We start from the raw sequence: 63,646 nt of genomic DNA on the forward strand, positions 1-63,646 counted from the left end.
GTTTAGGTAGGGAGGTCGTACCCTCCTACCAAGCTTGTTTTCAGTTTTTAAGCTGAGGGCATTCCAGATATTTCCCGCCCCAAAACCATTAAGTCCCTATCTTATATTTCATTTTGTGGCCTATCATAACCCTTATTGAAATATTAAAACACTCTTTAACTTGCTCTTGAATATTAGAGGCTAGGGTTTCAAAGAGGTGTTCATCAAGAGGCTAAAGGGGTTAAGTTCTTTCCATGAATCATCTTGTATAAGGCATGTAACTCTTCTCTCATTGTTAGATCAAAATATCACGTATTTTAAACATTGATTGTGACTTGTAAATGATGGTTTTGAAATAAAATGTTGAGGGTTTTAATGTATAGTGATGAGTATTATTTACTTTTATTTAAACTTGTGTTTATACCTATTTTGGTGATGGTTTGCAGATGTTGGTGCTTTTTTATTATGGTTTAATAAATGGGTCATGAGTAACCCTATGCTTGATAAATTCTACTTTGGTTTTGGTCTTGGTAAAGGTATTCTCTCAAGGTGTTTGTGAAAATGTCTAAGAGAAATAACTAGTCACATGTTAATGGTATTTTGAACTATGGCAATGGCCTAATAAGTATGAATGGTTGGTAAATGGTATTGTAAAGACCATGTGGGTCATGTAATGATTTAATTGGTAATTTTGGTGAGTTGATTGATTAAAGGGGCTAGAATTCCTAAACATGAAATTGAATTATGTTTTGAACTAAAGCTTGATATAAGAAAGCTAATGAAGAGTGAGTGGTTTTGTAAAGGTCTTAATGACAATAAATTAACTAGAATGGTGATTTGAACTAAGGTATTGGCCTATTAAAGTTATTGGTTGATAAATGGTTTCATAAAGACCTTATGGTCATATATGGTGTTGAATTGTAACCTTGGTGGTTTAAATTGGCTAAATGGGTTAGAGTCCTTAAGTGATGAATTGAATGGGTGTTATTGTATGGACAAAGGGTTAGAGTCCTAATGTTGACTAATAATGGTCGTAATGGCTTGAGGTTAGAGTCCACTTGACTAATAGAACAGCTTGAGGTTAGAGTCCACTTGCCTAATAAAATGGCTTGAGGTTAAAGTCCATTTGCTTAATAAGACGGTTTGAGGTTAGAGTCCATTTGTCTAATATAACTAGGAATTTTAAAGTTTCTAAATTATATGGGTGGGAGGTTAGAGTCCTCCGCTCCATATCCCATGATCGATGTTCAAAATGCATGCCAAGCCTTGTTCTCTTTTTCGGCATGTTAAGTATCCATATATACCTACATATATGCCCATGTATATAAATATGGTTGCACCTGATGGTTTGACTTGGTTTTGAGTAATGACACTATTTTATCCTTATCCTTGAGTTACATGCTACCACTCTAACTGTTAACCATCTCCAGATATTATATTCCCATGCAATATAGGGGCCAAAGCTTTTTTTTCTCTTTCTGTGTAGTAACCAGGTGTTCAAGCAGTTCGTGTGTTCACATTGAAGTAGTGAGCTTCCCTATTTTAGAATGCATATATTTCATGGTCTTTCTATCTTATATAATAGACTTATTTTAGACTTGCTTTTTGGTTATTGTCGGAGGCATGTCCCAACATATTATAGACATCGAACATGTAGAGGCTTTGTGGATGACTGTGGAATTGGGTACACTAGTTTAGTATGTTGACATCATTGGATTAATTAGACACTTCGTAAGTTATGATTATTAGTCTTGTTTTTGTTATCTTGATATATGGTCGGATTTTATCCGACATTTATGGATTGATGTGATGGTCAGGTTAGGTTAACAGGGCGATCTCGGTGATCTTCGATCCTTGTTGGACTAGAGATGCCCATTATGACATAGCCCAATTTTGGGTCGTCGTTTAGGAGGATTTCTCTAGTGCCTTCCTAAACCTCTTCTTTCCTTAGGAGTTAAGAAAAGCAAAAACAATAGCAAAAGAGTTTGTGAATTTGAGGTAAGGTAGGATGTCTGTCAAGGAGTATGCCTTGAAATTCCATTAATTGTCTAGGTATGCTCCTGAGATGGTTTTTTAGCATGAGGGCTAGAATGCATAAGTTTACTTCGGGACTATCTCGTGAGTTGTTCATTAAGAGTTAGGCGACTTTGTTGATCAAATACATGGATATCTCTAGGTTGGTTGTGTATATACAACAAGTGAAGGAAGAGAAAAAAAATAGGTTGAGATTGATGAGAGACAGAGTAAGAGGTATCAATTTTTTGAACAAAGTGGAGGCCAACAATTAGTGGTAAGTGGTCCAAAAGGAAGAATTGGGTAAGTCAAATCCTACTCCATGGCTAGTGCACCCTACTCAAGTCCGTCGGGAAACAGATATTTTAAGACTGGTAATACATCTAGGGCACAAGGTGCTCAGTCTCAGGCCAATGGGGCCTAATTAGCACCAACCTACTCTCTTTATAGATTCTGTGGTTAGATCATCATGGTTAGTGTGAGAATGAGAGGAACAAATATTTTAGATATGGTCAAATTGGGAACATGCAGGGAGAGTGCCCCTCTCTAGTGGCTTCTTAGGCCAATAGGGTCCCTATTACTACTTCATCTGCTCTTGCACCGAAGGGTGCTATTTATGCTTCTGCTTCTGTTTCTAGTACCGGCATTAGCCAAAATCATTTGTATGCACTTGCTACTCGCCAGGAGTCTAAGTTGTCTCCAATATTGTTATGGGTATGTTAAAACTTTTCTCCCATAATGTGTATTATTTACTTGATCTAGGCCCCCTCTTTCTTATGTGACCCAATTTGTGGCTATACATTTTGGTTTTGGTCCTGAGTGTCTATCAGTTTCTTTTTTCTATTTCTACCCCGATAGGAGACTATATGGTTGTCAAAAGAGTCTATAGGGGTTGTGTGGTAGTTGTTGGTAGTAAAGAAACTCTGGTAGACTTGATAGAGTTGGACATGGTTGATTTTGATGCTATTCTGGGAATAGATTGGTTGCACTTGTGTTATGCTTCCTTAGATTGTCGGACCAGTAAGGTCATGTTTAAATTCTGTAATGAGCTGATCATTGTATGGGAAGGGGGTTCTTTAGTGCCTAAGGGTGGATTCATCTTATATCTTAGAGCCCGAAAGTTGATTTCTAAAGAGTGTTTGTATTATTTGGTCCGAATTAAAGATTTTAACTCAGAAGGTCCTTCTATAGAATTTATTTTCGTGGTTAATGAGTTTCTCGAGGTCTTTCCCAATGACCTTCCTGGTATTCCTCTCGATAGATAAATTGATTTTGGGATTAATCTAGTTTTGAAAACTCATTCAATTTTTATCCCTTCTTATAGAAAGGCTCCGGCGGAGTTGGAGGAGCTTAAGGAGCAATTAAAGGATCTCTTAGATAAAGATTTCATCTGTCCTAGTATGTCTCCATGAGGTTCCCCTATATTGTTTGTGTGTAAGAAGGATGGTTTCCTTCGAATGTGCATTAATTATCGTTAGTTGAACAAGGTGACCATAAAGAATAAGTATCATCTTCCTAAGATTGATGATTTGTTTGATCAGCTTCAAGGTGCGAAGTATTTTTTAAGATTGATCTTAGGTCGGGTTATCATCAACTTAAGATTAGGGAAGTGAATATCCCTAAGACTGGATTTAGTACCTGATACGGTCACTATGAGTTCCTAGTTATGTCTTTTGGGTTGACCAATGCTTCCACTGAATTCATGGATTTGATGAATAAGGTTTTCGCCTGTTCCCGGACTTATTTTTCATTGTCTTCATTAATGACATCTTGGTCTATTGTATGAGTAAGGTGGATCATGTCGATCGCCTTCGTGCTGTGTTACAAACCTTAAAGAATCATCGTCTGTCTGCTAAGTTCTCTAAGTATGAGTTTTGGTTGAATGTTGTAACTTTTCTTGGTCAAGTTATTTCTAGTGAATAGATCATGATGGATATATAATAGGTTGCAGTGGTTAAAAAGTGTCCTAGACTTACGACTCCAACCGATATTCAGAGCTTCTTGGGTCTAGTCGGTTACTATAAGAGATTTGTGAAAAGTTTTTTGATAATAGCTGCTCCATTTACTAAGTTGACCCAGAAGAAGGTCAAGTTCTTATGGTCGGATGCCTGTGAGGGTAGTTTTGAGAAGTTGAAAGATAAAACTTCGTCTCCAATTTTGACCTTGCCAGAGGGTAATGATGGTTTTGTAGTGTATTTTGATGCTTCTTGTGTTGGGCTTGGTTGTGTATTGATGCAACATGGTAGGGTAGTGGCCTATGATTCTAGGCAATTGAAAATTCATGATAAGAACTACCCTACTCATGACTTATAGTTATTAGCCACAGTGTTTGCGTTGATGACTTAGTGACACTATCTCTATAGGGTTCAGGTTGACATCTTTTCTGATCATAAGAACCGTCAGTATATGTTTACTCAAAAGGAGTTAAATCTCAGACAAAGGAGATAGCTTGAGTTACTAAAGAACTATGATATGAGTCTCAATTACCATCCGGGTAAAGTTAACGTATTTGCTGATGCTCTTAGTAGATTATCGATGGGGATTTTAGCTCATGTGAATGAGGGTAAGTGGGAGTTAGTGAAAGACATTCACCATTTGGCTAATCTTAGAGTTCATCTCACAGACTCTGAGGATGGTGGTGTATTTGTGCATCAGGTATCGCAGCCGTCTCTTGTTATTGAGATAAAGAAATAGCAAATGTTGGATTTTGATTTGATGAAGATTAAGAGTAATCTGAGACAACAAAAGGTTATTGATTTTGCAATTGGTGGTGATGGTATCTTGATGTACCAAAGTAGGTTATGTGTTCCCAACGTTAATGGATTGAGGAAAAGAATAATGGTCGAGGCTCATGGATCTTGGAATGCTATTCATCCAAGTTCTATGAAGATGAATCATGATCTTAAGGAGTTCTATTAGTGGGGTAACATAAAACGAGAGGTGATTAGCTATGTGGCTAAGTGTATGGTGAGTCAACAAGTAAAATTTGAGCACATGAGGCCCGAAGGTTTATACCAAGAGATTAAGTTACCCGAATGAAAGTGGGAGGTAATTAATATGGATTTCATTATCGGTCTTCCTTGATCTTGAAATCAATGCGATTCTATTTGGGTTATTGAGGATAGAATGACCAAGTCCTCCCACTTCTTGCCAATGAGGACTAGTTATACGATGGAGGATTATGCTAAGTTGTATCTTGCAGAGATTGTGAAGTTGCACTGTGCTCCAATTTCTATCATTTAGGATCATAGTACACTGTTCTCATCTCACTTTCGGAAGTCATTTCAGAAAGGTTTGGGAACTGAGGTTTGCCTTAGTACTGCTTTCCACCTGCAGACAGATGGACAAGCGGAGAGGATCATTCAGACATTGAAAGATATGTTGCATGCTTGTGTGATTGATTATGGTGAAAATTCTTACGACCATTTGAATTTGATTGAGTTCGCCTATAACAATAGTTACCATTCTCGTATTGGTATAGCTTCTTTTGAGGCTTGTATGGTAAGAGATGTCGTTCTTCTGTTGGGTGGTATGAAGTTGGTGAGGGTAAGTTGCTTGGCCCTGATGGTTTACCAAGCATTGGAGAAGGTGAAGGTGATTCTTGATAGGTTGAAAGCCGCTAAAAGTCGCTAAAAGTTCTATATGGATATGAGGCATGGGGATTTAGAGTTTAATGTTGGCGATTAGGTATTCTTAAAGGTATCTCCCATGAAAAGAGTGATGCGGTTTAGTAGAAAGGGGAATCTTAGTCCCCGTTATGTTGGTACATATTTGATTTTGAAGAGAGTTGGTAATGTTTCCTATGAGTTGGAGTTGCCTTCTAGTTTGAGCTCCATTCATCCAGTTTTCCATATCTCTATATTGCGGAAATGCATAGGTGATCCTTCGTTGCTTGTTTCCTTGGGGGATGTTGGTGTTTAAAACTCTTTGTCCTATGAGAAGGTCCTGATGAGGATCTTAGATTGACAAGTTTACCGGTTGAGAACGAAAGAGGTGGCTTCGGTGAAGGTTCTATGGAGAAACCAAAAGTTCGAGGAAGCTACTTGGGAGGCGGAAGAGGACATGAAGTCCAAGTATCTGCATTTTTTTTTCATTCTGAAAAATCATGCTTAGGTATGTGTTGATCTTCTTATCTTTGTTGTGTGTCTTTGTTTTTTTAACTTGGTTAAAGGTTAGTTTAATATGTAATAATGTGGTTACCTTACCCATCATTCGAGGATGAATAATCCAAGTGAGGGAGAATTGAAACACCTTGGCTTTGGACCCTGAAAAAATTTCCTTAGTTTGAGTTTATGGACAAAGTATAGTTTAAACATACTTATCATATGCTATGGTACGGTTATGGTCCCTCTCTCGTAAGTTAGGCAGTGTAGTTTGGTTTCATTCTGTCCAAGGAACAATTGAACACTTTACTAGTCGTATGTTAAGGTAAGAGTGGTAAGTTACCTAGCCGTATGATACCTTAAGCTTGACCTAGTATATTCTGCCTAGGGTATGAGTTGTAGGGTACTCTCGTACTTTAGGATACGAGTTAGCCTATTATGGTCGTATGTTGGACAATTTGGAAGTCCATGGAGAGTCCTAGGGTACAAGATAAGGGTACCACTCGTACCCTAGGGTACGATTTACGTGGAGAAGTCATACCCTCCCACAAAGCTAGTTTTTACTTTTAAGCTGAGTGCATTCTAGATATTTCCCACACTAAAACCCCTAAGTCCCTATGTTATATATCATGTTGTGGCCTCTTATAACACTTATTAAAAGATCAAAACACACCAAAAGCACTCTCTAACTCTCTCTTGAAGATTAGAGGCTAGGGTTTCAAAGAGGTGTTCATCTAGAAGCTAAAGGGGTCAAGTTCTTTTTGTGAATCATCTTGTATAAGGCATGTAACTCTTCCCTAATTGTTAGTTCAAAATATCATGTGCTTTAAACATTGATTATGACTTGTAAATGGTAGTTTTGAAACCAAATATTGAGGGTTTTGATGCATAGTGATGAGTATTGTTTACTCTTGTTTAAACTTGTGTTTTATACATATTTTTGGTGATGGTTTGCAAATATGGGTGCTTTTTTATTGTGGTTTAACAAATGGGTCATGAGTAACCCTAAGCTTGATGACTTCTACTTTGGTTGTGGACTTGGTAAAGTTATGCCCTCAAGGTCTTTGTGAAAATGTCTAAGAGAAATAACTAGTCACATGTTAATGGTGTTTTGAACTAGGGCAATGGCCTAATAAGTATGATTGGTTGGTAAATGGTATTGTAAAGGCCTTGTGGGTCATGTAATGAGTTAATTGGTGATTTGATTGGTTAAAGGGGTTAGAGCCCTAAACATGAAATTAAATTGTGTTTTGAACTAAAGCTTGGTATAAGAATGCTAATGAAGAGTGAGTGGTTTTGTAAAGGTCTTGATGACAACAAATTGACTAGAATGGTGATTTGAACTAATGGTGATTTGAACTAAGGCAATGGCCTGTTAAAGTGATTGGTTTATAAATGGTTTTATAAAGACCATGTGGTCATATATGGTGCTGAATTGTAACCTTGATGGTTTAAATTGGCTAAATGAGTTAGAGTCCTTAAGTGTTGAATTGAATGGGTGTTATTGCATGCCATAGGGTTAGAGTCCCAATGTCAACTAATAATGGTCGCAACAGCTTGAGGTTAGATTCCACTTGCCTAATAGAACGGCTTGAAGTTAGAGTCCACTTGCATAATAAAGCGGCTTGAGGTTAGAGACCACTTGCTTAATAAGACGGCTTGAGGTTAGATTCCACTTTCCTAATATGACTGGGAAGTTCAAACTTTCTAAACTATATGGGTGGGAGGTTAGAGTCCTCTACTCCATGTCCCATGTTCGGGTGATTCAAAATGTATGCCAAGCCTTGTTTCATTTTTTGAAACGTTAAGTATCTATATATACCTATGTATATAAATGTGGTTGCATATGATGGTTTGACTTGGTTTTGAATAATGACACTATTTTATCCTTATCCTTGAGTTACATGCTAGCGCTCCAACTGTTAATCGTCTTTGGACGTTGTATCCCCATGCGATACAGAGGCTGAAGCTTCTTCATCTCTTTCTATGCAGTGACCAGTTGTTCGAGCGGTTTATGTGTTGACATTGAAGTGATGAGCTTCCCTATTTTGAAAGGCATATGAGTTTCCCTATTTCGAAAGGCATACATTTCATGGTCTTTCTATCTTATGTCATAAACTTATTTTAGACTTGGTTTTTGGCTATTGTTGGGGGCATGTCCCGACATATTATAGACATTAGACTTGGGTAGTATGATTTAGTATGTTGAAATTAATGGATTGATTAGACACTTATTAAGTTATGATTATTAGTCTTGTTTCTGCTATCTTGATATATGGTCGGAGTTCATCCAACACTAGTGGATTGACGTGATGGTCAGATTAGGTTAACAGGGCGATTTCCGGTTCTTGTTGGACTCAAGATGCCTATTATGACAAGGCCCGGTTTCGGACCGTGTCATTATGTCTACTTCTTTTTTCATATTGCTACTCTTTTAGATTGATTTTAACAGAAATAATGATTATGGATATAAAAATAGATACATATGTCGAAAGTAAAAGTCAGTTACATCTTAAAGATTAAAATGTGAAATAATAGAACTTTCATACTCTCATACTTTATTGATATATGACATTTCTAATCTTTACTTGAATAGAGAATTTTGGATATTAACATAATCTTCTCATTTAAGTGATTTGTTAGATAAAGAAGATCAAGAACTAGAAAAAACTCAGGGAAAGCAAGGCAAGAATGAGTGTATGACTTTGTGCCAACTAACAAGTAAATACATTTTAATGTATTACGAGAAATATATATGCAAGAAATCGTGTATATCAAAGAGCTCCAAAATATATTTATCAAGAGATATTACAAGAAAATGAATCGTTGTTATAAAATTTCTGATTGAAAAAAGTGGTGTTTGTAAATTTATCCAATGGCATGACTAAAAAATATGAATTAAATCCACTCGTGGAATTTCTACATATGAAATGATAGGTATGTCTTGATGACTTGTGCACATGGAGTTGGAAATTGAATGATACAAATTTCTTTAACACTTGCGAGAGACGGTTCATAAACACTTTCATATTATTTTGTAATGACCTGAATTATGTGAAAAATATATTATTATATGATTTGACTATTTTATCTCTCCCCATAGTTGCATTGTGATATTTTTAGAGTGTAGGGTGATTGTCACTATTCTCGATGCATTTTGGTGTCATTTATGTGAGTTTGTGGTTTTTGGCGACTTTGAGAGCCTTATAATTGATTTCAAATGATATATTTCGATCCATGCAACGAATGGTAGAATGGACTGCATCAAAAGATCTGGAACGTCGATTTTAAGATGGTAACATAGTTGGTGTAGTTTTATGCCTTTTAAATCTCATTTCGGCCCTCGATTTGAAAAGTCACGATTTCGGATTTCGAGGATCAACTTTGTGAAATGATATTTTTTCAAAAATCTGATATCGCAATTGAGTCCAGAGTATCGAATTTGATAGGGTGCATAGTTCGTTTGCATTCACCAAATTTTGGATGAATCTCGAGAGGCCTGCAGAGACATGAAAATTCACCAAGTTCCCAGTTGGTGAACCCATTATTTGGTGCACCCGTGATCGTGATTAGGCAGCATATAAATTTTCACGATCGTGATACCTCTATCAAGAGAGGTTCTGCGATTGCGACCCTGTTCCTCAATTGCTATAGCCGGGTATATATATACACCATGATTTCACTATTTTTCGTTATTTTTTAGACTTGGAACTTCGAGTTTCGTGGTTTTAAGCAACTTTCTCCATTTGTAGGTGACACGACCCGAACCAGGGCCTTGTCATAATAAACATCTCAGGCCCAACAAGTATCAAAGACCACCCCGTTACCCAAGCCAACCAACCAAGCATATACCCTATGTCGGATAAATTCTGAACATATAACAAGATAGCGTGTTTGACAACACAAAGACTTTGGGATAGGTTCACGACCATGACCAACCCAAACAAGTTCATCCACTCAAAGCCCAACCAACAAACATAACATAACCAAAATCATAACTAAGTCCATATCCATACCATAACAAAATGGAACAATCATAAATCGAATACAGTCATACGGTGTCAGCCCCAATACAATATCAATGCCAAGGTTGACACCACTACCGACACCGCTCATACCAACCTAAAGTAGTCTCACAAAACCTCTATTCGAGATCAAAACAATATTCAATCGGTATATGCCCCCAACCATAGCCAATATCGATGTTCAAGTCTAAACCAATAAAGACATAAGAAAACCAAAACTAGAAATGGAGCCTTCTGAAGTATGGAAGCTCATCACTTCAAGTCAACACGAGCTAAAGTAGATTTCAACTTGCCTTAAAAAAGACTCACAAAGCCAAATTACAACCTAAAAAACAAAGGAAAGCCCCACTCTCTCGAAATACCTCCAAACGAGTTTAATCTATTCAAATATGAGATCTACACATAAATATGAGATCAAAAATTATCCATATTGACATACTTTGATTTCATGTCCAACATCACCTCAAAAATCAATCCCAAAAATAAAAGGGTAAAACTGAAATCTTAGTAGAAAATCACTTTACCCATAATATAACATTAAAAATGGAGTTGAAATCAAGTTAGAAGTCATCAAAATATCAATATTGAAATCAAGTTAGAAGTCATCAAAATATCAATAATTGACTTTACCAGAAAACCCCCAAATTTTCATGTTCAAAAGTGATTTAAAATGAGAAAACGATTGATGAATCACTAAACTTTTGTCAAAATTCAGTTACCCATAATATAAGGATCTAAATATGTAATTTCATCAAAAATTCAATCTGGATTCATAAAACCTTAAGTTTCGCCAACAAATTTACGAAAAAAAAAAGAAAGAAAAATCACCTGAAGAAATAGAAAAATATCGACCTAAGCATTAGATAATTTTTTCTTGATAAATCAAGAAGAATGCCGCGAGAATCACTTAATTCTGAGCTCTAAAGCTCTCAATATGCTCAAAATATCAAATAAACACAGTCTGGAATTTGAATACACTGTTCAAGATTATACCAAAATTTTTCAATTAACCCTATAATTCATGCATGACATTTCAGAAGTCTCGAAATAATTTAAATTAATAACAAACTTTTTTGTCGACAAATTTTACTTAAATAACGACAAATACCCAAAATATTTAACAACTCACCCAAAACTCATTCGGAACCTCCCGAATACAAACAAAATGTGCTAATAGCTTGAAAATGACACTACAAACTCAACCACTGCAGTCAAAATTTTCAACATAGGTCGTTATCGATGAATGTTGACCAAAATCAACATTAAACGTAAAATTTCAACTTCACATCCAAACACTCAAAATCACACCGAAAGCCTTGGAACCTAAAGCAACTATGCGTTGAACCTAGTTTTGATGTTCCAAAACTAATGAAACTAATAGAATTATCATCCAATGCTAGAATCACAAAATGTTGACCAAAGTAACTATATCACTTCAAAGGCTACTCAAAACTTCAAACTCACATAAATCACTCCTGAACACTTCAGAGACTGTGCCAACCACCCCCATAACTCATAAATGACATAAAGAAAATAGGAGGAAGGAAAAATGATCAAAACATCGAAAACGCTAAAAATCGCCCATGAGGATTGTCACATCACTCACAACAAATGACTGTTACCTCCTATAAGTTCCTAAACTCTCAAATTTAAATATTCATTTATGGGGATATTTTAAGGAAATATATATAATATTGTAATTAACTTAATTAATTAGTTTATACTATTGAAATTGAAATTAAATCAAAACAAATTTCGATTTGGAATTTAGAAATAAGAATCTTATAATAATCAACTTTTTATAACGTTAACAACTTTAAGAGTATTTCAAACATTATGATAATAAAGTATCTAACAACATTTGTTTACAAACACATCAAAAACTTTTTTTCAATCCAGTCACAGTCTTTGATAACGTTGGGGACGATGTTATCTTTCACAAAGGAACCCAGTTTGTAAATTGGAATCGGAAGCTTATCAACCGCTTGCTCTGTGAAATCTTTCGGGTAGTTGAAATTAATAGGCACGATATCCTCAATGCAAGTTTCATATTGGGAAGCGTTTTTCTTTCTCTTACTCTTAGGTAAACCAGATCTGCGAGGTCTATTTTTCCTTTATGCTATGAGACAAAAGGAATAGATCGAGAGGAGGAAAAATCAATTTCTTTTAAAAAAAGATGGCGAGAGAATCAGAGCACATATCTAAAGGGAGAAACACGTAAATAAGCAAGATCAGACAAAGTAACGACTTGGGGAAGAGAGTTCTCACAAAGGACGGATGCGTAGAGAAAGACTCTACAGATGAAGGAAGCACTAATTGGTGGTAGGCACACATGAAAAGTAAAGAGAGAAAGCGATTGCATCGTGGTGAATTGTTTCTTTTTCCTTTTTTGGCCACTTTGAATGTTGCGCCCGAAAGACGAAGGAACTATCTGTATGGGAAAAAAAAGGCTCGGTATAGGTTTAGGTCGATTGGGCAAGATATGAGTGAAGTCGACCATCATAAAATTATTTTGAGGGCAACATCAACACGATAAGACGCGTACTCACGCAAAGAACGAAGGCGCTCGAGACTAGCTAGGGATAATGACTGTATACTAAGGATTGATAAAGAGGACAACGTATCAGATGATACGAGTGTTTGGGTAGCTCTTGATTGTATCGCGTGAGATACACGTATTGAGCTGGCAATCCCAAATGGTTTGAGGACAAGTGACCTATGGATATTGGACACAGTACCATGAGCTTAGCAAATAGCGTCATCCTATTGGCTCAAAGGCTCTCTGTACCCTAATGGCACCCCTCCCCCATTATTAAGGATTTGATTTCTGATTCATCCTTAATCTACGAGCAATAAAATAACTTAACTTGTTTCTTAAGCTTTGATTGTTTTTCTTTAGTTGTTTATTACTTCCTTTGCTGTAATACTCGAGCTCGGCCACATTCGGACTTAAGTCGAAAGATCTCATACTTGGCCTACGCTAAAGATTCGTTCTTAATCTCTATTTGTTCAATTATTTGATTTTTTATTTACATTATTTATCTTTTTGTAAACTTATACTTCTAAATTGAAGTTGAGACCGTAAGACATACTTTTGATGCACAAATAAGTTCAATTGTATCAAAAAGACGATAAGCACTGTAATTTTTGTAAACTTATACTTCTAAATTGAAGTTGAGACCGTAAGACATACTTTTGATGCACAAATAAGTTCAATTGTATCAAAAAGACGATAAGCACTGTAATTATATTTCTTTTATAGAAGCAGAAGAAATACTATTGTCAAACATTAACTTGTCAAGGTGGGGAATTTTAATACGTTCACTTATTTGACTGTTTAATTCACCTTCCTTTACTCATTTTTCCTTATATCCTAATTCAATAACTCTTTTTTTTTTCTTTTTCAAATAATAATAAGCTTGCCAAGCTATAAAACTTGCCTAAAATCTAATCAAATGCCTTTGTTTTTACTTAACAGCTTTGATCTTATAAAACTTACCTAAAATCAAATCAAATCTAAACAATATAAAGATGATCTTATCGCCAGTACACTGAATTTAAAATGAGCACGTCTTGTTTCGCCACAACATTTCCACGTCATATTGGATCAAACCTTCCTTCTTATATTATCAAAAAATTACCAATTACCAAACAAAAAAAAAACATTCCATCTTTAAATTGTCATTTCTTTAGCCCAAGCTCACCACTGCTAATGCTAACAATGTCGTTGATGGCTTTGATACTCCGGCGAAAATTACATACAAAAAACCACATTTTCCAACAAACGTCACTTTATTCCACAAGTTGGCATAATAATAGCCAAAGAATAGAGAAAATAGTGATAGCAAATAGAGGGGAAATTGCTTGTCGAATAATTAGAACAGCTAAGAGATTAGGGATTCGTACTGTTGCTGTTTATAGTGATGCTGATAGAGATAGCTTACACGTCAAATCCGCTGATGAAGCTTTTCGAATTGGTCCTCCGCCTGCTCGTTTCAGTTATCTGAATTCGTCTGCTATTATTGATGTTGCTAATAAATCTGGCGCTCAGGTATGTCTCTCTCTGAGTCACTCTCTCTCTCTCTCTCTCTCTCTATATATATATATATATATATTCAATTCTCCTCCTCGATTATGTAACTGTGGTTGACTTCCAATTTAACTATATAGTGTCACTCCCTTCATCCTAATTTATGTGATGTTGTTTGACGTAGACACGAATTTTTTTTTTTTTAAACTTAAAATTTAAGGTCCAAAATAAGTTATAGATGTTTGTGTTGTTGGGTTCGAAATTGATTGACGTCAAACCATGATGGCGATAAATCAAATAACACATAAAACTATATTAAAAAGGCATATATATGTTTGGTCAAACAACCTACATATTATGAAAAAAAATCAAAAAACATACAAATTATTTTAGAGAAAACGACTACATATCGTATTGTGATTTAAGAAAAGGATTTCTATTTATAGAAGTCCAAAATTTTTCCTTCAACAAAGAACTAACTAATTATGGAAGAAATCTTTTCCACCGAGGAAACCTTTCTGAGGTAAAATATAATTATGGTAAAATTTAAGTAAACTAGAAAATTCACGACAAATCCTAAAAAATCTCCACTTGGTTTGAATTTTCTACCAAAATTGATCTTCATCTTCTTCTTCATATATCACTGCTGCTTACCATGATTAAAAAATGATTTGAATTGAAAATTTGAGCCTTGTTTTATAAGTGAACATGATTGAAAGTGGAGTCTTGTATATCGGAAGTGATCAAAGGTTTAAAGTGAAGCTTGTACATTAAAAGTATATATGCATGAGTTGAAAGGAGCCCAAACATTAAAATTAGCAAGGGTTGAAAGTTGGAGCCCATGCATTTAAGCAAGTATGGGTTGAAAATTGATTTTGGTTTTAAAGATGGATTAGCAGTAGGATTGTTGAAAAATTTGTTTGAATTTTCTTTTCCACATGTAGTATCTTGACCCTTTTTTTTTGACAAAAACTTCTTTATCGTCGAGGTGGTTGCAACTTTGATCTCAAAATTTCCTCATCTGAACTATCGAACCTTTGAATTGTAGACTCTGATACCACTTGTTGGTTTTGAAATTGATAGGGCGTCATGCGGAAGCTATTAGTTGCAAACCATGGTGGCGATAAATCAAATGACAAATAAAACTATACTGAAAAAGCATATTATTGATATGTTTGGTCCAACGACCAACATATTATGAAAATTAATCAAAAAACATAAAAAATATTTGGGAGAAGAAGGACTACATTGTGGATGCTATTGTGTTGTGGTTTTAGAGGAAAAATCTTCTATTTATAAACGTCCAAAACTTTTCTCCAAGAAAGAATTAACTAATTATGGGAGAGATCTTTTCCAACAAGGAAATCTTTTCCACCGAAGAAACCTTTTTGAAGTAAAACATAATTATGATAAAATTCAAGTAAACTACGAAATTCAGGACAAATGCTAACACGTGACTATAATCATCTCATTAAGAGAAAAATAGACATTTTAATGTTGTTAGGGGATATAAAAACATTTTGGGAAGGATAGATTGTTAGTGTGGACGATTTAGAAGATATAATCGGAGGACATGTATGGTTTGGTTCCATTTGTATACTTGGTGGAATCTGGCTTATCTTAACCAAACCCTTCGCATGGCTCGGCGCGCTTGTATGGTCTGGAGAGGCTTAGTAACTGGGAACAAAGGAGAGGGATATGGAAATAATGAAGTAATGAAAGAGGAAGTCATTGCTAGTAGTAACGACTTGTGACGATCCATTGGTTCATATAGAATCCATGTCCTAGGTGTATCAAAACCCATTCTTTTCACTAAGCGTGTATAATAAAATAGATTGAAAAGGTCCACCCAAAACCAAGGAAAGATGGAGGGGTATGCTGTCTCACCATGTCCTCATCCCAATTTCCATTTTAAAAACTGAGAAACAGTCACTCTTTTGAGCCTAGGAGGGAGATTTCTGTGATAAGCAAGAGGCCCCACTTCTAACCAATCATCCCACCAAAAACTGCAGGTACCAGACTTTAAAGACCACTGAATATGAGCCTCAACAATGACTTTGTTTTTCATCATAAACAATATGTTCATTTCGGTTGTCCCAGAAACATATTCTTCAAGCAAGAACTTTGATACATTAATTATATTATTGTTCATATTGGATATAAATGCATACTTTTTTTTTTCCAGTTTTGGGGACTGCTAATGGTTTAAAATTGGATGTCAAAGCAATGCTTATTGTTTTATTTTTTGTTTACCTTTAATTGTGGAATTATGCATTTCAATTTATTGTTGTATATATCAATGTACATATATGTGTTGCTAGCGGGAGGTGACAAGTATCTCTGGAATTAGTCGAGGTGGGCACAAATTGATCCGAATGCCACGGTTATTTAAAGAAAAAATCAATTGTGGGAGGTGACAGGTATCTATGGAATTAGTTAAGGTGGGCACAAGTTGATCCGGACACCTCGGTTATTAAAAAAATCAATGCACATCTCTAGAAATAACTGACTTTACCTTTTCTTTAAAGGAGATACAAGAGACAATCCCATGATTTTCTTTTACCTAGCTATCCACCTTATGAAAATATATGACAGGTGCACTACATTGCACTCTACTCGGTAAGTGCATCAGATCCAGCTATGTCTTAATGATAAGTCCAATGGGACTAGATGCTAGAGTTTGTGATTCTATGGTGCATCGTCAGTTATCTTATTTCCTAAGTAGAAAACATGGCCGCTCTTGCCACTTGGAAAGAATTCCAAGTAAGAAATAGTTAATACAATAAACATACTTGTTTCTATATTTGTGTAGGCCTTTTCTTTTCCTTGTTGGACTCATGATAATTCCAAATTCCCTGTGATTCACGTATTTAAAGTTGCCGTACTTTTAAATTAAACTTTTGGCGGTTAGGATCTCTTGTTTATATTTTTGTTTATTTTATAATTAGGCTATCCACCCAGGTTACGGTTTCTTATCTGAAAGTGCCGAATTTGCTCAACTTTGTGAGGATGAGAATCTCTTGTTTATTGGACCTCCTGCCTCTGCAATCCGCGACATGGGTGATAAAAGGTAGATATCATTTCCATTCCACTTGCTATCATGTTATGCCTGTGTATTCCACTTGTTTTTATCAAATTAATTCATGCTACAACAGTTGACTCATTCAAATGGCTAGTTCTAATTTGCAAGGGAGATTAAAAGACCTAACTTTGAATTAGGATTATGAATCATCTCAGGAAGTTGCCCATGCCCTTGTTCGATTTCAGCAGGAGAAGGAATTAGGTTAAAAGTCTACTGCATAGATAGGTATTAACTCTATGCACCAGACAGAAATTTGCATCTACTGCATGCATTTTGGCTATTTAAAAACTGCTGAATGGGACATTGGGATTAATATGATTGCTGATAGTGTTTGTGCTAGACGGGGATGTCGATTCATGCGTAGCAGCAAGCTTAGTGGTTGTCTATGCATAGCAATTGATTTTTAAAGTTGACTTAAGTCTCAAGTGTGTTTCATGGGGGATAAGCACCACATTTTCAAAGGTCTGATGTGCAACTAACATGGAACATGACAATAATCCTATCAAACTTATGAGTAAAATGTTAGTCTTATATCACCTGTCTGTGAATTATTATTTCAGCTTCTCTCTCCTATTGATTAAGCAATGGCTTAGAGAGTGTATATAGGCAAATGTTAAATCACATTTCATCGACCTGCTAGCTTTTTTGGCATGCAGTTCTATGAAATGATCTGCCATAAGTTTCTTTCCTGTGGGTTCTGTCAAGTGCTAGACTTTCAATAAGATTGTAAATTAGCAGTATGCAGCTCCATTTGGCTGTTGACAAGCCATGCTTACTTCCTTTCTTTCTCTGGATATTTTCAATCAGTGCTTCAAAGAGAATAATGGGTGCAGCTGGGGTTCCACTTGTGCCAGGATATCATGGTGATGAGCAAGATATTGACTTTATGAAGTTGGAAGCAGACAAGATTGGGTATCCTATTTTAATTAAGCCAACCCATGGAGGTGGAGGGAAGGTCTGCCTTCTGTTAACATTCTACTTATTTTGCTGAAGGAAAACAAACTTAACTTCTAGATTTTGAGTTGTGCACTTTAATCTTACTGTGTACGGCCATTACTTTTAAAGATTTCACTATAAGAAGAAATTTTATAGAACAGGATAGCTAAAGTACTATATCTGAAGAAGTGCTCTTCTTTATCTTGTTCTATAGTAGAAAATTACTGTCTACTGACCTGGATAATTTCAGGGTATGAGGATTGTTCAGAGTCCGAATGAATTTACAGACGCATTCCTGGGAGCCCAACGTGAGGCAGCTGCATCATTTGGTACAAGTACAATCCTACTGGAGAAATATATCACTAAACCAAGACATATAGAAGTCCAGGTAGCTCTTGTTATGTTTGATCGACTGTTTGGTCCTTCCAGTTTTTGTTTTCTTGTTAGTTAGATTAATAGCTAACCTCAACTAGTTGGGGAAAAATAGAACATTTTTTAGAAAAACCTCCCACTAGCTTGAGATTGAGGCATATTAGTTGTAGTTGTATTTTCCTTTGTTGCCCTTTTTCATACTTTATAAATATAATTCCAGTTTGCTTTCATTTGTTTGTTAGATATTTGGGGATAAACAGGGTAATATAATACATCTCTATGAGAGAGATTGTAGTGTACAGCGAAGGCACCAGAAGATAATAGAGGAAGCTCCAGCTGTAAGACTTTTTTGTTATTTTCTTATTTCTTTTGAAGTAGCCTAAAAGGTTTGACAAAACTTTGTTATCTGCAGCCTAATGTGAGCTCTGACTTCCGCTCCCATCTGGGTCAAGCAGCTATATCTGCAGCTAAGGTCAGATGAATTTGTCTGTTTTCTCTGTGCAGATTACGTAGTCTTCTCGAAGTTGTCAAGCTTATTGGTTGTTAGTTTTAAAATACCTTTACTTTTTATTGGCGGAAACTGATAAATCGGAAATCCAGAATATATTTGTGCTTATCTTTAACTATCATAAAATATTTATTGTGCATTAACACGTGTACATGAGTCTCAGCAATTACTTAGAAGTTAGAACAAGACAGTGAAGAAACGAACCTTTGGTCTGATTCAACCCAAAAGTTTGTTCATGAGGTGGGGATTTCCCATGGCCATAAGGAGACAAACAATTATCATTGTAGAGAAGTAGAATGAAAATATGTGTATAGTTAATGTCTAAGGGAGTTTATATACAAAGGAGACGAAAAAAATTATGCTAAGCTAACTCCTAGAAGCTAGTCGGAAACAGCCTCTGGGATTTCACTGGGTACGTTGTTGTTGTTACCTCCTAGAATCTAGGAGCAGATAAACAATAAGGAAACAAACTAACTGAATGATAAAATATTGTTAATACAAAATTAAAGTTTAAACTAACTAAAGAGGACTCATACTAATGCACAACAAGTGCTGAGTAGTAGGACTCATCCAGATTTACAAGTGATAAGTAGTACATGCACTACTATGCCCCTGCAAGTTAGGTGTGAAAAGACACCGCCTAACTAAGGAATCATGCGCAGGAAAACGGGCTTGGACAATGGTTTGGTGAGAAGATCTGCAAATTGATAAGTGGAGTGGATGAGGGATACTCAGATTAGGCCATTGTGTACTTGGTTGCGAACAAAGTGAAGATTAACCTCAAGGTACTCCATTTTGGTTTGATGTACCAATTTTTTTGGAATGTGCGTGAGCCCAAGGGTTATCAGAAAGTACTATAGGAGCAGAGAGTCGCTCATGAAGATCCTTGAGCAAGTGAGTGATCTAGTTTATTTAAGACAAGGCACAAGCAACTGCACAATACTCAACCTCAGTGGAGGAGTAAGAGATTGTAGGTGGCTTACTAGAACACTAGGAATAGGTGTTGTGCCTGGATAAACAATGTGACTTACTAGAACACTAGGAATAGGCGTTGTGCCTAGATAAACAATGTAATTAGAGGTCAAGTAGTGTTATCAAAAGCTAAAAGCGCAAAAAAGCTCTAAGGTCAGTTGAGGCTTTAAGCACAAAGCACAAATAAGGTGTGGGATCGAACGGAAAAAGGCTCAGCATCGTGTTATATGATAGTTGCAGTCGTTGTCTAAAACAAGGATGAAGCTTGATATAGATAGTAGTCAATTAAGAGCTATATTTGACTGCAGAGGTTAACCTGCATCTTTTATTAGTAATTATTTTCTATTTTCGTATTCTTTATTTTTGTAAGGAGATTTGAGTTTGAAAAACTCTGCTATATTGCCATTAGATGACCAATAAAACGGATTTCTCCATTTTCTCTCTCTATCTTATATTCCCTCCGCCCCTCTCTCTCACTCTCACTCGTGTGATTGTTGTATTGAGTTCCTATTCAGATTTTTTTTAATGATAAAGTTAATTCTTGATCAATTAGTATCACTATCCTCTATCTGGAAGAGATGTTCCGTGGAAAAACCTCTGATATTATGTTCTGTTCCTTAGTGCTGTCTGTTCAAATCCTTTTTCGGTATTGTTCTCAATTGTTTCTCCTGACCTGACAAGCCCATCCATTATGTTTGAAGGCAGTCAATTACCACAGTGCAGGAACTGTTGAGTTTATTGTTGATACACAATCCGGACAATTTCATTTTATGGAGATGAACACCCGTCTTCAGGTACTTTTGATCAGGCTATGCCCTGCCCTTGTAGTTCTGTAGAGCAGAGGATATAATCACTCTTTATCAGGTTGAACATCCAGTAACAGAGATGATTGTTGGTCAAGATCTTGTAGAATGGCAAATACGTGTTGCAAATGGGGAGCCTCTTCCCTTGACTCAGTCCGATGTGCCATTTTCAGGTTAGAGTTCGCACTGGTTAGCTTGCTGTACAGTTCTCTCTCTCTTTTTTTTTTTTTTGGGGGGTGGGGGGGCGCAAAGTGCTTTCTTGGTATGACCTCCTGGATTAGCCTAGGGTTATTGACCTAGATATACCAAGACTGGTTAGAACTCAATAGCATGACTCTTAATATATAATGTTCCTTTTAACCTTATGTGTTTTGAGAATATTACTAACTCTATTCAGAAGGTTAAAGAAAATTGCCATAACAATTTGTATTTTGGTGTAAAGAAGGTCTAGAAGAAGTAGAACAACTAGTAGATTTCCTAGGATCTATGTAATTATGGAAATAGCTTGTAACTTTTTGGAGGTGGCCAGCATATCCTTAATGCTGAAGAATACAACTTTACCTTTATCAAATATATACATATACATATATATGTGAATTTGACGAAGCGTACAGAGTAAAATTTGGTCCTTTTCTCTCTCCTTGCTAACCCCTAACGTTCTTGACAAACGGTCATTTTCCACTGACCAGCGACTTCGACACCGGCGACGGAGCTGACGCGCCGGAGCAGGTAAGGGACCATTCTCTCTTCCTTTCTCTTCCCCCAATTTTTTCTCTCCCCAGCTCTCTCTCTACCCCGAGTCTTCTTTTCCACATCGCAACTGCTATTGCCGGCGGATCTAGGTTTTCCGCCGGCTCGACTCCGGCGACGGCGTAAGGTGCAGCACCGACCGGAATAGGTTAAAACAGGTGGCCTAACGACGACCGGTGACCAGATTCCGGCAACAACAAAGAAGACGCTTCGGCGATATTTCCGGCGACGCCCGGCGACCTCTTTCCAGCAACTATATTCCGGCAACCCATTTTCGACATCAACACTGCCGTAACCAGCAAAAGCAGTAATCCGGTGACATCTGAACCTATTTCTCTAGTTACGCCTTACAGTTTTAGTTCCCGTGTATTGTGTTGTTTTACCGTTTTTCGTTATTGTTTTTGTGTCTGTCTGCTACCGGTTTCTGTGACTATAGTTGTGCCCGGCTAGCTTATTAGTGGGACAGTGTATTCTCGTTCATATTTGTTGTTCTCCTACTATTTTCATACTGTTGCAGTCTTTATTTTCAGGCTGTCTACTGGTCTGTCGGGGCTTTGTTACGATTATTGAGTAGTGGCTGTAGGGGTTGATGATGGAGTAGGGTCATGTCCAAGGGAGTCGAGGGAGTTGGGGTTTGGGGCGGTTTTGGGAGGGGGTAGAGGGGAGGGCAGGGGTGGGTGGGAAGCATAGGCTGGGTGTTCAGGATGGTCCGGGGAGGGGTGGAAAAGGTAGGCGAGAGGCGAGAGGAGATAGGCTGAGGGTAGGGTCTTGGAACATAGGTACCCTTCAGGGTAAGTTCGTAGAGTTCGTGAAGATTCTTAAGAAAAGGAGGATTATATTGTGTGTGTTCAAGAGACTAAGTGGGTAGGTTCTAAGGCCAGGGATGTGGATGGGTACAAGTTCTGGTACTCAGGTAGTGAGAGGCGTCGTAATGGAGTTGGCATCTTAGTGGATGTGGAGCTGAGAGGGCAGGTGGTGGAGGTTAAGAGGGTTAGTGATAGGCTGATGACGATTAAGTTGATCATTGAGGGGTTTACGTTGCGTCTGTGTAGTGTGTATGCACTGCAGGTGAGCTTGGGAGAGGAGGTGAAAGCGAGTTTTTGGGAGGCTTTGGATGAGGTGGTGAGAAGCGCGTGCCTAGCTCGGAGAAGATTGTCATAGCGGGGGACTTCAATAGGCACATTGGGGTTTTTTGGGGAGGTTATGATGATGTGCATGGAGGGTTTGGTTTCGGCGACAGAAATGGTGAGGGGGTTGCTCTGTTGGATTTTGCGAGGGCTTTTGGGCTGGTGGTTGTGAATTCGAGCTTCCCGAAGAAGGAGGATCACCTTATTACTTTCCGAAGCGCATCAGCCAAGACTCAGATTGACTTTCTGCTGCTTAGGAAGGGGGATAGGGTTCTTTGTAAGGATTGTAAAGTCATCCCGAGTGAACATCTTTCGACTCAGCACAGGCTTCTGGTGATGGACTTATTTATCAAGAAGAGTATGGCCGGAGAGGGGCGACCTAGAATTAAGTGGGGTGGCTTAACGCCGGTTAGTGTGCTGGCGTTAGAGGAGAAGGTGGCGGGAATGGGGGTGTGGGAGTGTAAGGGGGACGTGAATGTCATGTGGGATAAGGCGGCCAGCTGCATCCGGGAGATGGCTAGAGTGGTGTTGGGTGTTTTGAGGGGTCGGGTAGGAAGACATAAGGGGGACTGGTGGTGGAATGAAGAAGTTAAGAAGAAAGTGGAGATTAAGAAGGGGGCGTATGTTAAGTTGATTGAGAGTAAAGACGAAGAGGAGAGGCGGGTGAATAGAGAGATGTGCAAAGTTGCAAGGAAAGAGGCTAAGTTAGCGGTTGCAGCTGCTAAGACAACAACGTTTGAGAGCTTGTATGTGGGGTTAGAGGAGAAGGGGTGGGGGAAATAGGTTGTATAGGCTTGCTAAGGCTAAGGAGAGGAAGGGCGTGACCTCGATCAAGTAAAGTGCATTAAGGGGGAGGATGATAGAGTTTTGGTGGAAGATGGTCACATTAAAAAAAGATGGCAGGAGTATTTTCATTGACTTTTAAATGAGGAGGGGAGCAGAGGCATTGTGTTAGGGGAGTTGGAGCGCTCGGAGAAGAGCCATGATTTCGGTTACTGTAGACGTTTTAAGGTAGAGGAGGTCAGAGAGGCTATTCGTAGGATGCGGAGAGGTTGGGCGACGGGGCCTGACGAGATTCCGGTGGATTTTGGAAAGTATGCTGGTGGGGTAGGCTTAAGGTGGTTGACTGAATTGTTCAACGCCATTTTCAAGACTGCGAGGATGCCTGAGACTTGGAGATGGAGTACGATGATTTTATTATATAAAAACAAGGGTGACGTTTAGAGTTGCAACAACTATAGGGTTATTAAGCTGTTGAGTCACACTATGAAGATTTGGGAGAGGGTGGCTGAGCAGAGATTGAGGAGGGTAGTGTCCATTTCGGAGAATCAGTTTGGTTTTATGCTTGGTCGCTCGACGACAGAGGCGATCCACCTAGTGAGAAGATTGGTGGAGCAGTATAGGGAAATGAAGAGGGATTTGCACATGGTGTTCATCGATCTGGAGAAGGCGTACGACAAAGTCCCTAAGGAGGTCCTTTGGAGATGCTTAGAAGTGAGAGGAGTTCCGGTGGCGTACATCAGAGCTATTAAGGACATGTACGATGGAGGAAAGACTCGGGTGAGGACGGCGGGAGGAGACTCAGTGCATTTTTTGGTCGAGACAGGTTTGCATCAGGGATCAACTCTTAGCCCGTTCCTTTTTGCGTTGGTGATAGACGTGTTGACGCGGAGTATTCAAGGTGAGGTGCTGTGGTGTATGTTATTTGCGGATGATGTAGTGCTGATTGATGAGACGCGGGGGTGTGTGAATGAGAAATTGGAGGTTTGGAGGCAAACCCTGGAATCTAAGGGGTTCAGGTTGAGTAGGTCCAAGACGGAGTATTTGGAATACAAGTTTAGTGACTCGAGTCAGGTGGACGGTGTGGTGGTGAGGTTGGATTCTCAGGATGTTTGTAAGAAGGATAGTTTTAAGTATCTGAGGTCTATGATTCAGGGAAATGGCGAGATTGATGAGGATATGTCTAAAACGTATTGGAGCATGTTGGATGAAGTGGAGGCTCGCCTCGGGAGTGCTGTGTGATAAGAAGGTGCCCCTTAAGCTTAAAAGCAAATTCTACAGAGTGGCAGTCCGGCTGGCCATGCTGTATGGAACGAAGTATTGGCCAGTCAAGAGCTCTCATATTTCAAGAGTGAAGGTGGCGGAAATGAGAATGTTGCGTTGGATGTGTGGCCTTACTAGGTGGGAGTGGCCTCGGTGGAGGACAAGATACGAGAAGGAAGGTTGAGATGGTTTGGGTATGTGATGAGGAGGGGCACGGATGTCCCAGTTCGAAGGTGTGAGAGGCTAGCTTTGGATGGCTTCAGGAGGAGTAGAGGTAGGCTAAAGAAATATTAGAGGGAGGTGATTAGGCATGACATGGAGCTGCTTCAGATTACTGAGGACATGACTCTAGACAGGAAGGTGTGGAGGGCGCGGATTAGGGTAGACGGCTAGTGTGAGTGTGTAGGTTGTGGCTAGGTGTTAGGAGAGTTTGGGTATGGTGGGTGTATTAGGTCTGTGAGTGCATGTTACTATTACATGGTTATCCATTTTCTGTTCCCTATTCCGTATTGTTCGTATTCCTCTTATTTCCTATTTCTCTGATACTTAGGGTTATTATTTCTTATCTTTTATCTCTATTATGCTATACATCCTGTTTCATGTCTCATTACGGACCTTGGTATATTATTCTCTATCTTGAGCCGAGGGTCTATCGGAAACAGCCTCTCTACTTCCTCGGAGGTAGTGGTATGGACTGCGTACATTTTACCCTCCCCAGACCTCACTTTGTGGGAATATACTGGGTCTATTGTTGTTGTTGATATGTATATATATATGTGTATATATATTTGTATATATATATATATAATGTTTCTTTTACTTCCCTGGAATGTAAAAAGTTGCTTAGGATTTTTGGTCTCTGGATGATAAATTTGAAATTGCTTGGACTCAAAGCAATTTAGTTCCATAAATAGTGTGGCTCAAAAGTTACGTTCATTACAGCTCAAATTGGAGATTGTCTTACATAATAGTAAGAATGGTGTAGATAATATTTTGTAGATCTTTTCTATTTCACTTATATTGGTGTAAAGAGATGATATCATGTTGTATGAATAGTTGGTCAAACTTGGTGGAAACTGATGGATGACTTGATCAGAGTCACATGCACATCTTGTAATTTTTTTCTTTTTGCACCAAATTGGGGCTTTTTGTGAAATTTCTCAACTTTAAAAAAGGGATAAATACTTGGATCGGTAGAACAATCACTTGCACATAAGTTTAACTGATATGTCTGTGTTTTTTGCAAATAATATAACCGAAACTTGTTGTGTCGTAGTATCGACAGCAACTCAAAGGCTTATCTGAAGTTGAGAACCGTTTGCTGGAAGTGATGCCTTGATCAATATAATATCATCTTTGTAGCATAACTAGATCCGGTAATGCTTGCTGAAAAGCATAACTTTTGGTGTTATTGACATTTCTATAGTTTTTAACAACACAATCTGAATAGAGTACTTCGTTTGGTTATTGGTTTTAGGAAATGAATTATACATGTGTTAGAAACAACGTAACAAGTACCATGCTTGGTAACATTTTTGTTGCTATGTATAAAATTCAGCACACCAAGTACGTTGTTTGGTTACCAGTTTACAAACCCTCAAAACTAATACACGTATAAATTAGGAGGGAATCTATGTTTATTTTAAGTAGGATAAAAGATAGAATTACTAATATATGAGTAATTGCATAAAAGCGAGCTCCTGGGGAGGGGTAAAGAGAAACCCTGCATAACTTAACTCTGCATAAAATATACATAAATTTCCTCGTAACTAATTTCTGCATTACCAATAGAGGTGTAGATCTAACCAGCACCCAAACGACCCCTTAACCCATGGATGGAAATATGTTTCCTTATAACAAAGAGTTGTTCTTCTTGTTGATGTAGTCGATGCATGGAATGGTTCAGGGGAAGTTTCCCATTTGGAACTTGGACTAGCACAATATGAGCATGATATAAAGTTTATTATTTATCAATGGAATTCCTTTGTGAAAAATCTTCTCTGAAGTAAACTGCTGCAGGAAACGCTCTTATTACTAGAAACAAATATAGGAGTTTTGAGTTGATGTTAACCCTAAAGCATATGGGAGAATTCATAGATATTAATATTTGTCAGTTTGATGACAGGTCATGCGTTTGAAGCCCGAATTTATGCCGAAAATGTTCCAAAAGGGTTTCTTCCAGCAACTGGTGTTCTTCATCGTTATTGTCCTGTTACAGTTACATCAGCAGGTGCGGATCCATACTATGATCACCTGATTTATGAAATGTTACGTTAGGTGTCCTTTAAGTGGGTTGCCACTGAGGAAACATGATAGAGCCCTAAGTTTCTCTAGAGGGAAGCAAGATATTTGAGCAGTTCTTTTAACTTCTTATCATATCAACCTCACTTTGTTCCTTGATTTGCGTAGATTGTTTTTCTGACCATAGTAGCACAAATTTTAAATGTGAATCAAGTTTCCATGTAAAAAGCATGACCCAGCTGCAAATGTACGAGCAGATGCATAACTGCTTCCTTGATGATGAATAAGAATAACAGGACTTGCTACCCATTCTCATTTCTGAAGATCTTCATCTCCACGGGTTGCTGCTATATATAAAAATGAATTTCTATCTTAAAATCCCATCCACTCAGAAAAAATGTATGAATGGCTTTCTGGGAGATCTATCAGCTTTTTTATGTCAAATATTGTTATATGCAATCATTTGACTCGGAACTAAATTAGTGTCTCTCTCCCCAGCTGGATTTCCTTTTACACTGCCTTGCCAAGAGCTCTTCAACTTGAGCTTGTATCAATTACTCAAGACCTTTGAGATATTGAGCCAGGTTGCTCAATTTGCTGACTGATTAAAAAAGGGGCAGCCCATTGTCCGGAGATCCCAGGGTCTGGGGAAGGGCTGCACTGCCGCTTACCCGATACGCAGCCATCATTGGCTGATTCCACAATTTTCTGACATGCTATAACATATTTATAACATATTTAATAAAGCTAGCTGCTATAGTTAAATGACTTTCTGCGACTAGCCCATGGAGGATTCTCTGCTGGTGATCATCAGCTTATTTGCCTTTCTGACTATGCAAATTGCTAATTATTGTTAAACTGTATATTTTGCACTCACATGACTTCAATACCATATTGCAGTTAGAGTTGAGACTGGGGTTGAGGAAGGAGACACAGTAAGCATGCATTATGATCCCATGATTGCAAAGCTAGTAGTATGGGGACAGGATCGCCTTTCAGCATTGATAAAAATGAAGGATTGCCTGTCAAAGTTTCAGGTATTGTTTTTTATTTTGTTCTTTGCTTGTTTTGCAGGTATTGATTCAGAATAAATAGTTTATAATGAAGAGCACTCTAGTAATTGAGATCTAACCATCTGGCCATTTAATGAAGGTTGCTGGTTTACCCACCAATATAGACTTTATCATTAAGCTTGCCAGTCATAGGGCTTTTCAAAATGGTGAAGTAGAAACTCATTTTATTGAGCAGTACAAGGATGATCTGTTCGTAGATGGTGCCAATCCAATATCAGCGCAAGAAGCTGATAGTTCTGCCAAACATGCTGCATCCATTGTAGCTGCATGCATTTGCCAAACGGAACTTGCAAAATTGAAGGATAAGGCTCCTGGTGAATACATATATCCTGTGGTGTTTAGCAAAGGCATGCTTTAGTCCTGACAGCTGATGCATAGTTTATTGATCTGTTCTCTTAAGCAGGAAGCCTCCATTTGTGGTATGGTAATCCTCCATTTAGAGTCCATCATTTTGCTAAGCGAACAATGGATCTTGAATGGGAAAATCGATACAGTAATAGTGGTTCAAATCTTTTAACAGTCTCTATCACCTATTTGCCAGATGGGAAATACCTAGTTGAGGTACTGATAATTTTTCTGTTTGATATAACAGAATGACTATAGTCGAATTTGTTTTTGCCTTTTAAGTTTTTCCATGTGCAGCAAAATGATCCATATCTTTAGACAGGAGAAAGCAATTCCCCTGGTTTGGAGATCCAAGTGACACAACTAAGCAACAATGACTATAGAGTTGAAGTCGATGGTTTAAGCTTGAAGGTCTGCTTGGCAGCTTACTTCAAGGTAACACCTTATATTTCAGGTCCTTATCGTCAAGCTATCCTATCCTATCCTATGCATATTAACTGACAAGTGCACAACTATGTTTAGGCTGAGGCTGACCAGATCTTTTCCCTTTACAACAAATAGAAAATAAGGCGTAATATATTACGACCCCGTCAGTGTACACCCAACCTATCTTTGGTCCTAATTACCCCTATATTTGGCTATTTGGAAGCTCTCACCCCCTGATGACCTCAGTCCAAGGAGGTGTGATGCACTCGCTGCCGATTATTTGTGTTAAAATAATGGAGTTCTAGAGTCTTTTTTCAGAATTCGCTAGAAAAGTGAACAACTAGAATAATTAATCGTTGCATCAAAAGATAAATAAGAAAAATACAATGTTGAGGTACAATATGCCTGGTATATTAAGAAGAACTAAGAAGAAATATACATTTTGAACAAATAAGACATTTTATATGATTACGTGATAATTAACGATTGCAAATGGTCTACTTGGAAGATGATTTTGTCAAATTCTCATCAACCTCAATCGCCCAAAAGAGAGTGTATCTACTCTCTGGATTGTCATTGTGCTGAGGGGGATGAAAGCTACCAAATAGTAAAGTATAGGTGGGTAATTAGAACCAACAGTAGTTCAGGCGGTCTCTGAATAAAAAGTGTTAGTTCAAGGGGATCCTGAAATATTATGATGCCTAGAAATAATCACCGGCAATGCACGATAGCTTCCTACACCCTCAAAAAGAAGCTCATCATACAACAACAAACACTGCATCTATATCCTCACTGATCATGTTTCTCCATTTAGTTCCATCTCAAGCTAACAGTCTACCCATCAAAAATAAAAAAAAGGAGCTTATCAGACGGATGTTCTTACAAAATTGGAGTTATTGAAATTCCTAATACTGCTTTTTCCCCTCTAATGCAAATACATATGTGCATAAATACACACTCATGCACACACTCATATGTATGTTGATACGTGTATATGCATATCATTTACATGGTAGAAATACATACTTGCTACAGTATTGAGATAAAGACTGAAAAGCAAGTCTTAATTTGACGAACAAATGCCAGTTGGCCAAGTTTGACTAGATCCGTTAACTTGCATGACCGCAATAGATATCAACTCTAAAGTTTTAAGGTTCAAGATTATAGCACATTGCTCTGTGGAACTGCCTCAATTTTTTCAATTCTTAGGCTTTCCAAGAATTAATTTGTATTCCTAACTCATATGGAATGCTTTCTATTTCCGGTTATCTCAAAATGTTCAGATTTCCACTAAAATGCATTATATTTGTAATATTAATAGGAATACACTAATGAAAAAACCAATAAAATGGCTGTTATTGTTTATATCATGTTGATGGAGTAGAAAAACATTCATATGTATGCTCAACATTGTAGACGTTTTAACCAGTGTATTTTAAAGCCACCATGTCGTCGCTTAAAGCAGTGAAGCGAGGGTGGTTGCTTCGTGGTGAAGCCATATGCTTCATAGAGATGTGCACTTCAAACCGTGACACAAACTGTGATCATTATAGTACTAAGTTTATATATGGCGGAATCATCGACAGACACCTAGAGTTGGCATGACGTTTCACATAAGCACCTCAAGTACGCCTTGTACATTTTAAGCAGCTGTAGTAGGCCTCTGCTGTGTCATTTTGACACTCATTGCACCAACTTATAAAAATCTCACATGCACGTGTAACAAATGTTTCTTACGTGGATTAATTGACTAATTGAATTGAGCCAACTCATATTAATTTTCTCACATCGTTATACACATACACAAACAATTAAAGAGAAAAACTAAAAGTCAAAACGCATGAAAAGTGACCATTGAATTGATAACACATGGCATTTTTTTCCACATCATTACAAGACGACTTCAAAAACAATTCAATTTTGCAAAAGCGCCCCCCACCCCCACCCCCAACAAAGCCTGGCCCGGCATCGTCTGTTCTGTGATACCTCCAAACGACTAATTTAAAGTTTTTTCCCAAATCATTTCTAACAATGGGTGTGTTTGGTATGATGGAAAATATTTTCCGTGGAAAATGTTTTCTTGGAAAATAAGTTGATTTTCTACTTATTTTTTAATGTTTGGTTGGTGAGTGGAAATTTTTTTTCGAAAAATATTTTCTGGTGTTAGGTTGTTGAGTAGAAGATATTTTTTAGAAAAATATTTGCTAAAATATTTTCTAGTATTTGATTGGTTAGTGAAAAAATATTTTTTAGAAAATACTACTAACTTTTAACTAGTATATCAGTCTCTAGAAACTCAACAATTTATAAGAACTAATTTAAGCATAGCAAATAATATTAATATCGAATACTAGAATATTACAATCACTAAATTTAAGAAACTATTAATTAGCAAATATAGGAGACACTTTTCAACATTTTGTCAGGACAATCTCAAGATACTACAAGCAATAGAAATATAACAGAACAACAAGCTTATTCAACTTAGTGAAATAAGTTACATCGATGACAAAATGAATATGCAATTAACAAAAGTAACATAGGTAAGTCTTCCTCTATGCATATGAAAATAATAATACATTCAACAAATATTGAAAAAGGAAAAAATTTGGGCTTCACTATTTTTTATTTCAAGTAATGAAAAATTAAATGAGTCATGTGAATTTGAGTGTTGTTGGGGTGGGGGGCATAAGTTACATTTGTCATTTTTCGAAAAATGACTTCCCTTGGTCCATGAGGGGAGTCATATTCTCTCAAATAGAGGAAAATGAGTTATCTTGGAAAATATTTTCCCAATATTTTACTACAACCAAACAAGGAAAAATCAGAAGACATTTTCCAGAAAACATTTTCCATCATACCAAACACACCCAATAACCCAAAAGAGTTAAAAATAAAATCAATGACAACTAAAAAATGAATCCACCTTTTTTCAATACTTTTTCAACCCATAACACATGAAGAAGCTTGGAAAGCACTGGTAGAGAGGTTTCTTTTTTAAAAAGTAAAACATGGGTGTGAAAAAGAGTGTAGTAGAGAAATTGGCAGTTTTTGGATAAAATAATGTGTTTCATTTTTGAGAATTTTGTATATCTCCTCATTCTTTGACTGTCAGATTATCTAAGATTCGATTTTGAGTAAATTGCTCCTCTTTGTGTGCTGAAAATATAGTTGCATATTAATTTCAGTCAAGGAAATTTATTTTCTTCCAATTTGGCTACCAATTGAGAGGCCATTGAAGAACATGATTTGAGTTTTAAGCTTGGGAAATGGTGGGAGACAGTGGTAGGAGAAATTGGGAAGAAGAGAAAAATAAAATATAAATTGTTTATGTAAGCTTCTCATGCGCTTTTAGTGAGTGTGATACACTCATTTTCCATTGTAATTAGGTCTTGGGCCTAACATCCCAAAAGCTAGCTCAAACGAAAGAGAATTGTCCAAGCCTTAAAAAAAGAGTACTCATCTCATTGACCACCAATGTGAGACTTTTTTCATTCTTAACACCCCACCTCTCGCCTTGGTGCGTGGGCAATTTTTAATTCTTTAGGGACCCAACATTGGTTGAGATGGGTCCTACTTTGATGCCATGTAATTTGGGTGAGATGGGTCCTATTTTGATGCCATGTAATTAGATCTTGAGCCTAACTCATACCCCAAAAGCTAGCTCAAAGGGAGGAGAATTATCCAAGCCTTATAAAGAGATCAGCCATCTCATTAACCACTAATTTGGGATTATTTTCATTCTTAACAGCCATAATAGCAAAAGTGTCAAAATGACACAGCGAAGGTCTACTATAGGTTTTTGAAATGTACAATGCTTACTTGAGGTGTCTAGGTGAAAGGTCGTGTCAATTTTAGGTGTCTGCCGATGGGTTCTGCATTTATCTATATTAGGTATTCTTCAAGGTTTGAAGCATGAGCTTGTCTTCTCACTTTTCACTTTAGGCCCGATGAACTTTCTTTTTTTCTTTTTTGTGCATGTCACTTTTAAGAACACTTGTTTTTTAATGCTACTTCCAATCTAGTCTAACCAATGAAAAAGGAAAAAGAAGAGAGAAAGATTAACTTTCTAGTGATCCTAGGTATACATATCTGTATTACCAGTGAAAGGTGGAACGGTGCAACTTAGTCCACTAAATACACTTTGGACTAAGGGTCAAGGGTTTGCATATCTTTAGCACATTTTGTATTGGTTCTTAAGAATTTGATACCACTTGATAAAAAATGCAGTGGTTTCAATGGAAAAACTCGATTAAAAATTAACCTAGCCAAACTTCCATATTTGCAGGATCAAATTGAGCATATTCATATCTGGTATGGCGACTCTCAACATCACTTTAAACAAAGGATGGGCCTTGAAATCCATGATGATGATGAAACAATAGACAAACCTGCTAGGGTGGCGAAATCTTATCCTTCTGGCACCGTGATTGCACCCATGGCTGGTCTGGTGGTTAAAGTATTGGTGAAGGATGGGGAGAAAGTTCAGGAGGGACAACCTGTGTTAGTATTAGAAGCAATGAAGATGGAGGTTTGTATATTACAACCGCAACTCAAAATAACCTCTCTTGAGTGGTTTAATTGTTATGGCTGATTTTAATTTGTTGCTTTCGCTGTCCTATACATTGTCTATGAGTAGCATGTCGTGAAAGCGCCAGCTAATGGTTATGTAAGTGGGCTTGAAGTCAAAGTGGGCCAATCGGTCCAGGATGGTATTAAACTCTTTGCGCTAAAGGTTAGTCCTCTTTTTTTAAGATTCATGGCCTTCATTCACATTTACAACAACAACAACAAACCCAGTGTATTCCCACCAAGTGGGGTCTGGGTGTAGAATGTACGTAGTCCATACTGCTACCTCCGAAGAAGTAGAGAGGCTACATTTTAAACGTCGGGAACACACATCAGGTTGTCATGGCTTTTTTTTTAACATTCTGGGCATCAAGCAAATGTAGGATAATATGAATGCTAGATATTATTGCGTTCTCATTGATGAATGAATTACTCAAAAAGAATTAATAACATAACAATGTTGCAGCAAGAAGTGGCTTTGGGGAAGGAAAAGGGCACTATATATATATATATATATATATCCTTGATGTGCTTTGTCAAGATTTACATGCACTTGATTCTGCATGTTTAGTGGATTGTCATAGAAGTGAGAACTTTGTGCTTAATCTTGTTGGGTAGCTTTCCTTACCGAATCACACAAATACTATGATTCGTAATGATACTCCAGAGAAGGTCAAAATATCACTCTGAAAACCTGCAAAATTTGAGTCAACCAGGCTTGCTCACTCTTTGATCTAATTGTCTTTTTCCTCTTTGTTTGCCATCCTCATTACTCCTTAACACTGGCGTCTTCCATCTTTGTTTAGTGACCAGTACAAATCTTTTTCGTTGCCTATTGATTTTACGAAAAAATGTGTATCTTATGACTTATAAAAGCCTTCAAAAAATATGCATTGGTGTCATAACTGGTCCCTCATTTTGAGTCAAAAGTCATCTTAGCTCCTGCTTGAGCCAAATATCCTTATCTTTGTTACTTGGAAGGGTAAAGGGTGCAGATCTAGAGGTCAGATTCAGTTTTATCAGATTCGAGGATATGAATCTGTGTGTGGATATATATATATATATATATACATGTTTTAGCAACGTAGATCCTTCTATCTGTGCAGTTTGTCTCTTGTGAAGAAGTATGTTTGTTAGAATGGACATTCTTTCATGTTGAATCAACATCATTCTATATCAGCATATGATTATCAACGAAATCATCACTATATCAGCATATAATGGTGAAAGCATATGCTGAGTTAGTTGTTCCACTCTTTGACAGGACTGAAGTTTATCCTGAGGCTATGACAACATCATCCTAGACAACTGTACTATGACCTTCCTATGAGGACTGTACATCCTAAAGTATAACCATAACAACATTGAGATGTAAAATCTCTTGGGAATTTATCTACTGTATTTCAAAACATTTACCAAGTCTTCCAGCTCAAAATTTGTCTGAATTAGTGGAAAATGATCAATGGTTGCTCATTCATTGCTAAGATAAACGAGTAAAGTTCTGGCAAAAATGCAAGGTAAGGCTGCGTACAATACACCCTTGTGGTGGATCCTTCCTTGGACTTTGCGCAAGGCGGGAGCTTTAGTGCACCAGACTGCCTTTTTTTATTGTTGGGTATTGCAAGAAAAAGTCGTGCTTTGTGTTGTCTTGTTTCTCATGTTTTATCATTTTACCGTCATTAATGTTGCTTAGTACTCCGTTTCCCTCTTTCATTTTCAACTCATCAGTGGAACTATTCCATGGAGGAAACCTGTGGCTCTTCTGTTGGAGATTTCACAAACAGACAACGTAATCATACTAGTAATATTCCAATTCAGACGCATCTATACAGCTAGTATTGTTATTTTCCTTGCAACTGTTAGAATAATCTCCGTCGCGCTAGAGCTTTCTGTGTTCATTTACGTTGCAATCTGAACATCAAACTTGACAAGTCTACAGGAATATTCAGTCATTGTATGTTGAGAGTGATTTTATAACCGTTAGTGAATTAAAGGACAGGGAGTTTAACCATAGCTGAAAGTGTGAGGACCGAAATAATCTGTTGTAATGCTGAAACTAACAAATCTCGAAAGACCATAAATTCGACAATAAAAGATAAATATATCAAAAGAGAGTAATTTAACGAGGTTTGTTTGATTGCCTTACATCCACACAACTAGATGAGCAATTCATTGTATAAAAGAACGTACAAAATATTAAGAGAAATAACCTCACAAAATTTACTTAGTAAGAAAAGGGTGACTCAAATGTTAAGGTAACACATGCTTCACAAAATTCTCCCTCTAAGCTTAGCTCTTAAACCCCTTAGAAATGTATTTTTGTGAGAAGGAATGATCCTCAATTTACAAAGTTCATAGAATATGAAAAACTGTGTTTTCTTTTAGAAAAATGAAAACTGATTATGATAAGAAAATCAGAGGAAACACACCCAGCATAAAGGGATTTGAGGAAAAGACACTTTATGGGGCATTATTTGCCAAAAAGAACATATTGAGAATCTCTATATATCTGTAAATTAAATATCAGTGCACAGAGATAACTAGTAAATTTAAATGCAACAAAAATCATCAAGTTAATGGTTAGCTATTTGACTTTGTAAAGACAATGTCTATGACGCAGTTTACATAATATATTTGATGACAATGATGTGGCTACCCTTGTATGAGTCACTATCAGGCAAGTTTATGCTTTATTTATCCTTTCCCAATAGATAAAATCAAAATTATAAAATATGACCAAATTGTTAAGAAGCTAAAGTCGTCTAATAAGGACAATGACTGAATCATTTCATTTTACATTACATGGGACAATTAATAAGCCAATAATTGTTGTTTAGTGTTTACAGTAGATTATAAATAGGTGAATGATAACAACTATGAGCTATAATAAAGCAATAATTGTTGTTTACCTACCATTAAATATCTTATTTATGCAATAACCAGAGCTCATACATACACACCGATTGTTCCATTTGAAACTCTAGATTATATTTTGATTTCCTCAGATATCTCTCTGTACTATTACAATACCTTGTGGCTGGCAGATTAATCATGGTCATTGAGGTCAGTTAATTCATCCATAATTTTTTCTATTTACATATTTCCTAAGGTTTTTAGTTTTTTTTTGAAGAAATTATTCATCCACCTGAAACCTAATAAATATCTTGGGTAAGTACTTGTTCGCCGACCAAGACTTAGCCAACTGAGATGTAAATATGAGATTTCATGGTTCTCAACCTACTTCTGCGAGGTCACACGCTAGTTGGGTGCAGCGTTATATTTGAAAATACTTGAATATATATTTTATTAATTTTGAAGATCTAAGTTTCATGATTTATTTTGTTGTTCTGATCAATTTATGCGACTTTTGTTTAATCTTGCTTTTAAATCTTTTTAACTTTTCTTTGGTGGAGATTGAATTGAATTTTAATGATAGTGATCATCTCTTTCATTCTAGGATTGAATACGAAATTGGAGATAACAAGGAGGAGAAAGGAGACAGAAAAGATGGTTTAGGTACATTTCTTCTTTTGCAAATTTTACAGTTTTCATTGTTATCCCCAAGTCAACTTCGAAAAAGGGTCAAATTACACCTAAACTATGCGCATTCGGACAATTTTAACCTCCATTAATTTGTTTCAAATCTATCTTTTTATTTTTTTTGGTTTCCCATCCATTCGGTACCCACATTGGAGTTCGACTAATCTGGATTCACGCTGGATAAGGCCCCATTCGAGGTAACACTTCCTACTAAGAATTTTTTCATACCCAGGACTCGAACTCGAGACCTCTGATTAAGGGAAGAGCAACCTCATCCACTACACCATATTCTTTGGTAGTGTTTCAAATCTATCTTGTATATTAACATTTTTGTCCCAAATGTTTTTCTATCTATCCTAATTAAATAGGTCAAGGTGTTTAGGTTATTGAAGAGTAGTTTGTAAATTTAACCGCTAAATTTTAACGTTTCCGCTTTTAATATAAGAGTTTAACAATATCCACAATGGTGTAAGAGAGTTTACACCAATTAAATACGCTGAATAGTCTGAGAACTCCTTTTATTTGGTCTTTACACTTGTAGTATTGTTTAGTGTTTACCTACCACTATAAATAATTCAAAACTCCGATTATCAACCCGTAAGAATGAAACGGTAACAACTATCCCCTCCATTCACTTTACTTATGCACCGTAATAAAATAGATATTTATTTTTATTTGTTCAGTTGAAAAAAAAATAAATTATCATTTGCTTTTAGTTACCCTTATTATTAATAGTAGACATTGCCCAATGGATAATGGCCTTAAATATTTTTTAACTATGTAAAATGGTGTAAAAACGCTCTCCGTCTATTTATTGGGCCTAAAATGTCCTTTCTGTTTACCTATTGAGCCTAAAATGTCTTTTTCACTTACCTATTGGGCCTAAAATGTCATTCCCGTCTACCTATAGGGCATATTTTGTCCTTTTATTTAGGCAAATTACATGGAAAGATCATCCTTAAAACTTAATTACATAAATAATAGTAGTACTTTTTCAATATTACAAAAATATTTTTTTTTTTTTTACATATATAGCCATTTAAAAAAAAAATCAAAAACGATAATTATAATTCTTAATTTAATGTTATAACTTATCAATTCACCTTATTTTAAGAGATATATTTTCATCTTCAAATTAAAAGTGGAAAAGATAATCGTTGTTTTCAAATCTTTCTCTCTCTTATATTAAAAATTCAAATATTTTAAAATAAACTATGTATTTCATTATATGCTCATGTATGTTTCGTTTTGTTTTCATATATGTTAACCATCTAGTATTATTTCATTATCATGTATTTTTAATTCTAATGTAATAGGTTAACCATAATTTTTTATTGATAAATATTTATGGAATAAAAATCATTATGTTGGAAGTACAGATATACCATGTATTTTTATTGCATAAATATTTATGGTATATTTCATTATGTCGGAAGTACTTTTCTTGTCAAAAAATTATTTATTAAACATAAATATATATTTTCCGTATTACATGGTGTAAACTTTTTATATCTAAAATATACCATGTATGTTTATGGTATAAATATAATTTATCTGGTAACATGTATTTTTATGATATAAATATAATTTGTATGATATATAAATATACCATGCATTTTTATAGTATAAACATACCATATATTTTTATGGAGGCACCGTGAAAGCAGACAATAAAAATGAAAAACATAAAATTTTGATATAATATATAAAAAATGAATGAACAAAGGTTTTCATAAAAATAGACAATAAATAAGAAATATGAAAATTTAATATATAATTATTTTTCTATATATTAGAATCTGTTATAAAAGTAAATATTTTATATGCTATATCTGACTACCAACTAATACTGCTATATATATGTAATATTTTTTTTTTAAAAATAGCTAATTCTGTTGTTTTTCTTTTTATTTATCAGATCAATTTAGAATGATGAAAAATTGATATTGTGCACTATTTATTTGGTTAATATTAATAAAAATGATGGAAATTTTATGTAGTTTAATAAAGATAAGTTGTGGTATTATATAATTTTTTCTTAAATAAAAGGATAAAATATCCCCAATAGGTAGACGGAAAGGGTGTTTTAGGTCCAATAGATAGATAAGAAGGGTATTTTAGGCATAATAGGTAGACGACAAATATTTTAGCACCATTTCACATTGTTGAAGGGCATTTTAGACCCTTTTCTATTGCCCCAAAAATTGACTTCATTAATTCAAAGTGTGATAGTAAGATTATGATTTTATTTATCTAAAAATTACATAAAATTGCAACTTTACTTTATATAATTATATAAAATCTCAATTCACTAAACTAGTTACAAATATCCCCTTTTTCAATTTCTCTCTCTATAAGTCATATACATAACTATGCTTCTCAATTTATATGCTTTTATTGCCTTAAGAAGTGCCTACAATCAAGGAATTTTTGAATTTTTCAATCTTGGTTGTATCAAACTCGTTATCATCATTTTCCAACTTACTAAAACTCCATTACCAATCTTCGTTAATTTTTTTTGAAGGTTAGTAAATTTTACAATTTTTTCAACTTTACTAAATCGAAGATTGCCAAAATAAGTTCTTGCATATGATTAATTCTTTAACTCTGACTTAGTAATGGATGATTCTTCATCATTTAATTTAGAATTAACTCAAATAAATCATATTCAACAAACAAATCGTTTTTTTTTAGTTTGTCCCTGAAAATTTTGATAACGAGAATCCAGGGTAATGTGCTTTGTGTTTCGAATCTGATTGTATTTTTCAAATTTCATACTAATAAACATATCTATATAGTTGCGGTTGTTGTTAATTTAACCCATATACATAGCGTCAATATTTATAAGATTGAGAGTTTTTCATTCGAGAATTATTGGTATTTCAGACTATATACATAGCACTGGTTATGCATATGGTATTCTATACATAACATATGTTAAGTGATTTTGTTGTTGTATATGTATTTTTTAGTTGATTTACACATTCTTATACATTGTTATATAAAATTATTTTATTGTTATTTCAACCATATATTGTTATATAAGACTATTTTGTTGGATGTTTTATTTCAACCCATATACATAAATCTGTTATGTATATATATTGAAACATACCTGTTTAATTTCAGGCAATATACACTACAAAGTTATGTATATGTTATGCATCAACATTGTTATACATAGCAGAATTATATATATGACTCTGTTAGATAAGATGAGTTGTGTGTATTTCAGTCCATATACATAATGATGTTTTGTATATGAAAGAATGTTAGACATGTATATGACGTGTTATTTCTATGTTTTCAAGTTTTATTTCTAATTGTTATTTATATGTGATGTTTGGGATATGTATTTTGCAGACTCATATACATAATTTTGCTATGTATCTTTTTATTATAATCATGTAAGTATCTTTTTTTATTTTAATCATGAATGGACAACGTATATATCCTTATATTATTGTTGAATAATTTTTGTTAACTCAAGTTACTTTATTATTCAGGAACCGTGGAGTGTTCGTAGCTGAATATACAAAGTATTTGACTAATAAAATTGCAGTGTCTTCAGATGAGTTTGAATCAGAATCTCATCAATTGAGATACGTTTCACTCTTATAAACAATAAAAATCCTTCACGATCAAGATCAAATTATGATCTATCACTTGATGAATCAGCAATAGTTAGCATAGAATAGAGTTAAAGATCCTCCGTTCAAGAACAATCCTTTTGCGCAAATATTTTTTGCAAAATATTGATGATGGTGTGTTTAATTTTAAAACTGAAAACTTAAAGACTTTGTGTCTTGTGTTGTACAAAGTGGTCATAACATATTAACTTAATTTTTTGTTTTATCACATTCAGCAATTCATGTTATACTTTAATGTGCCTGACATATACTAAGTTATGTATATGGGTGGATTATACATAGCACTGTTATACATATGTGTTGCCTGAAATATATATTTGAAAACTCATAACACATCTAACTTTGTTATGTATATGTTTGTCTGATTATGTATTTAACACATTATAGATTGTTGATTAGTAAGTCGCTTTTTTTTTTTGTACATAAAATATTGTTCTTATACATTTATTTTTTGTGTATAATGTTGAGTACCATCACAATTATCAGATATGCATGACTTACAAATTGCATAGATTTTTAGTTCACAATATATACATAAAATAGTTGTGTATATGTTTTAAAGTTCATATTTTTTAATTGTTTTAGTTCAGCACATATCGTAACATAGTTATGTATAAGTATGACCTATAATTATATATGTTGTTCTCCTAAAATAATATATATAACATAGTTATTTATGCAGTAAATATTGAGATGTGTATGTAATATAATTATTTTTGCTTATTTATATCATAATTAGCATAGAGTACAGTGTATGATTGTTGAGGACTCTATATATAGATTCAATCAATTGATTGTTTAAGCAATGAAAAACTGTGAAAAATGCATCTCATAAATTAATTGAATAAAACATCAAAAATTATTGTCATAGTCATTATGTGAAAACATCATTAAATAAGATTTAACAAATGTAGAAACTATACTAAATAGAACTAATTATTAAGTACTGCAAGTGGACATGCTTTGTATGAACCGTACGACCACACTTTTCATAACAGTTTGTGCTTGATGATAGTTTTTTACTTGATTTCTTATGTCTCCCTTTCTTGGCCTTTCAGGTGGTCTTCAATATTTAGGTGGTAATATTTCTTCCCGGTCTACAAATTTAGGCGCATCCCAATCTTTCATATCTGACATTGAAATGATTGACACTTCATACGCCCTAATTAAAGAGCTGATCAATCTGAATGTACAATCATGTTATGTACAAGAACTGATCAATCTGAAGTAGATACATAACAGATTAACAAAACATATTATATAGTAATAACAGAATAATAGAGCCTAGTAGTTTTACAACAAACATATTCATAAGACACTTATGTATTAGATCTGAAAAAATTCATATATATATATATATATATATGCAGTAAAATAAATAATGACCTTTCAAGACTTGCGTATATATGGTGAAATAACATAGCAATAAACTTAAATTAACTTATGTATATGTAGTTTTAGAAAAAAATAAATTCATATCATAATTAAATATAAAAAAAATATTTAAACATTCATAAATTTCTTATGTATATGGATGATAAATAAAACAGTCTACCGGCCATATACATAAGATACATATGTATTTGATTGGTCAGAACATACATATACACAAGACAATTATGTATATGACTGGTAAAGCAGCCTAGCAATTATAAAACGTATTTATACATCATATACTAATGTATGTGTAATGAAAGCAAGGTACTTTCATCACTATCATCAATGGTATACATAACTCAAACTTAAACATTCATCAACAAAATAAACATAAATTGATAATCTGATAATCGAGATGGTACTCAACATTATACACAAAACATAAATGTATAAAAATAATATTTTATGCACAAAAATAGAAACTCACCAATCAACGACATATCAGACATCAATTGCGAAGAATTACCTTCAACAACATATCGAACATTAATTTTTTTTGAGATTCTTCAATCTCTAATTTAACTGCAATTGTAGATATCTACTTCAAATAGGAAATATTTTCTGCAACAACAATTTCGTCACTTTTATATCGTTCTTATTGTATTTCGAATTGTCAGACACTTGAATGCCTCCAAAGAATTGTAATGTTCATCTTTTTGAATAAATTTGCTGCAAAATAGAGCTTCTGAAATTTTAAATTTTTTTTTAGAAAACCAGAGATTAGAAGATCCATACTTATAATTTTTTATTCTAAGATTTCATTAAGTGTTTCCAATTTTTGAAATTAAAAAGTTGTTACTGAAATTAGGGGATTCAGTAATTCAATATTAAAAAACATTATATTAATTACGTCCCATAATAAAGAAACAACTATCTTTTTTTCTTTTCTAATGCTGTCATATTTAGTCAATATACATAACATAGTTATGTATATGGTCGGTTGCTTATGTACAAGATTCGGGAAAGAAAAATTTTAATTGAAAAAAAAGGAAGAGAAGGTAATTAATTTTCAAAAAGTGAGATTTATGTTATTTATACTTTATTTATTGATCCTTAAGAGTGTAAGTCAATAAATACTAAATAAGTAAAAATGGAGGGATGAAACATTAATGATAAAAAACAATCAAAAATTGTGTTGTTCACCTGACATTAAATAAATTTATGATTCAATAATTCATAGCTCATATATACACTTTGATTGTGCCATTTAGAGCTCTGAATTAATTTTAATCTCCTTAGATATCTTACTGTACTAATACAACACCTTGTGGCTGGTAGATTGAATTCATGGTCATTGAAGCCAGTTTATTCATGTATAATTTTTTAGTTTATTTTACATACTTTTTAAAGTTTTTAGAAAAATTTAAGAAACTAGTCATCACCGAAACCTATAATATAATCTTGCTAGAGTATGTGAAATTTTTGGTAAATACTTATTTTCCTGTCAAGACTTAGCAACTGGTATGAGATGTTAACATGAGATTTGATGGTGCTCCACTTGTGTTATTAACTATTAGGCCATATCGTAATTGTGTACAATTTTTATTTTTATTTGAACATTCTTAAACATATATTCGATTATTTCTAAAAATCCATGATTTATTTAGTTAATGTGATCATTTATTTCTATGAATTCTTCTTATTTGTTCTTTTATTTTGTTTCTTGCACCAAAATTTAATTTAATTATAGTTATCATCTCTATCTTTCTCGAACTGAATACAAAATTGGAGATATCAAAAGAGGGAAGGGAGACAAAAATTGATTTAGGTACTTGTCTTATTTTACAAATATTTGATCTTTCACTTGTTATCCCAAGTCAACTTCAAAAAGGGATCAAATTAAACGTGAGCTATACAAATTTGGACTATTTTAACCTCATTAGAAGTTGATCTCGGATCTATCCTTCTTGTTTTGGCCCAAACTTGTTCTTTTGGACCAACGAACCTCATTTATTTTCTTTTTCAATTAACATTTTCTGTCCCGAATAGTTTCCACCTATCAGAATAAAATAAGTAGGATGTTTAGGTTTTAGAAGGGTATTTCACAAATTTAATTTTTAGCTTAGGAATTCTATCTTTTACTATAATTATATAGATAAGCATATAACTAAAATTTCACAATGGTGTATGAAATTTTACACTTATCAAATAGGCTTAATAGTTCAAGAATCCTTTGAACTTTGCACTTTTACTAATATTATTTTTTATCTTAATTTGTCCTTTTTGAGTCTATACTCTAAACGTGATCGATACTCAATGTTATTGCTGACTTGAGAGAACCCATAACATGGCATGAACATAGAGTATACATCTACTCATGAACAGAATACACAATTTAAAAATATGCTCTTTGAGAAGCAAGTTATCAATATCACTCACACATAGAACAGAGTCAATATCACCAACTACTATCTATCCAGTTCATGCAATTGCTAAAGTGATTATCATGTCCCTAATCTTAGTGCCATAACAAGATCCATAAAATTTATACATATATACTATGTGATTGTAGGATCTTCTCAGAAATTAGTAAGTGTAAGGAGTTGCCTTCACTCCATGTGCTAGACATACACTGGCATATCACAAACTAAAAATAAAAAATAAAAATTCAAAAACTGCAACAAACCTAAAAACTGCAATGGCATCTATCAATAAGTCAACACCTTATTCCCCGAGAATGATGCTAATTTTTTGATGACGTCCAAGCAACACCTCCTTTTAGATGGTGGTACGATTGCTGCCAAGATATAGTGACCCACCTAAGGTTGGGGTCGAATCCCAAGGAAATACATGAAATTATAGTTATCAACATTTATAGTCTATGGATAGTAATGGAAAGTAAATGGGCGAATTTGTTTGTAGTAATATCGAGAAAGTCATAATATTAACTTTGGTTATAATAAGGTGTAGGTGAACACTAGGATTGCATTCCCCCTGGCTTCTCAACTCCATATGTTTATTATGCTATGTTGAACCAACCCAATGCTTTGCATGCAGAATCAATAAGTTATGTACGTTCTCTAATCTTTTAGACGAGTAAATGGATTTCACTGTTTACCTTTTGAGTCTCAGGACTTTGCATTACTAACCCTTATCTTGATCCCAGTTAACTGTTACCTTTTGAGTCTCAAGTTATTAGATAAAAGCTAACCATCTTACTTAGATATTATCTAGTAGCGTGGATCAACAGTTAAACCTCAAATTACTATTGTCATTATCTTTTCCTAGTCACTGCTTCTCTTTTGGAGTAAGCAAAAATATCTAGGTGGGATTCTAACATTTGCAACTGCTAAGAGAACTAGTATACTTAAGATAATGCAATGCATGTCATAGGTATTGGTTCCGTTCAACAATCACACTTTTCCTTCTTCGTCAATCATCCAGGGTTTGTACAACCCTAGTTATGGGTTTTAGCCGCTCATGTTTGTGAAGAAATAAATGGCATCCATAATTGAAAGCTTAGATGAAATCACAATGATAAGATAAAACAAAACCCAAAACCGTAACTTAATTAATCAACTGCAGTTAATACAAGGCAATCCAAAGATCAAAGACGGATCATGGAATTAAAATATATTTCTGAGTATCAAAAGTGTGTAACTCCTACTAAAAAGTACATAAAAGTTATTTATAGTATATGAGAAAACCCTAAAAACAAAGCCCAAACAAAATAGGAGAAAACAGGATCGGTGGCCACATATGGTCTGCACTTGCGGTTTGGTCATGGGCGCAGGTTGTACCTGCAGTCTAGCTTCGGGCCCAATTATGGATCGCAGGTACTGGATGGGAAAAAACCCTGCAAGTCTGCTCTAGGAATTTTGTACTTCTGGAACCTACTTTATCTACCAGCGGTTCGTGGGTTAACTTAGTAAGTTTAAGGAGTCAATTTTTCATAATCTTCTTCGATTATCGAGCATGTTTTGATCACGATCAAGTTGGAAAACATCTTGATCATCCATAATGCTCCAAAAGTAGCCAAAGACACCTTTTTTCACCTTTTCACGAACGTAGCATCCAAAATATGGTTTCCTAAAAAACATACCCCAAAACAAATCACATATAACAAAAAGGCCTAAAAAACTTTCATATTTTCCTTGTTTTAAGCATTAAAAGTGCTATATTTCTATAGCATATCATATACCCAGACTCATGAGCCTCAGTCAAAATCCTATTCCGTAGTCCATCAATATCAGGAACACACAACCTTCCTTGATGCCTTAAAATACTAGCACCATAAATCTCAAATGCCATAACGTTTTGCTGTCCCATATCATCCTTAATCTGCATAAGAATGGGATCCAAAGCTTGCTTCTCCTTCATCTCAGCACCAAGAGATGATTTAACCACTTCTTGAACAATCACTCATTCATACTTTGAGTCCAAAAGACAAACTCCAAGATTAGTCAACCTATGAATGCCCTTCACTAATCCTCTTTTCTCCTCATCAATATGGGATAAGCTTCCCATAGATAGCCTGCTAAGAGCATCAACAACAACATTAGCTTTACCTGGATGTTAGTGAAGGCTCATGTCGTAATCCTTAAGCAATTCAAGCCACTACCTCTGCCTAAGGTTCAAATCCTTTTGCGTAAACACATATTATAAGCTCTTATGATCCGAATATATATATATATATATATATATATATATATATATATATATATTAACATGCACTCCATACAAATAATGAAACCAAATGTTTAAAGAAAAAACCACAACCGCCAACTCTAGATCATGAGTTGGATAGTTCCTTTCATGAACCTTAAGTTGTCTAAAAGCGTAGGCCACAACCTTACCATGATGCATCAACACACAACCCAGTCCCATACAGGACATATCACAAAGCACAACGAAACGATTAATACCCTCGGGCAGGGTCAAAACTGGCGCAGAAATCAGCTTATCCTTCAACTTCTTAAAACTACCCTTACAAGCATCACACCAGAAAAAACTTAACCTTTTTTTGAGTTAATCTAGTCAATGGAACAACAATAGAGGAAAAACTCTCCACAAACCTCCTATAATATCCATCCAAGCCGAAGAAGCTCCTAATATCGGTCGGTGTCGTGGGTCTAGACCACTTTTTCACCACCTCAACTTTTTATAGATCCACCTTGATCTCCTCACTAGAAACAACATGACCAAGAAAAGTCATAAAATCCAACCAAAACTCGTACTTAGAAAACTTAGCATACAACTTTTGATCCTTAAGGTTCTGCAACATAATTCATAGGTGATTGGCATGATCTACCCCTCTCTTAGAATATACTAAGATATCATCAATAAACACTATTAAAAAGGATCTAATGTCTAAACACCCAATTCATAAGATCCATGAATGCATTTGGAGCATTAGTCAATCCAAAAGATATAACCAAGAAATCATAGTGACCATACCGGGTTCAAAAAGCAGTTTAGGAATATCAACTTCTTGAATTTTTAACTAATTATAAATCAAATAAAGATCAATCTTAGAAAAGAATCTAGCACCCTGAAGCTGGTCAAAAATATCATCAATCTTAGGAAGAGGGTACTTATTCTTCACTGTTACCTTATTCAGCTGACGATAGTCTATACAAATCTAAAAAGACCCATCTTTTTTCTGTACGAAAAGAATAGGAGCACCCCATGGAGAAACACTAGGATGAATAAACCCTTTTTTCAAAAAGATCTTTCAATTACTCATTTAGCTCCTTTAATTCAATCGAAGCCATTTTATAGAGAGGAATAAAAATAGGATGAGTATCCAGTAGAAGATAAATCCCAAAATCTATCTCCATGTCGGGAGAAATCCAAGAAAGATCATCGAAAAACACTTCAGGAAATTCATTAACCACGGGGACAAAATGCAAAGAAGGACTTTCAGAGTTCGAATCCTTAACCTGAACTAGATGATATAAACACCCCTTTAAAATTAATTTCTGAGCTCTAAGATAGGAAATAAACCTCCCTTTAGGCACTAATGAACTTACCTCCCATTCTAATGCCGAATCTTTTGGAAAATGGAAACTGACCCTTTGGGTCCTACAGTTCAGAGAAACATAGCATGAATAGAGCCAATCTATTCCTACGATAACATCAAAATTCATTGTTCCAATTCTATCAAATCCACCAATGTCTCCCTGTGAAAGATAGATAGCACAAAACCTCTATAGATCCTTTTAGCCACAATAGAATCATTGACTGAGGTGGACACAGAGAAAGGGTCAAAAATAGTTTCAGAACCAAAACCAAAATACACAGCCACATAAGAAGCCATATAAGAAAGGGTAGATCCCTGATCAAGCAAAAAGTACATATCTCGAGAGAAAAGCTGTAACTTATCGGTAATAATGTTTGGAGATGCCTTAGATTCCTGATGGGTGGCAAGAGCATAGGCATAATTCTAGCCAGTGCCAGTACTAAAAGTTGCACCTTTTGGTGCAGAAATTGAAGAAGTAGTTATCAGAACGTTATTTACCTACTGGCTACCTTAACTTTGGGATAGTCTTTCTATATGTGACCAAGCTAACCACAATTAAAGCACCAATTTCTACCCTCATCATAATTTCCATGGTAAAGCTGACCGCAAAATCAACAAGGAGGATAAGGTAGGGCTGACTGAGATCTATTAGCTAGAGACTAGGCACCCTGTGCCTTAGCTCCACTACTATCCTGAAAGAGACAATCAATAGATGGCTTGGGATAAGGAGCACTAGCCAAAGAATATGAACCAAAACTTTCCTAATTCTTTTTGTCACTCCACTATCTACCATCTCTCCCACTTGCTTGCTGACCTCCATCTTGCTCTAAATACCTGAACTTCTTATTCTGCCTCTCCCCCATCTCTGCCTGTCTCTTTTTCCTATCTTTAACTTACTGCATATAAACCATAATTCTGGAAATATCCATATCATTGTTCAACATCTCAGCCTTACACTTTAATACTAAGTCATGGGACAACCTAGAAGAAAATTTCCTCATCTTAAATCTCTGGCTAGACACTAATTCTGGAGTATAACATGACAACTACTAAAATATCAAGGAATACTCCTTCAAACTCATCTTGCCCTATTTTAAATTCATAAACTCTTCGGCCTTAGTTTCCCTCAGCTCTTAAGGAAAGAAATGATCAAGAAAGGCCCCTGAGAACTCATCCTACCCAATTGGCTCAACATTATCACCCCTCAAATGCTCTCACTCCTCATACCACTGATAGCCTATATCCTTCAATTGATATGAAACAAACTCCATAATCTTAGAATTAGTAGAATGCATCACCCTAAATATCTTCTCCATTTTATCAATAAACCCTTGAGGATCCTCCTCAACCTTAGAACCTGAAAAGCTCGTGGGATTCAACCTTATGAACTGGCGAACCTTAGTGACCTTAGTAGAGAGAGTAACAGGACCAACACAGTCTGACTAACAAGACTAAGATGTCACCAACTGAGTAAGTAAATGAATAGACTGACAAAACTCCAAATTAAAGATGTCTCTGAGGCGGTTGATCATAAGTATCTCCAGCCTTAAAAGCCCGAGAAGGACTAGTAGAGACAGGTGGAACTCTGTGTAGAGTAGAGACCCTAGACCTAGTCTGCACTCCATACACAGAGCGAGTCCCCTACACATTGTCCTTAGGAAGGACAGAGTTCCCTACAGAGTTTCTATAAATATCAGGTCTTTAGGGAGGTATAATCTGAAATGCAGTGAAGTTAGGAATTAAAGAAGTTTAATAACACTAGAGTCTATAGCTCGAATATAGAACACAAGAAAGGAAAACATTCCTAAATGCCTTGGAGCTTCTATTATATAAGTGTGGTATGCTACACATCTATAAAAAGGATCCTACACGACATGGCTTTGTGGACATCCAACAAGTCTAAACCTATGCTCTGATACTAAGCTTGTCGTGACCCGAACTAGGGCCTGACCATGACGGGCATATTAAGTCCACCATGGAATGTAGACCATCCCCTTAACCTAACCTCAAGACCATAATAATAATGATAGTCCTAATAATAAAAATGTTGAAGACAGCTAAAAATAAATAAGAAGATGGATAAATAAATCAATGATAACAAGAGTCAAAACAATCACCAACCAACCCACATTTGTCCATAATAGCATCTAAACTGGAATACCAAAGAGGTCGGGACATGCCTCCGACCATGACCAAAAGAATCCAAAAGTACTAAGTCAAAATAAAGAATATGGTATTGATAAGGCCTTTTAAAGGATGGAGGATCACTAATTCACAATTACTCGATGAACGTGCTCATCAACCTAACCCTGCATAGGGGTAAAAGAAGTGTCTTCAAACCTTACATTATAAAACAATGTAGCATTATGGTACGGTTAGCATGGTGAGTGATAACATGTAAATCAGGGAAGGGATAAAATAAGGGCATAATCAAATTAGTCCAAGACCATTCAAAAACCATATGCGCACATTCATATATACATATAACATGCTGAGATAGGGAACAAGGTTTAAACATAAGATTCAAAAGTATTATCCTGGATTGTGTAGATCTAACCTTTCTAAGGGCACCTATGAGATATATGGGTTTAGCTCCCCATGCTGAAAGGGCCTAGTGCGTGTTAGCTTTATGAACTAGAGAAATCTGAGAAAAGGCCAAAGCCACTGAGGCTCCAACCATTTCTCTCTCTCTCTATATATATATATAATATGTGAACTATGCACACGGTCATTAAGAGCCCAACATCGACAAACGTGGTTTCCAATATTGGTCTTCCCAGGACCACCACCTTCAACGACAAGCTACACAACCCTCTTTAAGCCCAAATTAAAATTATTTACATACTAATTCTAACCATTAACCCGAGATTCATTAATTAAGGCATTAACCACTTGGTATCGTCTTACCAATATTCTTGCAAGCTAAATTACACATGCCAAATCAATTCACAAAACCACATCAACTCTCCAAGTTTCATTAAAATCCAATCCCTGGCCACCAAGGCCTTTTAAAACCTATTTAAATAACCATTTATCATTTAATTGAATGCATTAAGTTTTAAAAAAAATTAAACCATGTAATTTTCCATAATTTAAATCAAGTTCATAAAGTGGGTTGATGTTCATGCAATTTCAAGCCAAAATTCATCCAATTTGGGCAAACCCATGTTCCCATTTCAACCTTTTAATTAAAGTACCTATTAAATCGCAAAAACACTAAGTTAAATCATGGATAATCAATTCAAGTCATGGGATAAGTAATTAAATCAATGATAATCAAATCCCCTCAACCCAATTTGAAATCCACTATTTAAATCACATAGAAATACATCAAATAAATGCCACAATATAAAATTTAAGTTTGAGGAAGAGATACATGCCTTAAACATATAAGAATTCAAAGTCAATTTGAAGCTTGGAGCCTAGATGATGAATTCTCTATGAAACCCTTGAGTTTTCTTGGGTTTTGAGTTTGAGAGTGAAATAGGAGTGCATCTTTGAAACTGATAGGAAATAAGCTTATTTTATGTTTAAGGGTCGTACAAGGGTGAAAAGATACAAAAAAAGCCTCACCCCAAGTGAATAAAAATAAAATTGCACAAAATTTTTGCCTTGGCGTGGAATACCAATATCGAAGAGGTTATCCTCCATACCACACCAATATCACAGAGGGTAACCTCCATGACACAGAAATAATGCAAAGGCTTACTTCCTCAATGTTCTAAAATTTTCCTGAAACCTTTCTGAAAATTTTGAAACCTTCCCCGAACACCCTTAAACACAATTTAAGTGAAAATTTGATATTTTGTAATGCCCCGAAATTTTATCCCGAGAAGGCACACGGTGCTTAGGGCTACACGTAGCCCCAAGATAACCCTCGGAGCTAGACACTACCTTAAGGAATTCAATTCAACAATAGTCATGCACAATAAAGAGATATACCACATCGGGTTCAAGAGAAATACTGGAGAATACTAGAATGTACAACCAAAATATATTGAATGTCTATACATACCAACCCTCTAGTCTGACAAAGCCTCTATACATCAAAATCAAGGAGCCATTGGGACAAACCCCCAACTGACTCAAATAGTACTGAAAGCCATAACAACAGAATGATATCACCAAAAATATAGACACGATCCTCGAACCATAAGGACTCACCATTGAGGGAACATAGTTGAGGTACTCGAATATCTCTAACGCAGCTGCGGATGAGTTCCTGAACCTACATTACGAGAAAATGTAGCTCATAGGAAAATATGTGGGTTAGCATTTTGGAATGTACTGAGTATGTGGGGGTGCATAAAACAATACAAATATCATCATCAATTTCATAAAAATATGCATATGTACAATGATGGCTCACTTGGTTTGAGTTAGATTGAAACATACTTTTCATGATCTCATAGTAAATAAATCATATGATAAAAACCTTATAAATCATTATAAATAACTCAACTCTTCAACTCAAGACTCGGAGTGACTCGGTAATTCAAGAAACTCAACTCTTATGGACATGGGAGGTTCTTATAACCGACATAAACCATGTGAGCTACATGGAGTCCAACGTTTTGCCCTCCTAAGGAGAGAACCCCACATTGGTGGGAGCGTCGTAATCTTGCAAGGAAGTACAACCTAAATTTAGTGATCACAATCTCATACTCTGCCTCTGGCCCATAATTATCAATATAAATCTTACGGTGGAACGTAGTTTTGGGGAAATACCATATTTCTCGCTCGGTGCTAAATACTACTCCTAGACACAAGCTCAGAACGCGTTAGGAAATCCACCACAAACATCACAAGGGTCTATCATGAAGACCAAATCAAATCTCTTTCTCATTTATCAAATCATAATCAATTTGTGTATTCCTAACTCTACTCAAATCAAATCAATCTTTCTCAATATCAAAATGTATCAATTCATTATATCATGACAACATCAATAACTTTGAAGACATATCAAGACTCATTGTAACAACTCAATCTCATGAATCAATATACTCAATAATCCAATTTGTCATAAGGAAGCTTAAAGCTTGACACATATCTTGAAAATAATTAAAATATCAACTCATGGTAGAAATATGAAATTCATAATATTAAATATCAAGTCATAACTTGGGAATAGAAAAATAATCATGTATAACAAAGCTTTAACAATTTATATTCTCATAAACTCATGATGAAGCAATTTGGGTATAAACCCACTTGCAAAATCATATAAATCCATGATAAAAATCAAAGCTTTGGGCACAACAATGAAAAAATTCTTTTGTTCAAAACCTCACATACCTTAATCTTTGAAATTGGATGAATTCTAGTGTTTGAGACTCTATCCTCACATATAATAAATGATTCTCGAAGCCCACACTATGAGGAACTTGATTCTTGAAGAAATCTTGAAGATTTATGGATGATTTTCGGAAGATTAAATTTTCTTGATTGAAACCCTAATATATATTCTTAAGAAAATTGGATGAGAGAATGAAGAAATTAGGGTTTGGATGGGGATTCTCATATTTATATAAGCCTCCAAAAGATGGGAAAAAACCAAAATACCATTGCAAAAATATCTCTTAATTGCTGAAAAAAATAGCTGACGATATTCATGATAAATCGTCAAACTTGTGACAATTCGTCATAAAATATCCTCACAAAATGTTGTATTTTGTGACTTTCTGCTTATGGTGATGACATTTGGTGACAAGCCGTCAGGCTTGTGACAAGTCATCACAAAATGTCGTCACGAAATTTCTAGGCTGACACACTGGAGTAAAATGGGTATAATTCTTTGCTCTGATATTGGATTTGGGTGAAATTAGTACTGTTGGAAAGATAATTCAATTATCTATCTGTTGGTAGGTCATGAGATCAATAATTCATAGTATAAAGAGAGATATGGTCATTTAAAGTTGAATATGACAATATCCATCCCAAGAATTCAATCGGTAAGAAATGTTTTGATTCACCTAATCGCTAGGACATCTTTGAGGCCTTAATACACATCACCCTTGATCAGAAAACAACGAAATCACTATAATTTACTTCTCATGAGCTTGAGTCATGGTTTCACTATTGGTTAGAGTCTCGGGGTATTACATATTTTGAGCATGAGAAGGTCAAAAATAAAATAATGGAAATCTTAAGGGTCTTACACATACTCTAGATCATGTAATAAATTTGTCCTCTTAGTATCTTATATTGATTCAAGTGTTACTCCAAAATATTCCAACTATGGCTCATCCTTGAGATAACATAAGTAGTTAATTCTAATTCCTCCAGATATAATGCTTTCACTTACTATCAGTAACTTTAGAAGTTGCAAAGAGGGCCTAAGATGGGCCCGTTAATATATTTTAAGTCATTCAATTCAAAAGCTTATGTCCTCATCTATATGGATCATGCAGTTAATACAAAATATGACATATTTTTAGATATCTCTTTAACCCTTCATTATAGATAGCACTCATGAGAAGAGAGAGTATGTACCTAGATTATTGAATAGATTTTTAATTGAAGTGTATTATAACCTAGGGTTTTATGATCCATAGGTGGTAGAACATACTTAGAGTTAGAAGTATGTATTTAGAAGTTTAGCAACAAGAAAGGTGGGAATAGTGATTGGTTAAAAGTATATTGATGGATCTATGTATGCTATTAACTTATGACTGAGGTAATATGTCTTCGGGTGTTAACTAAAAGGTAGTGAATGTGGTATAGATTTTGTGGTGGAAGGTATGGAATGAGGTATTAGTTAAGGTGACTTGGAGTATGCTTGAACTAGGAAAGAAGTTCTTAATGGTATTTCTTAATTTTGGAAAAGTATATGCTGGAACTAGGAAAAGAGTTCTTAATGGTATTTCCTGGATTTAAAAAAGTATAAGTCATTTATAAAAGTACTAGGTTGTTAAGGATTGATAATCTAGACTTCCGTTTGTGATTATGAAAAGGAAATTGATTGATACTTATAGAGCCATAAATATAATTTAGACGTATGGATGGATAAGTTGTAGTGATATGTAAAGAAGGACATGCTAATGGATTATAATAAGATGAACCATAAGATTATGACCAATTATTATTATTATGAGGTTCTAGTGGGCTAGTGTTTCTTGATATTTTTTTATATAGCTGCCAAGAAAGAATATTATGTGAAGTTGTGTTATTAATCATGTATAGTACTAGACACTACGTTCGAACAATGAATTATCATGAAGGTAGAAATAACAATTGGTTGGGATAGTGATGCTAGTTATATGAAAGGTGAGCTAGCAAGCTTGAAATAATGTATGCAATAATTTAAGTTCATTCTTTAGCAATTAAGTATGATGGTGTAGGTATGATGTAGAGGTGTACCCAAGGTAATATGTGGCTTCATAATTTTCTAAGATTATTAAGTGTCTTATTTTTTTTAGATAGTACCCTTGAATTGCTACGTGTGAAGGAGGTTAGTTATATAGTATATGGTATTCTTTTTAATAGTTAAGTTAAGAGTTATAGGTTGATGATGTTGGGTCTTTTGGTGTAGTAATAATTCTCATAATTTAGAAAAGAATATAAGTTTGGAGGTGTGATATTAACAAACTACGAAGAGAAGGCCAGATTGCGTACTTAGGGAGACAGTTTTGTTTGTCAAGAAAAGTGTAAGTATATGACAATGGTTATTGAAGCTAGATATAGTCAAGGGTGGTATATATGAAATGAATGTCTAATAATGAATTTATTATTTTCCAAATATAGTTTATCTAAGTGAGTTGAGCATTCTAGTGTAGGCCATTACAGTAGAGAAATTATGGCTCAGTCTTGAGGATATGGAATAGGCTCATAGGCTTAGAATGTTGTCTTTGTTATAAGGGGGAGATGATAAGGTGAAGAGCCAAATTAAGTTTTGTGAATTATATTATGATGCATGTCAATAATAGTTATGATGAGATAACGATTCATTCCTACTCTAGTGTATCCCTTGATTTTCAGTCTTTATAAAGCCCTACCCATGTCTAGCATGATAAAACCACGCCTGTCTTTAATGCTTAAACACTTCATGCATATTCATGTTCATTCTCAGATCCTAGTAAGAGAAGTAATAGCTTCACTCTATGATCCTAGTCATCCTCCATGAATATATGAATTCCAGCCTTATGTTAAGTAACTTATGATAAATATGAACCCATGTTTTATGGTATGCTCAGTTCCCTGAACTCATGGTATATCCTTAATGCCTAAGTGAAATACTGTTATGTCATGTATGTCCTCAATTTAGACCTCTTTAATGATTCCATGTCTATGATACTCTATTCTTCAGGCCCCAATCAAGTGACAAAGATATGTATGGTGTTTTATCATACTTTAGGTCCTCATGTTCTATCTTTTCAGTGACCCTCCTTATGTTAAAATAATGTTGATGAAAATGGATAAACAATGAGATGGGAGAGAATAGATGTTACTTATTAGTGAAAAGTATTGTGTGCTTGCTTTATCTAAGGCTACCGGTGTAAAAGAAGACCAAGGCAAAACTTTTGGTATATGTCATAATTAGTTGAGAATTGCCATAATTAGTTGAGAATTCTTAGTGTGCATTTTTGGAGACAATTCATGAAATAAATATTATAGAGGTATTAGAAAATAAGGAGAAAAACTTCCTAAGTGGGTTGATCTCCTAGAAGTTCATACATTATTATAATGATAGGATTGAATGTCATGTTGATATATAAGTGGATGAATGTGTGCTAGTGAATTCCTAATAAGAGCTCAGAGTTAGTTGTTGAAGTAGTAAGGAGTATTATTCATGAGATGAGATCTTTGAAAAGACATAGGATATTGAATCCCATGATTTAGACTAATACTATTATGTTATGTGTAGTACCTTGTAACTTTGAGCTAGGCTTGAACATGGTGAGAATGTGTAGTTCAACTTAGAATTTGGTAGGAGTATTCACCTATACCCATGTGAATATTATAAGTGTATCAAATGAATTATAGTATTTATCTGAAAAATTATAGTTGAGAAGAGCATTTGAGAAGTGTTGCTAAGATTCAAAGTTAACAGTTGCATCACCTAAGACATAATAATCCTATTATAGCTTTTGTTCTATATGCCTATATTCCTTGTTATATAGTTTTAGCCATGTTGCGATTCCTTATTCTAGTTTCATATTCAGATCATGCCTAAAATTTTTCTCCTCTATTATTATTAGAAGTTATGATACAGAGAGTTTGAGGAAACTCATATTTCCTTCTTAATAACTTTAGAGTGTTGTATTGCATTATCTATCACTTTGTAGTTCTATATGTACGATCATGTCACAAATGTTTCAATTGTATTCTTAACTCTCTACGTGAATTAGTTCCTTATAGTCAATCAAATCAATTCAGAAATTAATTTCATATTAGGGGATTTATATTTTCAACTCATCTATACCTTCATTTGCAAACATGATGGCTAAGTGCCTCTTTATTTTCACTTCTCACAACGATTCAATAGGATTAAGAGATTTCCCTCCTAGAATTGCGCTCTTCTAATTTCATGTCTACATTATTTCATATGATTTCTTGGTTTGTGATATAGTTCTATTTGTATCAGTTGAGTCAGTACTTTGTCAATAAGTGATTCCAATTATGAAACATGATCAATTTTAGAAATTCATTTTCATGTTACTAGCTACATTCTTTCCATCTCAATATCAGTCTTCATTTAAGGATGAATGATCCCAAGGGGGAGATATTGTAATACCTCAAAAAAGATAACTAAGCTTCTATCTGTTCGTCAATGTTTATACATCCAAAAATAATTATTTTAATCCTACATAAGTGTAATCATCCTTTACCTAGTGTGTAAAGTGCTTTTGATGTGAATAATATTCATAGTAAACACTTAAAGCAAAGTTGAGCTAAGAGTGATTGTTATTGATTGAGTTTTGGTATTAGATCCTACAAGAGTCATCTTTAAACATGTATAAATTTTGGAATATATTGAATTTTGGAGCTCAATACCCACCAAATTAAAGGTAATTGAGTCCTCTTTTCAACACATCCGACTTCTTCTTAATTAGATACCCGTTCAAAAAGTTATGAGCATATTTACGAATAAACCAGTAAGGATCTGCGATAAGAGTTGACACGTCTTGTGTGATCTAAAATAAGGGAGTGCTACGATCGTGGTCCCAGAGATGCTAAAACTCATATTTTTATCAGTTTTTAAAGGGCAAACAAGCCGTTTATTTCCTAAATGATCCTCTAACTAATCTAACACATTTTTCCTCATCTCATAATCCAAACATGCGATTCCTCTTCTCCTATACTCTCAAGAGCATCCAAATAATGATTTTTCTCCAAGATTCAAGATTCCACGGCATATTCAAGCTTCCTTCAAAGGGAATTCATCAAGTTTAGCTATGTGATGTTTGAACAAGAATAAACTTTCATCCTTGAGACCAAAAATTTAGTTTTTCCTTGAATTTAATAAATTTATAGCTAGGATTTATACCCACTTTTCTTATGCTTGAGTTTATGATGTTTCTTCAGTAATTGAATATTGTTTTGCATATGATTTCATGCTTATTTAAGTTATATCCACTTAAGTGATATCAAGCATTGAGTTTTAGCATTTTGATATAAAGTTTCCATGAGATGTTAAATCATTATAATTTGAGCAAACATACTCAGGTTATAAGAAGTTTAAGTTTACTGGTTTGAGATACAAATGCAATGCATCATAGTAATGGTTTTGGTTTTGATAAATGATTTCAGGCAAGCTATAACGTTCACATAAGAAATTAAGATTTTGAGATAGAAACAAAAGCATATTGTATTTTCAGACTTATTAGCTCATATGCTTATTTTAAGGTGAACTTCGTAGATACAGTATAAGCAATAGTATTATTTTTGGAATAGTACTTAGCACCGAGAGGGGATATGGATTCAGCACATTCTATTTCCTAGAAACTACATGCCACCGTAAGTTATTATTTAGTTTGTCCAAATGGGCATGTAGTTTGTCCTAACGGACATGTTATATATTATTCAGCTTGTCCAAATTGACATATTTAGGTGATCACCCAAGTTATCCTTTATATCCTGACAAGGTATATTGGGCCCTTTCGATGAGGGTTTTAGATATCAGACTCTATATTACTCGCATGGTTTATGTCGGTTATGAGAATCTCCCATAGAAGTAAAGGTTTTAGAAACTAAGTGTAATGACTCACAAGCTCTATCCATATGTTGTTTTATGATTTATGCTTATGTTATCTCAACTTTTAGTTTTATTCATGATCAAGATGAGTCTATTTATACTTAGCATGCATTTTTTAAACTTATGATACATATATATATATATATATATATATATATATATATATATATTATCTCTTCTTATTGTATTCACCCCCACATACTCAGTACATTCCAAAAGTACTAACAACATATACGTCTATATGACTCCATTATTTCATAATATAGGTATTAGTTGTAGCCCACAACATCAAGATCAGACAATTCGCAGCTTCCAGCCAGTATGTGATGTTTGTAGATTTCGTATTTATTTTATTTATTTGTATTGATTAAAGATAGATTAGGGCCATGTCCCGACTACCTATAGTCAGTATTAGTAGTGTCTTCATAGACAGTCAGTCAGAGTTGATGTATTTAGTTTCTGTTTCAGTTTCTTTTTACAAAATTCAGTGTTGCAAATGTTTTAAATAGTATCATATTGAACAAGTTCAGCTAATTACATTTCTTCCGCTTATTATTTCTAGTTTTATATCTTTTTATTCAGTTGCTCATGAATTATGCCAGTATCATGGGTTAGCTTGGGATCACTTGTGGTTCTAAGCATTGTGTGATATTCAGGGGTAGTCTCGAGGCTTTACATATAGTAAAATAATGAAATTTCCAAAACATAATAATGCAATTTCAACCTTAAATAAAGAAAGTGCAGACATTTAGTAATTACATCCCCAAGATTCGAGAATCATCGTACAGAGGACACTAATATACAATGCCTAAGAATAGTCTAAAAATTCCAAATAAATAAAATATTGTCCGAAGAAAAGACATATGTAGCTGAGAAGATCCGTGACAGCCTAATTGGGAGTAGCTCACCTTTGAATCGATTAACTAAACATGCTAGATGCGACATCACATTGTAGTCTCTAGAACATAGTTTGCACTAAAAAAAAATGTAGGAGTAGTATCTGTATAAAAACTGTGTACTGGCAGGCATCATAGGTCGATTCAAAATAGTAGCAAGTATATCTCATGAATCAAGATGATAAGACAAGTACATTAGTATACAATCAAGTAGTATATCAGCCATATAAATCAACCCAATCCAGACACATCAGAGTCAACAAATAAAAGACATAAATTGCCCAAGAGATATAATTAAATTAAGCTTTAATTGCTTAAGCATTTCTTTTTCTTTTGATACATGTTAAAAGTTTATATTATTTTAATTGAATAAAATTATAAATAAGAACACTTACATGACCACAAACTAACATTGATTTATAAATATATAGATAAATTTAATTGTCTATAATGATTGTTAATATTTGGCAATTGCATATCTAATCTGATAATTAAAATTTTAGATAAATAGTCAATTTTGATCTTTGATTAAAAAATAGTGAAAGAAAAGTTTTCTTTACGAAACATTCAAAAGAAAATTAATTTGAATATATTTTAAATTTATTTTTCTTGATAAGCATTTTAATTAGGGAAGGAAAATATTGAATTTAATTTTACCTTTTTTGTTTTATGCTTAAAATAACTGTCCACTTGTCAAGAAATAAGCCTCACATAAATAGTGTTGATTATGTGACTCATAAATAAAATTTCTCGAGAGCTACTGCCTATAAATATTTTGGCTAATTTGATAGGGTAAATATAATTTGCAAGATTGATGTATATAAATGACCATAATAGCTAGAGGGTGCAAACAACACGCATTAATAATAAAGCTTAAGAAGGCTGCTTGAGATGGTTTGAACATGTACTACATCAACTATAGATGTACTAGTCCATACGTGTGAAAGGATGAAACTAAGATAAATAAATGTGTTAAAAGGAAAAATGTAGATATAAGATTAGATCGAAGGAAGTCGTCTTTAAAGGCTACAAATCCTTTGTATCATTACAAGCTTAGCTAGAGATAGGATGCAGTGGAAGAAAAAGATCCAAATATGACCCATGGATTACTTCTATCTCTGACATTGAGTTATTTATTAAACTTCGAAGCAAATTGGATCGAGAAGTAGGGGTTTGTCTAATTTGATTAAAGTAACTTGACCCTTAAACAACTAACTAATAATGTGCTCTTGCAGATGGGCATGCTATTTAGAAATCGACATATTATCCTTCACTATTTGAACGTTAGAGTAAATACAAATCTTATATAACAAAACTATGATAAAACATTCAAGGAATTTATATATATATATATATATATATACTAGGTGGGCATGACCTGTACTTGAGTACGGGCCCAACATTTGTATTTCTAGCGATAATCAGTGTTTGGATGTTTTGCATAGTTATTTGGTCAAGAAGGATAGTAGTAAAGAACATAAAAAACAGAAAAGTACTACATGAAAAAGATGACAATAAATTGTATAGAATAACATAAATATTGCATTGGGTATATCTTGCTTACATATGTATTTTGGGCTAACATTGTCAAATCAAAGTTAATCTGCCATCATAGCCCAGGTAAGAAGGGAATGTTCAGAACTAACATACTTGCTAAAGATGCTACAAGACACCTTCACAGATATATTGGATACAAAGATATGTCTCCAGAAGAGTTTCAACATCTCTTTTTCTTCTTGAAGCCAACACTCGTTCTAAAGTCCTTGTTGGGGCAGATAGATTCAAAAGATCCCATACACAATTATGGTACAATTGATATGCGAGGAAAAGATTTTCTCATTGTCTGCATTTTATCAAACTATTATTAGTTCATAAAATACAGAGGAAAACAGAAAAAGGAAGGTAAATATGTATATCCATGAAACCTTAAAAATGTGCAGGAATTAGATAACTTAAGGTTAGTACCTGTCACGAATTCTCACATGCAAGTAAAAAAGCAGTTAATGGAAGAAACAGATGCATCAAAATGTATAATTTAACAGCAGTAAGTTTAGAAATCAATGTAAAGATACAACAATATACCGAGTAGAATTCCACAGGTGAGCCTTGGAGAGAATAAAGTGTACCCAAACCTTACCACTACCTCGAAAAACATGACCAAATAAAAATAAAAATTTAGCAGTTGTTGGTTGCACATCTGGAGTAAAAGCAACCTCAGTACCGAATGTTATGAAAGAAAGAGCTAGTTTTACTCTAGAACGTTTCATAAAATTCTATTTTATACTTGAGTAAAATGACCGCTACCTTTCATAGCTTAAAATAAGGGAAACTAAACAAAAGTATTATAGCACAACCAAGAAATTAGCACTTCAGTGAAATTCAGTATACACTCGTAAGTTGTAACTCATTTGTGATGTTCACAACTTCTCAAATACCTGTTAAAACCACTAGATTTATTGCAAGCTTTAAGTCCCCATAGATTTCGCAAAGTTGGGGATATCAGGTTACCACAAATCAGTAATGTACTTACTAAGCAAATATGGTTACGATAGTAAAATCAGTTTTGTAATTGTACACAACTGCAAAAAGGGAACTTCTTTAACCGTCACATTCAAACTTGCATTTATATGAAGAGCCAGAATATTCAATATAGAGAAGACATACTGGTTTCCATTCCTGTCATATCTCCCAAGTAACTGAAGCACATCGACTTCTACCATTGCTACTTCAAGATACTTCTTAATACTTCAGATAATTTTGATGGAAAAACATTCCTTCTGCTCTCTGTCCCAACATTCTAGAACTTGACCAAATGTACCTGGTGAATTATAAAACATTGAAGAAAAAGATTCATGGCCAACCAAAAGTGATATTAAATAGTAAATCAGGAAAAGAAAATTTAGACTAACCTTCACCAATCTTTTTAAGAATTTTATCTGCAATTACAAGAATGAAAATGAGTGAGCACATTATGGAGAAAACAGGCATAATTTCTACCGATTTAATAATATGAACGTGCAGTACAAAAAAATTATGATGTAAACCTTTTGAATCAATCAACTGAAATATGGAGATCCGGCAAAGACAAAAAAAAAAGAAACCAACCTTAAGGGTCATGTATAGGTGTTGCTATGCTTCTTATCATACTTGCACCAAATGTGAATATCAACACATTGTTTAACTCCATAGCTGTTGCCGGTAGACTTTTTGGTGGTTGGGTCTACCGGAAAGTAAAATCACCTAATTAATATTCTTATGTAATTGTCCTAAAAAATATTTTAATGTCAACCTTGCTAAGTCAGAACATGTAAATTGATCCATCTCCATATGCTATCAACCTAAAACTATTCTAGCAAGAAAATAAAATATTAACTCTTACTAATAAATGATTTCAATGCCTTTTCATGTGTTGCACTCAAGAGTAATGGTCCTCCAACGTTTCTGATAGTGTAATACATCTGAAACTCTAAAGCGGACTCTGGTGTAATATTCACACTTTTTCTAGCTTGAAATTCCCCCCCAAGAATGTTAGAAGCTTTATTTGAAAGATAAATCCACTTATATAGA

General features: G+C 34.8%; 2 protein-coding genes across 2 annotated transcripts; one reads left to right on the forward strand and one right to left on the reverse strand.

Annotated features, from left to right (window-relative positions):
- The first annotated feature begins 13,519 nt into the window (after positions 1-13,519).
- Positions 13,520-35,214, forward strand: LOC107841325 (methylcrotonoyl-CoA carboxylase subunit alpha, mitochondrial). Its single transcript, XM_047397019.1, has 16 exons — positions 13,520-14,171; positions 17,099-17,220; positions 18,040-18,187; positions 18,419-18,556; positions 18,783-18,878; positions 18,953-19,012; positions 20,722-20,814; positions 20,885-20,996; positions 26,869-26,973; positions 27,885-28,021; positions 28,137-28,371; positions 28,461-28,618; positions 28,721-28,837; positions 33,117-33,359; positions 33,468-33,563; positions 34,662-35,214. Exons 1-16 carry the CDS (start codon positions 13,683-13,685, stop codon positions 34,665-34,667), a joined length of 2,355 nt encoding a protein of 784 aa, XP_047252975.1. The 5' UTR covers positions 13,520-13,682; the 3' UTR covers positions 34,668-35,214.
- A 26,361-nt stretch (positions 35,215-61,575) lies between these two features.
- On the reverse strand, positions 61,576-63,015 carry LOC107842446 (serine/threonine-protein kinase AFC2-like; the record flags this gene model as incomplete). The annotated part of the gene is given in 3 exon segments (XM_047397020.1): positions 61,576-61,922; positions 62,744-62,897; positions 62,989-63,015. Coding segments are annotated over 2 exon segments (98 nt in total), but the record flags the coding sequence as incomplete, so codon positions are not given.
- Between the last annotated feature and the right edge of the window lie 631 nt (positions 63,016-63,646).

Source organism: Capsicum annuum, chromosome 9 (genome assembly GCF_002878395.1).
Source record: "Capsicum annuum cultivar UCD-10X-F1 chromosome 9, UCD10Xv1.1, whole genome shotgun sequence".
NCBI lineage: Eukaryota > Viridiplantae > Streptophyta > Magnoliopsida > Solanales > Solanaceae > Capsicum > Capsicum annuum.

Excerpts from the sequence above, each read along its gene's own strand:
- LOC107841325 (XM_047397019.1), top strand. The coding sequence starts at position 13,683 with ATGAGCACGTCTTGTTTCGCCACAACATTTCCACGTCATATTGGATCA. Across the intron at positions 28,022-28,136 it reads ATTGCCTGTCAAAGTTTCAG|GTTGCTGGTTTACCCACCAA; the intron begins GTATTGTTTTTT and ends CATTTAATGAAG. Across the intron at positions 28,838-33,116 it reads GCTTGGCAGCTTACTTCAAG|GATCAAATTGAGCATATTCA; the intron begins GTAACACCTTAT and ends CCATATTTGCAG.